At 38.6% G+C, this 72,089-nt stretch overlaps 1 pseudogene; it reads left to right on the top strand.

Moving 5' to 3' along the window:
* Nucleotides 1–43,006: 43,006 nt before the first annotated feature.
* LOC122127435 lies at nucleotides 43,007–69,101 on the top strand (annotated as a pseudogene).
* The last annotated feature ends 2,988 nt before the right edge of the window (nucleotides 69,102–72,089 follow it).

Here is a 72,089-nt window from a genome sequence, read left to right as displayed (position 1 = left end):
TGCATTTTCTAAAGAAAGGAATGTCATGAAAGTATATTTATTGGCAGGCTTTTCACCTGTAAAACAAAAAAAAACTAATATCATAAAAAAGCTGAAGGGGATCAGCAACCATGTAAGTGTGATATAGCATTGGAGACTTTAAGAGATGAACTGGTTCATGTAAAGTAATACTTTGGAAAAGTTATCTGTTCACTAAATTTATTCATTATAATTTTTTTTTATTTTTATTTACCTGTCACTTAATATATAAATGCATACATGTGTGTGCAATATATATATATATATATATATATATATATATATATATATATATATAAATCAGCAGTATCTATCCAGTGAACTGTATGGTTATGCATGTTTAGGTAATTTCATCATGTCAAAATGATGGACTTCCATAAACCTTAACAACCCTGCAAGACCACTGCACATGCAAACTTAAGTGTTCACCATTGTAAGCTAGACCTGTATTTTAACAAAGCTTTATATATATGGTGTTATTTTTTCATTTAGTCTTGACAAAAATGTGTGTGCTCCTAGAAATAAATGATGGCATTTATAACTACAGTAATTTAGTGTAAATCTTTACATTGAACACATGCTCAGTATAAGTTGTTGTTTCTTTCCTTGTCTTATTTTATCTTTAGGAAGTTGATTTGAGTTTTGATGTTGTGTTTCCACCACTGGAGTCACTCCACCAATCCTTTCTAGCTTAAGTTACTTTACTCATAGAGTAGCAATTTTTGCATCCAGCCCCAAAAGTAGGGATCATGTTTGCATTCTAATATCCCTACCTAGTAGGTTGATATGGGTGATACTTTCCTTCCTAGACTGATTCAGAACTGTGATCCTCTCAAATTCTACCACTTTATTTAATTGTGTGAGCTCCAGTTCTCCCTACTTCTAGAAGATAGGACAGACATAAATGATTACAGGTTATTTGAGTGAATCATTGGCTAATATAAGTGATTTGATATTAAAGTGTAGGGTAAGATTGAAAGTATAATCGCAGTAGTCAGATATTTTGCTAAGTAATTTTGTTTCAGATTAGTAACACATCTTGACCAGAATTAAGGATTGATTTCATTGTCTGTCAACTTGTATGTCATTTGGTAAAATAAACTTCATGTATTCCATGAGGGATAAAGAACTTTGAATGGTCTGATGTGCTGGTTCACATCTATAATCATGGTTAGCAATCAGAAATAAATAGATCACAATTTGAACATAGCCTAACCAAAAATTTAAGAAGTCCCAATCTCAACAAACTACTGGATCATGTTGAATCATGCCATTAATCTCAGTACCACAAGAAGCTAAGTCTCTGCCTTGTAACTGTGTCACTTGAGTAACTGGGACTCTTGGAGGCAGTCACCTCTACAGATGCAGAATGTGGGCTGAGATTTAGCAAGAGGAGGGAGGAGTCTGCCCCACCTGCCCAGGGTGGACCTCACAGAATGCAGTGAGCATGCTTGCTTTCCTCCTCCAAACAGCTTGAGATGCCATGTGTTGAGTGTTCATTATTTGATTCCAGTGACCTGTGGTAGAAGTATAAGGAAACATTAATATGCCAATTGAGCTGCTCTCCCAGCCTGTGAGTTCAACTCAGCAAGTGTTCATTATTTGAGAGTTGAGAATACTGAGGTAGGGGAGAGATGGAGGGTGGGTGAAAGAGAGAAGAGAGAGAGAGAGAGAGAGAGAGAGCTGGGCACCGGTGGATCACACCTGTAATCCTAGCTACTCAGTAGGCTGAGATCTGAGGATTGCAGTTCAAAGCCAGCCTGGGCGGGAAAGTCCATGAAACCCTTATCTCCAATAAACCACTCAAAAACCAGAAGTGGCGCTGTGTCTCAAGCGGTAGAGCGCTCGACTTGAGCTCAAGAGCTGAGGGACAGTGCCCAAACCCAGAGTTCAAACCCTACAACCAACGAAAAAAAAAAGAGAGAGAGGGTAGAGAGAAAAGGAAGGAAGGAAGGAAGGAGGAAGGAAGGAAGGAAGGAAGAAAGAAAGAAAGAAAGAAAGAAAGAAAGAAAGAAAGAAAGAAAGAAAGAAAGAAAGAAAGAAAGAAAGAAAGAAAGAAAGAAAGAAAGAAAGAAAGGAAGAAAGAAAGAAAGAAAGGAAGGAAGAAAGAAAAAAGAAAGAGAAAGATAGAAAGAAAATTATTGAGAATGAATTTTTCGGAGTCAGGAATCACATGGCAGAGGTACTACCTGTATTTTGTATTAAGTCTGCCCGAGGCTATGCAAACCCTTTGCAGACACCTTCCCACTTCTTGACTAAGTTTCCACCCTTTAAGTGTTACCTAGGTATTTGGCACCTCTCCCTCCTGCTAAGTCACAACCCGCTCAGCCTCTGGTAACACTTTCCATCTAACCAGAGGTGCGTCCCAGGCCTTAAAGACACATCTATATCCAGTGTGGCCAGAAGTTTCTCCGACCTGGCCACACCTCATCCGGTTCTTCACCTAGATACGTCCTCGCCCGAGGATGGGTCGCCCCATTTTTTGTACATGCCTTTCTACCATGTATAGCATGGGCAGCAGTTCAGTAAGTAAACTAGTATACCTGACTGAATACCATGTGGTGTTCTTTCATTGACTACTTAATGAAACTCGCCTAACTAATATACTTCACACTTAAGCGTTTCTAGTTATGAATCCATGGATACTTTTGTGACACATGTGAGTTCAGTATCTACAAAACATATGTACTGACTCATCATTTAACAATATAATTCTGCCTGGAATCTTTAATAGCACCTTAATTAATCATAAAGTCTATTTTGTTTGCTTTCCTTTGTTTTGTTTGTTTTTTGTTTAAAGTAATAAAAGAGTTGTTGGGACAATCTGAAAGGATCTCTGGCTTCATATTTTCTCATCACCCTGGACTACAACCTGTGTGCTACCAGCTCAGATTATGGGACTTTGAAATTCTGGAAAGAAGATGCACATCATAAGTACCCATGGCTTTGGGATTTCTGATTCTTTTTAAAAATGTAATTGTTACTAAGGTATGTACAGTGAGGTTACCATTTCAAAAGAAATTCAGACATTTAAATGTTTATTTATATTTTTTTGTCATTTGTGGGGCTTGAATTCAGGGCCTGGGCACTGTCCCTGAGACTCTGTGCTCAAGTCAGTTATCACTCTACCAATTGAGCCACAGAGCCACTTCTGGCTTTTGAGTTGTTAATTAGAGGTAAGAGTCTTATGGGGACTTTTATTCCTGGGCTGGCTTTTGAACTGTGATCCTTAGATCTCAGTCTCATTAGTAGCTGGGATTACAGGTATGAGTCACTGGCACCTGGCTTGAAATTGTCTTTTTTGTGTGTGTGTGAAAATACCGTAGAGAGGGGTTAAAATTATATGGGCAAGGTAATGAGCACATTTCTTATCAAGCATTGTTGCCCCCTGTTTTGTTGATCCTTCCCATCCCTTCTTATCTTACCCACACACACCTCTCCACCCCTCCACCCCACAGTCCCCCCCCAGGCAAGTTGTAAAGTTCATTTTCCGACATAACATCTTGTACACCTCATTGTTGCAATGGGTCCAACTGTATCCCTACTTAAACAATTTGTTTTTTCCCTTCCCCTCCACAAATTATACCAACATCAAATACAGGGGTTATACAGTGGGAGAAGGACATACAAAGAAACAAAGAAATAATCTCATAAATATGTTAGAAACAATCGCATGAAAGAAAAAAAAACATTTGAATCCTTATCTTGGGGTTCATTTCACCTAACTTCAACTTATCTGACCTTTTCTGCTAGTCTCAGACATATACTAGTTATTGAAAATAAGGGAAAACATGGGACCTGTTTCTTTGGGCCTCGCTTACTTCACTTAATATAATTTTTTTCCAAGGCTTTCAGTTTCCTAACAAATGGGGCAATATTATTCTTTCTGATGGAGGCAGAGAATTCCATTATGTATATAATGGAATTATATGCATATTTTATAACCATATTTTCTTGATCCATTCATCTACTGAGGGGTATCTGGGTTGGTTCAATATCTTAACTATGGTAAATAATGTTTCAATAAACATAGTTGTGCTTGTAACATTAGTATTGTCTTGTTTGTGATCATTAGGGTAAATGCCCAAATGTGGGATTGCTGGGTGATAGGGGAACTCTATGTGGAGTCTTTTGAGGAACATCCATCCATACTGCTTTTCAAAGTTTTTGAACAAGTTTACACTCCCACCAACAATGCAGTAAGGTTCTGTTTTTACAACATCCTCTACAGCATCTATTGTTATTAGAGTTCTTGATTATAGCCATTCTAACTTGGGTGAGGTGGTTGTTGTTTTGATGATGTTTTGATTTGCATTTCTCTTATGGGTAGGGAGGTTGAGCATTTCTTCATGTGTCTATTTGCAGTCGTTCTTTCCTCTTTGGAGAAGTTTCTCTTTAAGTCTTAGGCCACTTATTTATTGGGTAGTTGTTTCTTTGAGAATTTGTTTTTGGGGGATTAATTTTTTGGGTTCCAGGTATATTTTAGATATGAGACACTTGTCCTTTGTATGGCTAGTGAAGATCTTCTCCCAGTATGTGGGCTTTCTATTGATCTTGCTAGCTCTGTCCTTTGCCTTTCTGAAGCTCTGCAATTTCATGCAATCCAATTTCTCCAACCATTTTTTGATTTATCGTGTTTCTGGGTCTCTTTTACAAAAATATTGGCCTGTCCCAAGGTGACCTAGGGTTTCTCTTATTCATGGACTCCACTCACAAATTATGCAAGCTGATTCAAAACTTTGGCTAAGTGGCAGGGTATAAAATTAACCCTCAAAACTCAATGGCTTTTCTGTATGCCAACAATTAGAAAAACGTGGCTGTAATCAGGAAAGCAACTCCATTCGTAATAGCCCCATAAATAATAAAATACCTAGGAATTAACTTAACCAAAGAAGTGAAGGACCTCTATGATGAAAACTTTGAAAAACATGAAAAAGGAAATCAAAACAGAAATTAGAAAGTGGAAAAACCTCCTATGCTCCAAGATTGGAAGGATCAATATCGTGAAAATGGCAATACTTCCCAAGGCTATCTACAAATTCAATGTGATACCTATCAATATTCCTACCTCATTCTTCAAGGAAATAGAAGAGGCAATCCAAAAAATTATATGGAACAATAAAAGACCTCAATAGCAAAAACAATCCTTTGCAGAATAAACAGTGCTGGAGGAATATCAACACCACATTTCAAACGCTACTAAAAAGCCATAGTAATCAAAATAGCTTGGTACTGCAACAAGAAGTTTCCTCAGGAACAATGGAATAGAAATGAAATCCCAGAAATGAACCTACAGGCATATAGCCATCTAATCTTCGATAAGGGAGCTAAAAACATAGAATGGAAGAAAGACCCCCTCTTTAGTTAATGGTGCTGGCAAAATTGGTTAATCACTTGTAGAAAACTAAAGCTAGATCCTTATATATCACCCGGCACCACAACCAACTCCAAATAGATCAAAGACCTCTGAGTCAAAGCACTCAAATAGTCATTTTTAATATGATGAACTGCTTAGTGCCTCTTGCTCACATATATAGTCCTAGCTATAGTTAGGATTACAGGTATGAGAAACAAACACTAGGCTTGTGTTGTTCATGATGGTTTCTATTGGCTTCTTTTAATATTGTTTGTTTCTTATACTACAAAGCTCTTATTTTTATTTTCACCTAGGTGGGGGAGATAGGTGTTAGTATTGAACCTTCTTTGGTTGAGATGGAGCCATGTGGAAGTTCTTGCCTAGAATGGCATGGAATTGAAATCCTCCTGCTCTCAGCTCCCCATGGACCTGGGATGATAGACATATTCCATCACGCAGTGCCAGAGGTTGGGGAGCATTGCAGGTAAAACTACACTGAAATGATGTCCCACATAGGTAGCTTTACAGGCATATGCCTTCAAAACATTGTTGTTGTATTCCGTTTCTGAATTAGTGTTTGTATATACTTAGAGATACAATGATAGCACACTACATGTTTAAGATATAGAATAGTCAATATAATTACCACGTTTATCTCCTAAAACATTAAAGCTAATGTATTTTGGTAACCTCCTGACTCTGCTAGTTATTTTTTGGAATGTACAATAAACATGAATACATTGATAATGTGCACTAGGAGATTGGAAGTTGATAGAGATAGACAAGTGAGACTATGTGTAGTAAATATATATTTATGTATTGCTGCTCTGAGGAACATTATCATTTATTCACCATGACAATACCACCATATATTCACCATGGCAATAATTTTCCTGCAGTGTAACGTTTTCCATTTCATAATCTGCCATCTTTCATCTTTTTTTACATTTTCCTTATAAATGTGAATGTTTTCCTGTTTCTAATAATGTTTTGAAATTATTAAGATGGAATTTAAAAATTTGTAGAGTCTACTGAAATTATCTCATTTTGTTTGGTTTTGTGATGCTAAATCATTAAGACCAAGATTTCCTGAAAGTTATGTTAGCAGACTATATCACTAAATTGTATTCTAATTACAACTGTTGTTGTTTTATGATATAGAGTGTTGTGAAGGTGGACTAAAAGTTGCAACCCCACTGTCTCCAGTAACAATGCTTTATCACAAGGTTCTGGAGGTTCAAAATTATAACTAGCTAATCAGGGGCTTAAGACCTGAGATTTAGTTCAGATAGCCTGAGTAGGAAATTTTATGAGTCTCTCCTCTCCAGTTCACTACTAAAAACCTTGCAGTGGAACTGTGGCACAATTGGTAGAGCACTACAGTCAAGGGCTGAGATATGAGGATCACGGTTCAAAGCCAGCCCGGGCAGGAAAGTCCATGAGACTCTTATCTCCAATAAACCACTAGAAAACTGGAAGTGGTGCTCCCCTTGAGCTGAAGGGCTGAGGGATAACACCGAAGCCTAGAGTTCAAGCCCCATGACCAACAAACCGAGGGTTATTGAGACCCCCTGGCAGAATATTGGAATGATTACCACCTGAGACTGTTTCACTGGGGTCTTATCAAAGGAACGTGGCTTGAGACAAAGAAGTGCACTCCCCGGCTAATTCCTTAGGACTGGGCTGCCAGAACATTTCATTTACCTCATAAACTAGTGGAAGCTTAGCAATTTGCTTGCTGAGAGACTAGGATTAAAGCAATGAGCCAGTGGCAACCAACGTTCACCCTCACCTAGGAAATCACTATCTTAGAGGCCTTTGAAGGAATATAGACAGAAGAAAGGATGCAAATTGAACTTGAATTTGGGGCCTGAGTGTTGTCCAATTTGTAGCACTCCACCAATTGAGCTCAAGGTCTAGTTCTGGTGTTTGGCTGGTTAATTGAAGTTAAGTGTCTTTAGAATTTTACAAACTAGAGTGGGTTCAAACTGTGATCCTCAGATCTCACTCTCCTGATTAGTAGGATTAGAGGCATGAGCCATGATGTATTTATTTGGATAGATGCATATAAGCATCCTCACAGAATTTCCATGAAATTGTATAGACATAACTCTACTTTTTGTCTGTCATGTTTACATTACCATGTGGGACTTAGCCATTCCCATGTGTGTCCTGTTAGTTCAGAAAAGGAGAAGCATAGAGTTAACTTCCTGTTCTCCTCCCATCGGTACAGATCCTTTTACTGTAACTGGGAGGAAGATGAGCAAGTGAAAAAGTTGGCACAAAGACAAGTTTTGTCCTTGAAAACTTGGTATATTTGAGGTTTCTAAATCAAAGTCAACTTTCTTCTTTGCTCACCAGTTGTGATTTTCACCAGGGGGTTGAGGCTTGGCACTTCAGAGGATAGCAGATTACATAGTTGTGGATGTGCTTGCGGTTTTGGACTTTCATGGATGACAGGGAGGGTTGTGTATATATAGCAAGTCCGATCCAGTGGGGAAACAACATTTTCTTCTTATTACAGGGAGAATTTTAGGGGATTATATTTGCGAAATTTCTAGAAGTGGGTTGTGAGGAGCATCCTCCTTGCAGGAGTTTCTTCCCACTTCCCAACATGCAAGTCCTGCCAGACAGAGGTTATAATACAAGACTCAGAATGGGGAAGATGGGCTCTCATTTTCCTTGTCATCAATCTTCCCACAGCATGGTTTGTTCCATCCTCCCTATGTGGATGGACTTCTAACCTGATGAATTCTATGAGCCCAAGAACCATGACACCCTGAAAGAACTTACACAGTATGTCAAACTCAACATGCCCTCTTCAGACCTGCTCTTCTGTTTACATATTCTTCTGGACTAGGTGGAGGAACCCATGATCCATGAGACCAAGAGAAAGAGGAAGAAGACCTTGTTTAGATTTCTCAGAGCTCATGAGTAGGGATAGAACCTGCATATCTAGGTATGGCCCTGGTTGGTCAAGAGCCCTTAGTACTCCCCAGCTTGGCAAAAATTTCATTTTATGGATATTCCATGCCAGGTAATATCTGTTCTCCTTTTGAAAGAACTTGGAATTAGCCATTCATTTAAAACACCCTACCTTCTTATCAGTCCAAACTCAAATTCTACAGCTTCCCCCATTCGATTCTCATGGAAGTTTAGTCACACCTTAACGTCTAAGGTCTACTCTAAGACTCCTGTACCTATTTCCATTCTCAGGTTTGCATCATCATAGATCAGCTCCTGCAGAACTCCAGATAAAGAACCCATCAGTGATGTCGTCTATGGTGACTGATGGAGATCAGAATCCATCACTGATCTCAGAAAGCATGCGAAGGTAGAGGTTTTTTTTTCTTCAATTTGTAGAAAGGCACAAGTAGATTTTGACTCCTGTGGACATCCCACTGATTCTGAAACCCACATGTGATGCAGGTGTACCTGCACATACCACCAAAGAAGAAGACGATCCAGAATGTTTCCCATTGATTTTCACAATCCAGCTAGATCAGCTCCAAACCAGTCAAAAGAAAAAGGTCATGATGTTCAGGGTAAATGTGTGCTAATGGAAAATGACCCCGGTCTATTTTCAGAAAAAACAAAAAGTGAGGTCCAAAATCTTGATTCAGTTGAGGTCAGGGAATCTTTCCTCACAGAATACCCAGAACAATCTGTCCTCTTGCAGGGGATCCAATTTCTAATTCAGAAATTAGAATCTGTCCCTACCTGGACTCAGGAAGATAATCCTGTCGTCTTTAATGAGGAAGTCCCTTTGAGGACTCTGAGGCAGAATTTCTGCCTGAAGGCAACTTAGAGACCAATCTAGATTTCGAGATTCCTTCTCCCCTTCCTGAGAAAATCCTTATTTTTCTTTTTGTCCTGATTGTTGTAAAAGGTTCATTGTATTTATTTTTTGAACTTTATTAAAATGTCAATGTTTTTGACATATTCTAGAATTCTTGAATCCTAAATATGTTTCCTCTTAAACTTACAATCTGAAGCATCGTGCATACGTGTTCTGTGGGAGGGAAAACACAGAGTGACAGGAGGCTGTACAAGAGATCCTACTGGATATAATGCAAACTGTTAAATGCACAGGGAGTGGAAATGAAGCCAGGCCATGCCAGGATGGGGGTGATAAGGTGTCTATCAAAGATCTAGGACATAGCAGATCAGATGTTGTAGAAAACTAATCTATCAATTGGTATAAATGCCACAATACTTATAGTGGTATTTGGGACACTCTTCCAACAGTGAGTTCCAATCTGTAAACATCTTCATTGTGATTTGGGCGAATATGGAAAAAAATTTGGCCCCAATAATATAAAAAGTCTACTTAGGTCTGAAAATATTTGACAAAATATATAGGAGATATGTATACTGGAAAGTATAAACCATCATCAATAGAAAACAGAAGGCTTACAGATGTGAAAAAACACAAAATCAAGAAGAACAAACTCGACAATTAAATCAGTTATATGTAAACACATTATATTCTTTATATTATATATAGTATTTTATATGATGTATAAGATTGAATATGATTTTTCAAATTACAAAGCATTTAACTTTTTAGTCTTCAGTATTTTTTGCATAAAATATTAGTGTAAATATTATTGGGGAAAGAAGTGATATAATTTGATTATAGTTATATGAATATATTTGTGTGTTTCTAGATATAACACTGGTTATAAATAGATGAATAATTATATACTTTTATTTGTATATATCAGTCTAAGAAGTGAATATAATGAAAATAAGTATTATTAAACTGACTATAATAGGTATAAAAAAGTTGAGTCCATGAAACTCAGGCCTGTAATCCTAGTGATGTGGGAAGCTGGGTTCTGAGTTCTATTATTTCTTACCCCAAGCCGTAGATTTTCAGAGAAGGCCTGGTGACTCCAGTGTAGCAAATAGACACATATGCAGTGGGATCACATGCCCCGAACCCAGAGGAAAGTCAGTAGAAATCAGGACATGCCTCTGATCTTATGACAGTCATCTCAGTTCCTGTACCAAGAAGGCCACCTGTAGAAAATCAAATGGAAAGTTGGTATTCCCTCCAAAAGGTTCTAAAAAGAGCCTTCTGCACTATAGTCTCTGACTATATTGAATTAAAACTTTTTTCCATTCCCAAGTTGCAAACACATAGAAATATGGCAAGGGCTCAAGAGAGATGGTCAAAGACTACAAATACATAAAATTATATACTCTGTTTCAGTAATTCAATGACAAATCATCAAAGGTATGTCTTGATTTTTTCTTTTGTTTTTAAAGGAAATGGACACATACTCTGAATTTATCAGGAACTGGTGATAGTTTGGGTGCTGAATTGTTGAATGGTCTCCTGGGCAAAGGAGACATATATCTTGGGGAAATTGTGAGGGGTGGGTGTCCTCACACAGCTTCACAATACAATGGCCATAACTTCTATGATGGCACAGCCACCTTTGCCATAGCAGCAAATAGGTGTCAGGCACTGATTTTGCCCTGAAGTGGACTCAACAACACCAAAAGGCAGAAAGAATGAGAGGGAATGACTAGGAATGACTACTAGCCATCAACTTCAGCCTGAAGAGCTCTCCTGACCAGAAGCTAGGATCAATTGAATTGGAGAAGGCTGATCTCCATGTAAGGCTCCTGAGCACTAAGGACTAGGCACTATTACAGAGTGTTGGAGAAAAAGAAGTGAATGTGGCTCCCCCCTTACCAATTTCAGGCTGGAAAGAAAAACAGAAATCTTAATGATAACCTCTCTATATCAAAGACCTGAAATTGGTCATTTTGTGGCAACAACTTCACATTGGGGAGGGATGTTGATATGAGAGCCATCATCCAAGCAATTATCTAGATGCAGGTACTCCAAGCAGTAAAACCAGTAAGTACATCCCCCATTGATGGGAATGGATCTGACTTCCTCAGAAAAGGAAAACAGCACTGACATGCTTGCTTGTGAAATAAGAATGGAAAGGTTCAAAGAAGAAAAAGATCAGAACTGAAGAAAGAATAAATTAGATAGATATTAGATGCTTCCGATTATAAGAAGAAAAGTTCTATTTTAGTTTAAATCTGACATGACCCACTGGAACCAAAGTGCTAAAACAGTAGTCAGACACATCTGATTCAGTAAAGAACACTTTTAAAATGTGATTCAAGCTGGGCTCTGGTGGCTCACAACTGGAATCCTAGTTACTCAGGAGGCTGATATCTGAGGATCAGGTTTAAAGCAAGCCCAAAGATGGAATTTGGTAAGACGGATCTCCAATTAACCACCAATAAATATGGATATGATGCTGTGATTCAACTGGTAGAGCACTAGCCTTGAGGAAAAAACTAAGGGACATCACTCGGTCCCTAGGTCCAAATCCCAGGACTTCACAAAACAGAGAAGCCAACAAATAAAATTTGGTGCTGTCATTCATCACTTAGCATTCTAATTCAATATATTTGGTATGAACCTTGGAAATTTTATCATCAGCTGGACCCATTGCAAAAATGAGAAGTACAAGTCGTTATGTGGAGAACAAACTTTAAAACTTTGGTGGTGGGGCGGGGAAAATTGGGTGGGGGGGCGAGGGGAAGGATGGAAGAGATGGGAAGGGGAAACAAAGGAGGAGGCTACAATACTTGATAAGAAATATACTCATTATCTTGCGCATGTAATTGTAACCCCTCTGTACAGCATGTAATTGTAACCCCTCTGTACAATAATAAAAAAAAAAAAAGAAAAGAAAATGCTCTCCCAGGATACTTTGCTTCATTACCAGCTTTCAAAGCCCTGGCATCACCTTTTTCTCCTCCCAGTTAGCATAGCAGTCTACCACTGGAAATTTGAAGATATATTTTGTTAATCATAAGAATTCTGATAATCTTTCCACATATATAAAATGAGTAGTAGCGACATTCCACTATTCTGAATATATTTAATCATCCTTTGAGTTAATAAGCATTAAAGCTGAACAATTCTAGAGTGGTTATCAAATTAATTCAATAGTCATCACCCAATCATGATTATAAAAGGAGAGACTATATGAAAGTGTGCACATGATAACTTCTAACTATAATACTCTCAAGAAGTAGGCTTTTACATAAACATCCCGATTGTTTTGCCAAAGAAAAGGATAAGAGATTTAAATAAGCGACCTAACATCTCAGAAGGAAAATGCTATTGGCTTTAGACCAATTCATTTCCCTCAACTGAGGAAATGAGTTTCAGAAATGCCAGAGGCAAAGGGTATTATTCAAATCACCTTATCATGAGGTACAAGTAGTCTGTCTAGATCAACCTTCCAGGAAAAAAAGCAATGAATGGAAAGCAATTAATGCTTCTAAAACAAGCCAGTTGGTGGTGGTTCATGCTTGTTATCCTACTACTTAGAAGTCTAAGATGAAAGGATCTCAATTCAAAGCTTGGCCAGGAAGAAAACCTTCTTCTCTGCAACCAGCAGACAGGAAGCATTAGCTCTGGGCCTGAAGCCCAGTTGGACGGCTTCTGCCCATAGACATCCAGATACAAAGACCACCCTTATCTGAAATATTATCAAATACATTCATATATTATCTCCTGTTTGGGATATAATATTTAAAAATTGTATCAAAAACATTTCATGAGTTCCTGTTAACAAAGGCAGAGTGAAAGTGGAAATATGTACTTACTTAATGAAAGATAAGTTACTGACCAGAATGATGTTAATGGGGCTAGAGGCCCATTTGGTAACTTATCCACTCAACCATGTTTCCTCACAACTTGTCAGTCAGCCTGAACAGTGAGGTTTTTCAATGCAAGGAATTTGTGTGAACATGTATCTTGTGAAAGTAATAATCACATGCTAGGCACTGGAAGCTCAGGCCTGTAAAACTAGCTACTCAGAACCCTGAGATATGAGAAACTCAGTTCAAAGCCAACTGAGCAAAACGGACTGTTACCACCAATTAAACATTAAATGAAAAAAGCTCAGCTATGCTTCAAATAGTAGAGTGACAGCATCACAAACAAAAGCTAAGGGACAGAATCCAGACCCTGAATTCATGCCCCTGTACTGGCTCTCATACACGAAATACTCATGACAACACTACAGTATATGCATATGTTAGCAAGGGATGTAGATGAATGGATGATGGCATCATTTACCTCACTTTAGGCTCAAGCATTCTGTAGAGCGTAGCTCAGTCTGTGAAAAGCCTTAGGTGAAATCTTTCCTCAAAATCAGTAGATACATCCTCATTTCCCTCAACACATTCACACACACACACATAGAGGGCTATAGATTTCTTTTTTAAGGGTGTATTTTTCTAACTAATTTTGAAATACATAACCATACATATATGCTTCAGAATTATGTGCCCTTCTTTAAGTCTCATAGAGACCTCAGCATATCCAGGTTCTGGCTCATTCTTGTAATCTTAGTTGTTCAGGAGGGTGGGATCTGAGGATCACAGTTTTATGCCAACCCAATCTAATAAATCCACAATATTCTTATCTTCAATTAAGTAGCAAAAAGCCAGAAGTGGAGATGTGGTTTGAGTGGCACAGTGACATCATTGAGTAAAATAATCTAAGCAAGAGCTCCAGACCCTCAGTTCAAGCCTGAGTACTAGCCACTAGCACTCCAAAAGCCAAAAACCTCCAAAACACCAAATCAAAAATATGTCAAAATATTTTGTAACTTTTGAAGCAAAATCCAATGAGGCAACATAGTTTCTGGTTTGTTGAAGATTTGGTGGGGAAACCCCAAATTCAACATGTGTTTAAGTTATGTAACTAACAAGCAACCAAATAAAATTTCCCAGTAAAGCATCTTCCTTAGAATTCACTGAGACCAGTGACAAAGGGATTTTTTCTATGATTTTGGAAAATAGGTGTTTTTTTTTCAGTAAGGGAAATAATATAAACCTTTACTATGTGTTATAGGAGTCATTGGAAGCTTCAAGTGAAGTGAATATACAACAAAAAGCATACAATAATACAAGTTTCTATGCCTCTGTTGAGACACTGCAAACCTGAAATAGTGTGGCCTCTCAGAAAGAGAAGGGGGATGCTCAGCATTACTAGTCATAAAAGAAATGCAAATCAAAACCACAACCACATTTAGATTCCACTCGCCCCAGGTAGAATGACCATTATCAAGAGAACAAACAGTAACAGATGAGGGGGTGGATGTGGGTAAATGGGAACACTACTACACTGATGGTAGGAATGTAAGCTGGTTCAGCTACTCTGGAAGGCAGTATGGAGGTTGCTCAAAAGACTAAACAGAGCTCCCCTAAGATCTGAAGTAAGCCCTGAGAGGAGACTTCAGCTGGTACAGGATTTGCCTTTGTTTTAGGGATATTAGAGAAAAAAAAAATTAAAAATGTTTACTAGACCTTGGCTCCAAGCAGCCCAGTTCCTGGAATGGAAAGAATGTCCCTATGCCCCCCCACCTTAACTATCTAACCCACCTTGATTGTTCTGTTACCGCCTGACCTATAAAACAGATCGGTTGCAATCTGGCTCCTACTGGCAATATCTCTAGCTTACCATAAACTCCAGGTATTTCACGTGCTTATGGTAAACTCCATTAAACTCCTTCTTTGTGTATGCTTACCATAAACTCTGCCTTTTGCGTGTGCTTCGCCTTACTCACTGAATTTGTGAGTCATTTAAACCAAAAGTGATAGGCTGGTTTAAACATCCATTATGTGACAAATTGTAACTTCATTGACTACCTGTGTGTGGTCTAGTATGACTGTGCAATCTTTTGTGTGTGTGACAATCTCATTGGTCACCCTGCCTGACCAGGCTTGACTTCCTGAATTTTGCCTTTAAAAAACAAAGTACGTGGACCGCTAGGGGTCGCAGTATCAGCTCCTGAGCCTGTGCTGTGGCCCTGACAGGTCAGTGTAGGAACATTCTCAATAAAGTTGCTTCTTTGTGAACAACTTTGTTGTGGTGGGTTCTGTCATTCTGGATGACTAGGTGAGATTGCCTGCCTGAGTAGGGGTCTTCCTACTGGAGATCCAACAATCCCAGTCCTCTGCATTTATCCAAACGATCTCAAACTACGGTACAATAAGATACCAGAAGAACTATGTTCATTAGAGCATTGTTTTCCATAGGTAAGATACAGATCCAACCCAATTGCCTCTCAATAGATGAATGGATCAAGAAAATGTGGTATATTTACACAATGGAATTTTATGCTTCTATCAGAAAACATGGCAGCATCCCTTTTGCAAGAAAATGGAAAGACTTGGAAAAAATCACATTAAGTGAAGCAAGGCAGGCCCAAAGAAACATGAACTCTATGATTTCCTTCATTTGCAATGGTTAGCATTAGCCTGTTATTCCTGAAAGTGGATCATAATAGCTCAAGAGTTATGAGCATATATATGACCATACAAAATGATGCTAATTGAAATGAACTCCAAGACATAGAAACAGCAAGTCATCTTTTGTTTAGTTGTCAAGCTTGATGTAGGTAGTGTACTGAAGCTAGTTCTTTCTTCTTACTTTATTTCATTTTTCTTTTCCTATTGGTTTTATCCATGGCAATTCCTGTCTTTGATTCTGGTACCCTGCATCCTGTATATGCATTTATCTGATTGGGGGAAGGGAAGGGAAATAACAAAATATTGAAAGAAGTACAAAAGCTGACCCATTGCAACAATGATATTCACAGGACACTATGGCAGAAATTAACGGGTTCTTTTTGATCTCTGCTATTCATGTCCAACTTTCTATATCTCTCCCTTTCTTTTCTACAACTTTCTCAATTGTGCCCTGAAGAGTGTGATGTGGACTGGGTCCTAGGGACCCCCCTCTAGGTTCCCTCTCAAAGGCTAGCCAAGCTTGATTTTTTGTTCAGGCTTTCTTTGTATTTTTTCAGAAATTTGCCATCTTGAGTTTGCCATCTTGGCCACAAGGTGGGTTAAGGGTTTGGCCCCATCCAACCCTGACCCTTCCACCAAGCTTACTACTCCTCCATTCATCTATTCTAATGTACCTTGCTAACAAGTTGCTCTTTTCACAGACCCTGGTAACTGAGGCCGAGCCATCTAATGTGCTTTGTTAGCAAAGATGTCTAAACATTGTTGTCAAAAATTGTAGGTTTTGAGTTTTGCCTTTTTTATTTTGTGTTTTGTAGTCTAGTACTGACTATGTGATTGTAAAATATTGGGAATATCTGTGCTAAGAATCTCACATCTAACGAGTTTTGTCATTATAGGATATTTGGTCAATTCCTGATAAGGACCAGGTAAGCTCTACTTATTCTATTTGATCTCCTTGTTGCTTTAATTGGAAATAACAAAGTGCCACCAAAGTGTGGCAAAGATTGCAGTGGAAAGCCAGCCCAGGCTGAAAAATCCCTCAGACTCTATCTCCCAACTAAACTGCAAAGAGCCAGGCTGGAAGTATGGCTCGAGCCTCTTATCTCTAACCAACAAACACTGCAAGTGGTACTATAACTCAAAGTGGTAGAGTGCTAGCCTACCTGAGCAGAACTGCTCAGGTACAGTGCCAAGGCCTTGAGTTCAAACCTCCTTGAATACAAACTGGGACAATCCATCCCAGCAATGAGAACCTATCCTCAGCCAGTCTGGGAAACAAGGGATCATGGAGTGGAGTAACAGGAGATGATATCACATTAACCACTTTGTGCCTGCCCTTTCAAAATTAACAGAGCCCAGAGGTCAATACAAGTAAGAAGACTGCCCATCTAATGTCTGTACCTGTAGACCTTTCAACTGGACAGGAATTTATATTCTTGCCTTTGTCACTTGACGTCTTCTCTACCTAGTTTCCAGAAGTCAGAAGTAGCTAGGGACATTTCTACCAATATTTTCAGCCCCAAGTCCTTCCTCTTGCCATTTATTTGCTCTCTAGTATTTTGTCAGTCCGTCAATTCCTCACTAGACTTCTCCAGACTTTGTCCAAGAGAATTGCCTCCTCCAGACTTCATCTAAGGATGCAATGCCCAAGTGACAGCTGTTGTATGCTGCCTTCTCCCAGAGGGGACCACATCTCAGCCTTTTACACCTAATGTCGATGCCCCTTGCAAACAGGAAGTAGCCAAAGAGAATCTTCGACCTTTTTCTTAATAATCAAAAGGCTGGAATGTAGGGTCTGAACAGGGACACCTCCCTCACTCTTGCCTAAATTTCTCCCAGTATCTGTTACATAGTTAACTGGCATACCTGGAAGCAGTAACCTTCCGCTCCTTCTAGGTCACATCCTGGGCCACCTCTGGTCACATGTCTACCACCTGACCTTAGGAGGATCCGAGACCCTGAGATCACATCAAGATCCACTGTGGCCACACCGTTCTCCCACTAGGCCACACCTCTTCCTGTCCCTGCCTTAGATAAGTCCTGGCCTAGAGGTAGGTATCCCCCCTTCCTTTTCAGGCATGCTTCTCCACCATGCATGGTGGGGGACAGCAGTTCAGAAAATCAACTTCTTTTCCTGCATGAAAATAAAGAAATACAAATTTCCCAAATAGAACCAAGAAGAAATAAATCAATTAAACATGTCCATAATCTACAATGAGATAATGGAAGTAATCAGAAATCTTCCAACAGGAAAAGACGAGAACCTGATGGATTCACTACAGAATTCTATAAGACCTTTAAAGAGGAACTAATACCTATACTCCTCAAGCTCTTCAGAGAAATAGAAACAGAGGAAGTAATCTCAAACTCATTCTATGAATTCATCCCCATTCATTCATTCATCCCCAAACCAGGCAGAGACCCAACAACAACAAAAAAGAACTACACAACAATCACTTTAATTAAGACAGATGCAAAGCCCCTCAATAAAATTGCAGCCAACAGAATCTAGAAACATATCAAAAAATCATACATTATGACCAAATAGGCTTCATCCCAGAGATGCAGGGATGGTTTAACATTTGTAAGTTAATAAGTGTAATCCATCACATCAAGAGATCCAAGATCAAGATCCACATGATTATCTCCACTGATGCAGAAAAGGCTTTTGATAAAATTCAGCACTCATGTTAAAAGCTCCAGAAAAAAATAGCAATAGAAAGAATATTTCATAAGCCAATAAAAGCCTTACATGGCAGATCAAAGGTCAATATTATACTTAATATGGAAAAACGACAACCAATTCCCCTAAAAACGGGAACAAGGCAATAATTCCCACTCTCTCCACTCCTCTTCAACATAGTTCTGGAATTCTTAGCCAGAGCAATAAGGCAAGAAAAAGACATTAGAGGAATCCACATAGGAAAGGAAGAAGACAAACTATTTCTTTTTGCAGATGGCATTATTTTATAAATTAACGATCCCTAAAGCTCCATCCCCAAATTCTTAGAGCTTATAAACCAATTTGGCAAAGTAGCAGGATACAAAATTAACTCACCTAAAACAGTTGCCGTTCTGTACAGCAACAATGTACAAGCAGAAATGGCAATCAAGGAAACAACCCCGTTCACAATAACCTCAAAAAAAGTATCTAGGAATTAACCTAAACAAAGATGTAAAGGGTCTATTTCATGGAAACTATAAAAGCCTTAAAAAACGAATCATAATGGATACCAAGAAATGGAAAGAATTCCCATGTTCCTGTATAGGCAGAATTAATATGGTGGAAATGGCCATACTGCCAAAATTAATAAACACATTCAGTGCAATTCTCATTAAAATTCCAATGACCTACTTTACTGAAATAGAGAAAATATTCCAAAAGTTCATATGGAACAACAAAAGACTTAGCATAGTCAAAACAATTTTAGGCAAAAGAAAGAATGCAGGAGGAATCATGATACAGGACTTCAAGCTCTACTATAGAGCCATAATAACAAAGACAGCTTGGTAATGGCACAAAAAGAGACCCCAAAATAAATGAGACAGGTTAGAGGACACAGAAATATAGCCGCATATGTACAGTCAGTTGATATTTGACAAAGGAGCAAAAGACATACTGTGGAAGAAACAAAACCTCTTCAACTATTGATGATGGGAAAACTGGCCTCATGCAGAAAACTAAAAGTGGACCCTAGCCTAACACCATGCACTAACATCAACTCAAAATGGATTAAAGACCTTAACATCAAGCCTTAAACTCTGAAACTACTGTAGGACATAGTATGAGAGACACTTGAACTTATAGGCACAGGTAGGAACTTCCAGAACAGATTCCCAGGGTCACAACAAATTGGAGAATGATTTGATAAATGGGACAGATAAAAAATAACAACCAAACTAGAAAGAAATCCAAATAATTGGGGAAAACATTTACTAGATATATATAAGAGAAGTTCACCATTATATATGGTGAACACAAGAAACTAACCCTTCACAAACCTAACAAACCAATCTTGAAATGGTCAAGGGTGTTAAAGAAAGACTTCTCAGAAGAAGAGATAAAAATGGCAAAGAAACACATGAGGAAATGTTCATCATCCTGGCTGTAAAAGAAATGAAAATAAAAACAATTCTGAGATAGCACCTTACCCCAGTCAGAATGGCCCACATCCTAAATTCAGTCAATGACAAATGCTGGAAGGGATGCAGAGAGAGAAAAAAATTACTGCATTGCTAATGGGAATGTATACTAATAAAACCACTTTGGAAAGCAGTCTGGAGGTACCTCAGAAAGCTAAATATCGAGCCGGGCACTGGTGGCTCACGCCTGTAATCCTAGCTACTCAGGTGGCTGAGATCTGAGGATCGCGGTTCAAAGCCAGCCCGGGCAGGAGAGACCGTGAGACTCCTATCTCCAATAAACCACCAGAAAACCGGAAGTGGCGCTGTAGCTCAAGTGGTAGAGTGCTCGCCTTGAGCTGAAGAGCTGAGGGACAGCGCCCAGGCCCAGAGTTCAAGCCCCACGACTGAAAAAAAAAAAAAAAAAAAAGAAAGAAGCTAAATATCGACCAGTCCTATGAACTGGCCATACTACCCCTAGGCATCTACGCTGAACAACAGGAACCACTATACAAATACACACACACCTCTATGATTATTGCAGCACTGTTCACAATAGCCAAGATTTGGAAATAACCAGATGAGCCACTATTGATAAATGGATCCAAAAATTGTGGTACCTATACAATAGAATACTATGTAGCCATTAGAAGGGACAAAATGATGGCATTTGCAGGGAAATGGATGGAACTAGACCAAATTATTTGAGTGAGGTAAGCCAAGAACAAAGATACGTGGATGATGGGCTAGGAAGGTGGGTCAGTGGTAGAGCTCTCGCCTTGCATGCATGAGGCCCTAGGTTCAATTCCTCAGCACCACGCAAGCAAAAAGAAAAAAAGCCGAAAGTTCACTGTAGCTCAAGTGGTAGAGCGCTAGCCTTGAGCTGAAGATCTGAGGGACAGCGCACAGGCCCAGAATTCAGGCCCCACCACCAGAACCCCCCCCCCCCCCAGCAAAAAACAAGATACATTGATGGTAAAGCCAAAATACAAGAAAGTATGACAAAGTAAACAGGACACGAGGAAAAAAGGACAGCCACTCATTTTGTTGTATCAACATTAATGAATCCATGTTCCTGACCATGTAGACTGTAGAAATGTGCACGCAATGGAGGGAAGCCAAGAGGAGGAACAGAATAGGTGGGAAATGGAACAACATACAACAAAGGGACCCATCAGCTGCACTGGACATAAAAGAAAAATAACTGAGTAACCCAAACACAGTGATGGGAAGGGAGGAATGAGAGGGAAAGAGGGAAAGAGGAAAAGGAAAAGAATGTAAACATCACCTGAGGTGGAAAAAATAATTTGCATTGTCAAAGAACATTGAAGTAACAAACTTTAGACCATGATAATGATAATGATAATTTGCCTTATCAAGGTTAAAATGTGTTTGTGACTTTAACTAAGTATCACAATTCCACAATACTATGAAATATGTGAAATATATGTAATCACCTAACTCAATTTTTACAAAAAGTGTGAGAAGTGAAGGGTTACGATGGATGGGTGACAATGTTGTAGCTTCCTCTTTCCCAGGCTCCCTCCCCCCACCCAATCCTCGCCCCCCAAGTTGTAAAGTTCATTTTTGTCATGAAAACTTGTACTTCTCATTGTTGCAACAGGTCCACCTGTATCATTATTTAAACGACTTGTTTTTCCCCTTCCCCTCCACAAATTATACTGACATCAAATACAGTGAAATCAGGGGTTATACTGTGGGGGAGGGGCATACAAAGCAACAAAGAAATAATCTTTTAATTGTGACAAATGAGTGAAAGAAAAAAAAACATTTAAAATACATACCTTAGGGTTCATTTTCCTAACATCACCTTATTTGAACTTTTCTGCTTGACTCATACATATACTGGATATTGAAAATAAGGGAAATCATGGGACCTATGTTTCTTTGGGCTTGGCTTACTTCACTTAATATAATTTTTTCCAAGACTTTCCATTTCCTAACAAATGTGGCAATGTCATTCTTTCTGATGGAGGCATAGAATTCCATTGTGCATATATACCACATTTTCTTGATCCATTCATCTACTGAGAGGCATCAGGGTTGGTACCACATCTTAGCTATGGTAAATAATGCTGCAATTAACATAGTTGTGCTGGTAGCTTTAGTGTGGTCTTGTTTGTAAATATTTCGGTAAATGCCCAAAAGTGGGACTGCTGGGTCATTGGGGAGCTCTATGTGGAGTCTTTTGAGGAACCTCCCTACTAATTTCCAAAGTGGTTGAACAAGTTTACACTCCCACCATCAATGCAGTAAGGTTCCCTTCTGTCCACATCCTCTCCAGCATCTGTTGTTATTAGAGTTCTTGATTTTTGCCATTCTAACTATGGTGAGTTGGTATCTCAAAGTTGTTTTGATTTGCATTTCTTTTATGACAAGGGAGGTTGAGCATTTCTTCATGTGTCTATTGGCCATCCTTCTTTCTTCTTCAGAGAAGTTTCTCTTTAAGTCATTAGCCCACTTATTTATTGGGCAGTTGTTTCTTTGAGGATTTGTTGTTGGGGATTTAATTTTTTGAGTTCCAAATATATTTTTAGATATGAGACCCTTGTCCGTTGTATGGCTAGTGAAGATCTTCTCCCAAATCTGTGGGCTTTCTATTGATCTTGCTAGCTATGTCCTTTGCCATGCAGAAGCTCTACAAGTTCATGCAATCCCATTTGTCCATCCTTTCTTTGATTTGTTGTGTTTCCGGGTCTCTATTCAGAAAATTTTGGCCTGCACCAAGGAGACCTAGGGTTTCTCCGATTCCATCCTGTAATGTTTTCAGAGTGTCTGCTTTGACTCTGAGGTCTTTGATCCATTTGGAGTTGATTCTGGTGCAGGGTGATATATAAGGTTCTAGCTTTAGTTTTCTACAAGTAGTTAACCAATTTTGCCAGCACCATTTACTGAAGAGGCTGTCTTTCTTCCATTCTATTTTTTTTAGCTCATTTATCAAAGATTAGATGGCTATAGGTCTGTAGGTTCATTTCTGGGTTTTCAATTCTATTCCATTGTTCCTGAGGTCTGTTCTTGTGCCAGTACCAAGCTCTTTTGATTACTATGGCTTCATAGTAGAGTTTGAAATTTGGTATTGATATTCCTCCAGCAGTGTTCTTTCTGTTGAGGAGCGTTTTTGCTAATCAGGGTCTTTTATTGTTCCATATGAATTTTTGGATTGCCTCTTCTATTTCCTTGAGGAATGAGGTTGGAATTTTGATAGGTATCACATTAAATTTGTAGATAACCTTGGAAGTATTGCAATTTTCACGATGTTAATCTTTCCAATCCAGAAGCATGGGAGTTTTTCCCATTTTCCAAGTTCTGTTTCGATTTCCTTTTTCAAGATTTCAATGTTTTCATCATAGAGGTCCTTCACTTTTTGGTTAAGTTAATTCCTAGGTATTTTATTTTTTGTGGGGCTTTTACAAATGGAGTTGCTTTCCTAAATTCAGCCCCACTTTTCTCATTGTTGGCATACAGAAAAGCCATTGATTTTGGGGGGTTAATTTTAAACCCTGCTACTTTGCCAAAATTTTGAATCAGCTTGAGTAATTTGGGAATGGAGTCTATGGGATTCTTTAAATATAAGATTATATCATCTGCAAAGAGGGAGAATTTTATTTATTCTTTCCCTATTTTAATTCCCTTTATGTCTGCATCTTGTCTTATTGCTGAAGCTAGGCATTCTAATACTAGGTTGAAGAGAAGTGGAGAGAGTGGACATCCTTGTCTTCTTCCTGAGTTAAGAGGAAATGGCTTTAGTTTTTCACCATTAAGTATAATGCTGGCTGTAGGTTTGTCATATACAGCCTTTATTGTATTGATGAATGTTCCATGGATTCCTAATTTTTCCAATACCTTCATCATAAAGAGGTGTTGGATCCTGTTGAATGCTTTTTCTGCATCTATTGAGACAACCATGTGGTTCTTATCCTTGCTCCTGTTGATGTGATGAATAATATTAATTGATTTGCGTATATTGAACCAGCTTTGCATCCCTGAAATGAATCCTGTTTGATCGTGGTGTGTGATTTTTTGGATGAATTGTTGAAGTCAGTTGGCCAAAATTTTGTTGAGAAGTTTTGAATCAATGTTCATCAAAGAAATGGGTCTGTAGTTCTCTTTCTTTTATGAATCCCTGCCTGGTTTTGGAATGAGGGTGTTGATGGCTTCATAGAATGTGTTCGGTAGTGAACATTCTCTTTCAATTTCATTGAAGAGTTGGAGGAGTATTGATGAGAGCTCAGCTTTGAAGGCCTTGAAGAATTCCAATGTAAAACAATCTGGTCCTGAACTTTTATTAGCTGGGAGGTCTCTCATTGCTGTTTCTATTTTAATGTTTGATACCGGCCTGATAAGATGGTTTAACTCATCATGGTTAAGTTTTGGCATGTCAATATGTGCTAGGAAAAGGTCCATTTCTGCCAAGTTCTCAAACTTATTAGCATAATGTTTTGAGAAGTATTCCCATAAAATGTTCTGAATCTTGGTTGTTTCCGTGATGATGCTTCCATTCTCCTCTCTGAGTGTATTTATTTGGGTGTGTTCTGTTCTTTTTCTAATAAGATTTGCTAAGGGTCTGTCAGTTTTGTTAATTTTTTCGAAGAACCAACTCTTTGTTTTGTTGATTCTTTCTATATTTTTTTTGGATTCTGATTCATTTAATTCTGATTTAATTTTAATTATTTCTTTCCATCTACTAGATTGGGGTTTATCTTGCTGCTCTTTTTCAAGGACGTTCAGATGTCTCATTAAATTATTGGTTTCAGATCTCTCCAATTTGTTGATGTAGGAACTCAGAGTTATAAACTTGCCTCTGAGTACTACCTTTCCTGTGTCCCAGAGTAGCTGGTAATTTGTGTGCTCATTTTTGTTGAATAGCATGAGCATTTGAATTTCCTTCATAATCTCTTCCTTCACCCACTTGTGATTCAGCAGTGCGTGGTTCAGCCTCCATGTGTTACAGGACTTTCTTTGGTGGCTTTTGGTGTTGAGTTCTAATTTTATTCCCTTGTGGTCTGTGAGAATGCAAGGTATAATTCGATGTTTTTGAATTTGGACGTTTGCTTTCTGGCCTAAAATATGGTCTATTTTAGAAAATTTTCCATGTGCTGCTGAGAAAAACGTGTATTCTGATGCTGCTGCATGAAATATTCGGTAGATGTCTGTTAAATCTAGTTGATCTATGCAGCTGTTTAGATCTGCGGTTTCTGTGTTGAGTTTTGCTGAGTTGATCTATCTAGTGGGGAGAGTGGTGTGTTAAAATCCCCTACAATTAATGTCTTTGGATCTATATGGGATTTGTGGGAATGTAGTGTTTCTTGGATAAATTTGGGTGCTCCATTGTTTGACGAATAGATATTTAGAATTGTAATATCCTCCTGAAGGAGAGATCCCTTAATTAGTATGTAGCGACCATCTTTATATCTTCTCACAAATTTTAATTTGAAGTCTATTTTATCTGATATTAGTATTGCAACTCCCGCTTGTTTATGGGGGCCGTTTGCTTGGTAGATTTTGTTCCAGCCTTTAACATTGAAAATGTGTTTGTTTTTATAGGCAAGATGTGACGCCTGAAGGCAGCAGATGAAAGGATCTTGTTTTTTAATCCAACTTGACACTCTATGTCACTTAATTGGAGAGTTAAGTCCGATAACGTTAAGAGATTGTACTGAGAGGTATTTGGGAGTTCCTGCCATGTTTTCCACCTTCTTGGGGGCTGCGAAAACTGGGTTCTTCCTATGTTTTTTGGATTCTCAGTTTGGGTGCACTTTCTTGGCCTTTATTGTGGTCTTGTTGGTTTTCTATGTGTAGGACGTCTTTAAGAATCTTTTGTAGGGCTGGTTTGGTGGAGATGTATTGTTTCAATTTTTCTTTGCTATGGAAGGTTTTTATTTGGCCTTCAGTTATGAAGGAGAGTTTATCTAGGTACAGCAATCTTGGTTGATAGTTGTTTGTTTTAAGCGCATGGCATACATCATTCCAGGCTCTTCTTGCTTTGATTGTCTCTGCTGAGAAATCTGAGGTGATTCTAATTGGTTTCCCTTTATACGTGATTAATCTTTTCTCCTTGACAGCTTTAAGGATCTTTTCTGTGGTCTGAATTGATCCTGTGTGGATTATAATGTGGTGGTGGGATGTCCTATTCTGGTCTGGTCTATTTGGAGCTCTAAAAGCTTCTTTATCTGATTAGGCCTATCTTTTTGCATGTTTGGTAAGTTCTTTGCTAGGATCCTGTTAAACAAATTTCCTGGAACATTAACTTCTGTTTCTACGTGCCCCTCTACACCCATTATCCTTAGATTAGGCCTTCTGATGGTGTCTTCCAAGTGTTGGATAGATCTCTCATATTTCTTTGATTTGTCTTGGATTGTTGTATGTCTGTTTTCTATACTATCTAGGCTGTCTTCAATCCCTGAGATTCGATCTTCTGCATGGTCTAACCTGCTGTCAAGACTTTCTACTTTGTTTTTTTTATTTCTTTTCCTTCTAATTGGTTGTCTTTAAGGGCTTCAAATTCTTTGTTGGAACTTTGTTCTAGACCTTGTAAGGACTTCTTTACTTCCTTAATTTGGTGTTCAGTGTTTATTCTCAAATCACTTAGTTGATTGGTTATGGTTTCCTTGGACTCCCATTCCTTCTGTTGGGTTCCATTCAGCATTCCTTTTGTGGTCTCCCTGACTTCCTTCAGCTCTATTTTAATGGATTCCATGAATGACTTCAGTGATCTTTGTGTATTCTGATCCTGCTCTCTCAATTCCTGTATTACTCTTGGATTAGCTTCCTCCCGTTTGTGGGATTCCTGTAGTTCTCTTTGAGTGTTCTCAGCCTGTTCATGCCATTCCTGCCTTTCTCTTTGAGTATTCTCAAGCTGCTCATGCAAATCCTGTATCTGTTTTTGAGTAGCTTTGCAGGCTCATGATATTCCTTTATAAAACTTTGGATTGCCTCCTCTCTGTCCCTCTCACACTCATACAGAGTTCTTTGTAGGTTTTCGATCATTTCATTTATCATGTTTGCCAGCCGTGTTTCTAGAGCTGTTTAGGTACTCTCTCTGGATTATTCATTATCTGTTCTGTCCCCTGATTATCATGAGTGGGAGTTGAGATACCCGTACTTGCCATTTTTCTTGTGTTTTTCTGGCTTACTCTGCCCATTTGGGATGAAAATAACACAAGTTTTGTTCTAGAACACTTTCTTAGGGCAATCATCAACCAAAGTCTGTATTTGCACAGTCAATAGTCTACAGATAGAATCTCTACAGATACATCTATTCTAAATTAAACAACTATATATTAATGGTCCGCGAACTGCAAAGAATTTGACAAACCAGAAATTATTAGGGTTAGGGAGAGATGTGGGTAAAAAATAGGAATAGGGAGATGTGGGAAGGGACAAGGAGAGTTATTTTAACTAAGTCCTAATCTCAAAGCAGGAAATAGGTTGGACAGGATGAAAGTAGAGGGAGAGAAAAAGAAGAAGAAAGAGAAAGGGAACAATAAGAGACCACAAAAAATAGAAAGGCAAAAATTAAAGATATTATTCAGATTCGAAAACAAACTATTCAGAGAAGAATATGAATATTATGAGAGAAGGGGAGGGATATAAAGGAGATGTGAAAAACTTAAAAATAAAAATATTTAAAATATTATATAGGTATAAAGAGGTAGTATTTCTATTAAGGAATTTAAGTCTAAGAAGTTTTGAATTGAGTAATAAATTTGTGGAGTATGTGTGTACACAATGGGGGATAAGGTCTAATAATCGACTGTGGGTTTATCTGAGGATGTGCAGAACAGCAATTAAGTCACATAAATAAAGAAAGAGAAGAGCAGGTGAAAAGGATAAGAAAGAAAGAAAAAGGATCAGAAGTTCAGTAGAGCTAATCAGAAAACAAAACAAAACAAAAAACAAAAAAAGAAGAAAAACGCACACACACACTTATACCCCTAAAATAAAATTCTGAGAGTAAAAAAATTTACTAGAAAATAATTTTTTTCAAAAAAGGTAAATATTAAAGATTAAAAAAATTTAGAAAAACAATTTTTTTAATTTAATTTTATTTTATTTGTGAACATACTGTACAGAGGGGTTACAATTTTCCTATAAAAGATACAACAAAAAAAAGCTCTTTGATTTTTTTGGGAGGGGTGGGAAAAATCCAGTGTCTCCCTTGTGTCCATAACCAGCCTCTTGTTGAAGTCTCTGGTCTGCTTGTGTTCCTGTTTCTTGGTTGGTTATTTAAGTCAGTTTCTTTGAATAGGCAGAAAAATGCTCTGCAATTCTCCTCCCAGGTTAGTAAAATGGGAGGAGATGGATTTTTCCTCGAGTTTGGAGATGCTGTGATGAGGCTAGGTTCTGGGTAGGGTTGAGGCCTTTCAGCAAACAGTAGCTTTTCCCAGGGGATGGTTTGTGAGAAACTGACAGAGCCCAGCCTGGAGCCACTCTCAGGGTTTCTGTTTACTGAATTTCAATTGATTGTCAAGGCTGCTAAAGGGAGGGGCAGCTCTGGCTCTGATTATCCGCTGAAGAAAGCCACTCTTGGGGCTGGGGCCGGAGCTGGGTGACTTTTCCCTGGGTAGAGCTGAGTCTGGCAGGTCAGGTTAAGCTGTTGGGACCTGCTAGATGACTCTAGATTTATTCAAAGGCCTGAGTTGGAGCTAGCAGCTCCGCCGAGCTTTTTTGGTATCCAAGATGGAGATCTCCAGTAATGGGAGAGGAGGGGTGGCCTTCCCTCCTCTGCTCCCGGAGAAGGAGTGAAGTCATTAAGCTTCTACTCACACTGAGTCTTGGTTCCTGGGTCGTCTCTGGTCTGTGAACTGCAGGATGAAGATGTCTGCTCCTTGTTGGTTCTTGCTGGTGTTGAGTAGAATCTGCTCGCCCGCTGTGTCTGACTCCTTCGTCCCAGACTCTCTGTGATTCAGGTATGGCGGCTGCAGTCCCCACCGCCACCACTGCCACCGCTGCGGTGGCTGCTGGCAAGTGCTCAGGGCTGTCTCCTTGCCTGGATTTTCTCTCTCTGGCCTAACTCTCTGTCCTGTGAAGGCACACTTGGTGTGATTCTCTGGCTTAGGTCTGTTCACTGGAAATCTAAAACTGCTTTCTATGGGAGAGCTTGTTTAGCCTCCAGTTTCTCCTCCGCCATCTTCCTACAAAAAAAGATTAGAAAGAAAATTTCTTTGGGGTGATAAATGCAGTTTATTCTATAGGAAGTCTCACTTCAGCAATAAATTCAAAAGCTAGACCTCAAGTAAGTGAAATTAACTAAGAAGTTGACTTTAAAAAAGAAAAAAAATAACTCCACCCACTCTTTCTTGCTTGGACACCTGGTGTGGGTAAAAATGCATCATGCTCCTGAATTGGAACCAAAGTGACAAGGACCTTACTTGGTGGGTCTAACTTCACTGTCGCCTATTAAATTAGCTCGAGAACAGCATTGAATCCATCAGTCTCAAGTGAAACAGACAGTGGACCAAGATACAAAGAAGGCTGCAAGATGGATTGTTCAGAGACACTCAGCAGATCCCTTTAAGGATAAGACTTTCTAAGTGTTAATTCGTGCTAACACGTGTGTTTCTATAATTTCTCTGTTTTCTACTAAATTTACATTTTAAGCCTGTTCATTAGGTGGAGAGAAGGGAATTTTTAGCATTTGGTAAGAAGAAATCAAGGATTTGATTGCACATGAAAACCTGTGGGGGATGTATAAAACAACTGGGCCATAATACTCAGCATGGCCCAGAAATCAATGTTGCCCCATGTCCTGGCCCTTGGAGTGCACGGGGCATGCCACCAAAGGGTCAGGGCATGCTGCTGGAGGGGGTAGGATGTCATCCTCACATGATGAGCTGTGAAGAAGTGATTGGGGGACAAGCAGTTTGTGAAGTGATGGTTGAAAACTGTTAGGCAGGAGACCCACTAGAATGATGAAGGGGTTCAACCTATATATAGGCTGCATGGTCAGAGCATTGGAATTGAAGAAAATCAAGGGAAGATCTGGAAGAAAGGAAGTGATGAGGTAGCAAGAGGTGAAAAATCTGAGAGAAGAATTTGAGGGAGAGCAGGAAGGGAAAGATGCCAATAGGCCACCAGGCCAGAGAAGTGTAGGCCTATGGATAATGGAGAGGCCTAAAGAGAAGAAGTAAGTGATGGAAGGAAAAAATGTAAATTAGGAAAGGTCTCTAAAGAGGATTGTGTAAGGAAAAAGGAGAAAGCCTTAACTATTGAAGTTTGGAGCTTTGGAGACAATTTGGGTGTGTGGGGGGGTGGTGGTTTGCAGACCAAACTATGTGTGCGGCTGCCCATTGGAGATCTGGGATTTGGTGGTTGGTGCTGGCTTGTCACTGAGTGTACAGCCCAGGACAAGGTAAATGCAGGCCCATTTCTAGTGTAAATAATGTTTTCTTCAATGTGTCTCATTGGATTGTCTTGTTTTATACGTCATAAGTATACAAGGTCACGTTAATGGTCTCAAAGGCCACGAATTTTTTAAAATGTTGAGGTCATAATAGGTTTGCAAAACCCAATGAGAAGGTGATATTGCAATGGCAATATGATATCACAATATTAAGTCATAATAATATTTTGATGTCATAATTAGTTGGTGATGCCATAATGGTGATGAGGTCACAATAGATTTATGATATCCCAGTGGGTTGATGATGTCACAATGGCATACTTGACTTCAATTTTCATTAACTCCCAAATGAGAATATGAATTCAGAATGGGATTGTGAGATCTACAAAGTCATACATTGGCCCAAACGTGATGAACTCCCAACAGGTATGTGATGTCACAATGTGACAAAATGCTCATGATATCTGACAGAGTGATGACACAATTTTCAAGATATCAGAGTGTATTTCTAATATCACATGTCATACTAGAAATATGAAGTCAAAAACATTATGAGATCACAAAGGGCCTATGTATCACAAGGGCATCATGACAAAGTTATGAGGAAAGAACCGGTTAATGATGTCACACTGGTGATTCTGCCTCCAAGGGTTTGTAATATAACAATGGTGTAGCTGATCTCAATTGTTAGACCATAATGATTATATGAGTAAAGAACTGAATTTTGTTCCATATCTTAGCTATGGTAAATAATGCTGCAATAAACATAGTTGTGCTGGTAGCTTTAGTGTGGTCTTGTTTGTAAACATTTGAGTAAATGCCCAAAAGTGGGATTGCTGGGTCATAGGGGAGCTCTATGTGAAGTCTTTTGAGGAACCTCCATACTGCTTTCCAAAGTGGTTGAAAAAGTTTACATTCCCACCGACAATGAAGTTAGGTTCCCTTCTGTCCAAATCCCCTCCAGCATCTGTTGTTGTTAGGAGTTCTTGATTTTTGCCATTGTAACTGGAGTGAGGTGGTTTCTCAAAGTTGTTTTGGTTTGCATTACATTTATGGCTAGGGATGTTGAGCATTTCTTCATTTGTCTATTGGCCATCCTTCTTTCTTATTCAGAGAAGTTTCTCTTTAAGTCTTTCGCCCACTTATTTATTGGGCAGTTGTTTCTTTGAGGATTTGTTGTTGGGGGATTTAATTTTTTGAGTTCCAAGTATATTTTAGATATGAGACCCTTGTCCTTTATATGGCTAGTAAAGATCTTCTCCCAACATAGCTAAGATATGGAACCAACCCAGATGCCCTTCAGTAGATGAATGGATCAAGAAAATGTGGTATATATACACAATGGAATTCTATGCCTCCATCAGAAAGAATGACATTGTCCCATTTGTTAGGAAATGGAAAAATTTGGAAAAAGTTATATTAATTGAATTAAGCCAGGCCCAAAGAAACACAGGTCCCAAGGTTTCCCTTATTTGCAATATCTTGTATATGTATGAGTCAAGCGGAAAAGGTCAGATAATGTGATGTTAGGAAAACGATCCCTTAAATATGTATTTTAATGTTTTTTTTCTTTCATGCCTGTGTTTCTAACGCATTTCTAAGATTATTTCTTTGTTGCTTTGTATGTCCCTCCCCCACAGTATAACCCCCACTTTCACTATATTTGATGTCATTATAACTTGTGGAAGAGATGGGGAAAAAGAAGTCATTTAAGGATTTAGGTGGACCTGTTGCCAGAATGAGAAGTACAAATTGTCATGACAAAAATGAGCTTTACAATGTCGGTGGGGGGGAGGGGGGGAAGGATTGGGTGGGGGGGGAGGGGGAGGCTGGGAATGGAGGTGAAGGGTAAACAAAAAAAAAGAATTGAATTTTGATGTCACAAAGGCCATATGCTTTTTCAAAGGTGCTAAGAGGTCATAAACGATTGAAATGTCTGAATGGCAATGTGATGACGCAAGAGGTTAGTGATATCACGGTGGTAATGAGGTCACCTATGGAATAGTGATGTCACTACTAGTTTGTAATATTATAATCACATGTCTGATTTCTATTGCTACTAGTTCACAATGAGTTTAAATGTTCAAGGAAGGAGCTAGAAGTCCTAAAACCCATGAATTTTCTAACATGTGATTTCCAAAAAGGATTGTGAAAACAGAATGGCACAGTGATATCACAATGTCAATGTGATGTCACAATATCATGTCATAATATTGTTAAGGGTTTTTTTGGAGGAAGATGGCGGAGGAAAAGCTGAAGGGCAAACAAGCTCTCTCATAGAGAGCAGTTTTAGTGTGACAGTGAACAGTCCTAGGGTAGAGAATCACACCAAGTGTTCCATAACAGTACAGAGAGTTTGGCCAGAGAGGGAAAATCTAGGCAAGGAGACAGATCTGAACACTTACCAGTAGCCGTGGCTGCAGCAGATGCAGAGGCAGTGGTAGCTGTAGCCTCCATACCTACAACAGAGAGACTCCAGGACAAAGGTGCCTGACACAGAAGACTAGGTGATTCTACTCACCACCAGGAAGAATTGAGAAGGAGCATATATCTTCATCCTGCAGATCACAGACCAGTGATGACCCAGGAATCAAGACTCTGGCTTGAGTTGAACCCTGACATCCTCACGCCTTATCAGGGAGCAGAGGTGGGAAGGTCAGCCCTTGCCCCCCCCTCCCCACTGGAGATCTCCATTTTTGTGACTGACAAAGGCCCGGCTGAGTAGCTAGCTCAAACTCAGGCCTTGAAAGAAAGCAAAAGAGTCATTTTGCAGGTCATAGGAACTAGAAGTTACCTGCCAGCTCAGTTCCACCCAGGGGAAAGTCACCCAGCCCAGGCCTCTAGAGATAGCTCTGCCCTAAGAAGAGTGACTTTCTTCACCGGGTAAACAGAGCCAAAGTCTGTCCCTCCCTGGAGCAGCCTAGACAAACAATTGAAATTCAGTAAACATAAACCCTGAGAATGGCTCCAAGCTGGGATCTGTGAGTGTCTCAGGAGCTAGCCCCTCAGGGAAAAGCTACTGTATACTGAAAGGCCTCAACCCTACCCAGAACCTAGCCTCATCACAGCATCTCCAAACTAAAGGAAACAGCCAACTCCCTCTTTTGTGATACTCAAAGAAGATCTCCCTCCCACTAAACTAGCCTGGAAAGAGGATCAGAAAATCCTGCCTAACACAGAGCATTTTCTGCCTGCCCAAACAAAATGACTTAAGAAACCAATCAGGCCATAAGAAAACCAAACACCACAAGCATACCAGAAACTCCAGAATGGTTACAAACACAGGGGAGATACAGGGTCTTCCCATTCCCCCAATCCAAAACAAAAATCAAAAAACAAAAAAGCAAAGAACTTTTTTGAACCTTTTAAAATTTTTTTTTTTTTGGGTCCGGTCATGGGGCCTGAACTCTGGGCCTGGGCGCTGTCCCTCAGCTCTTCAGCTCAAGGCTAGCACTCTACCACTTGAGCCACAGCGCCACTTCCGGCTTTTTTCTTTTTGCTTATGTGGTGCTTAGGAATAGAACTCAGGGCCTCAGGCATGCAAGGCAAGCGCTCTACCACTGAGCAACCTTCCCAGCCCTTAAAATTTTTATTTTTAAGTGTTTTCTGTTACTCTTTTTATTATCATAATTTTTATTTTTGGTGTGTGTGTGTGTGTGTGTGTGTGTGTGTGTGTGTGTGTGTGTATGTGTGTGTGTGTGTGTTTAAACTCTTTTGATCTTTTGGTCCTTTTTTGTTGTTTACATTTTTTCTCTTTCTTTTTTTCATCACTTAATTGTTGCTCTGCTCATGCCCAGATATATACCTGTTGTCAATTATTAGACCTTATTCCCTATTGTGTACATACGTCATCCAGAAATTACTCAACAACCTCTTAGGCTTAATTTCTTTAATAGCAGTATTACTTCTTTATAACTACATAATTTTCAAGTAACTAATTTTAAATATATTTTTGTTGTGAAAATACTGAACAAAGGGTTTACAATTACATGGGCAAAATAATGAGTACATTTCTTATCAAGCATTGTAGCTTCCTCCTTTGTTACCCTTTCTCATCCCTTGCCATCCCTCCCTTCCCCCCACCAACTCCCCCCCCAAAGTTGTAAAGTTCGTTTTTCGACATAACAACTTGTACATCTAATTATTGCAATGTGTCCACCTGTATCCTTATTGAAACGATTTGTTTTTTTTTCCTTGCTTCCACAAATTTATGTTTCCTTTCTATCCCTCCTCTCCTCTCCTCCTATCATTTTCTTCTCAATATAATTTCTTTAAACTTATGTAATTTTAAGTGTTTCACTTCTTAAACTTAAATTTTTGTGTTTCCATTTTTTTTTGTTTTTTTAATTTCTCTCCTATCATTCTGTCCAATTCATTTCCCTCTCAAAGATTAGGACTTGGTTAAATTTCCTCTCATTTTACCTCTCCTCATGCCTCTAGTCTTATTTTTCCCCACATTTCCCCCTAAAGCTAATAATTTCTGGTTTGCCAAATCCTTCTTTGCTGTTCTTAACCCATTAATCAATGGTTGTTTGATGTTGAATAGATTGTGTCTATTGAACTAGATTGTATCTTCAGCCATTTTGATTGTGCAACTATAGGACTCTGGTTGATGGTTGCCTTAAAATAGTGCTCTAGCACAAAATTGGTATTACTTTCATACAAAATGGGCAGAACAAGCCAGAAAAACACAAGAAAAATGGCAAGTCCAGGTATCTGAACTCCCACTCATGATAATCAGGTGACAGAATAGTTAATGAATAATCCAGCGAAAAGTTCCCCGAAAGCTCTACAAATACTACTGGTAAACATGGTGATTGAAATTATTGAAATTTTGCATAGGGAGCAAGAGGAGGCAAACCAAAAATTAATACAGGAATCTTGTTTAGCATTAAGAAGCTACTTAAATATAAATACAGGAGTTATGTAAGCAGGTTGAGAACAGTCAAAGAGAAATACAAGAATCACGTGAGCAGGCTGAGAACAGTCATAGAGCCTTACAGGAGTTGTGTAAAACATGAGGAAGCTAATCAAAGAGTATTGCTGGAATTGTAAGAGTGGGATGAGAATAGACAAAGAACCATAAAGGTATTCATGGAATCCATAAACAGACAGCAGATAGAATTCAGGAAGACCATAAAGGAAATGCTGAATGGAGCCCGACAGAAGGAACGGCAGTCCAAGGAAAACATAAGCAATCAACTAAGTGATTTGAGAATAAACACGGAACACCAAATTAAGGAAGTAAAGTTCAGAAAGATCTAAAACAAAGCTCCAACAAAGAACTTGAAGCCATCAAAGCCGACCAAGTAGAAGGAAAAGAAATTAAAAACAACATAGAGAGACTGACAGTAGGTTAGACCATGCAGAAGATCCAATCTCGGGGATTGAACACAGCCTAGATATTATAGAGAAAGAACATACAACTATCCAAGACAAATTCAAGAAATATGATAGAGCTATTCAATATTTGGAAGACACTATCAGAAGGGCTAATCTCAGGATAATGGGTGTGGAGGAGCACCTAGAGACAGAAGTTAATGGTCTAGGAAATTTATTTAACAGAATCTTAACAGAGAACTTCCCAAACATGCAAAAAGATATGCCTATTCAGATTCAAGAAGCTTTTAGAACCCCAAATAGACCAGACCAGAACAGGACATCCCACCATCACATTATAATCTGCACAGCATCAATCAATTCAGAACAAGTAAAGGATCCTTAAAGCTCTCAAAGAGAAAAGATCAATTACCTATAGAGGAAAACCCATTAGAATCACCTCAGATTTCTCAGCAGAAATGATTCAAGCAAGAAGAGCCTGGAAGGATGTATGCCATGCCTTAAAGACAAACAACTGTCAACCAAGAATTCTGTACACAGCTAAACTCTCCTTCATAACCAAAGATCAAATGAAAAGCATCCATAGCAAAGAAAAATTGAAACAATATATTTCCACCAAACCAGGCCTACAAAAGATACTTAAAGATGTTCTAAACATAGAAAACCAAGAAGACCACAGTAAAGGCTAGGAAATGGCATCCAAGGGAATAAAATTAGAACTTAACACCAAAAGCCGCCAAAGAAAGTATTGTAGCACATGGCGGCTGAACAACACATTGTTGAATCACCAATGGGTCATGGGAGAGATTAGAACAGAAATTCAAATGTTCATGACATTCAACAAAAATGAACACACAAATTGTCACCTCCTCTGGGACACAGCAAATGCAGTACTCAGAGGCAAGTTTATAGATTTGAGTTCCTACATCAATAAATTACAAAGATCTGAAACCAACAATTTAATAAGACATCTGAACCTCCTTGAAAAAGAGCAGCAAGATAAACCTCAATCCAGTAGATGGTAAGAAATAATTATAATTAAAATTAAATCAAAATTAAATGAATTAGAATCCCAAAACACCATAAAAAGAATCAACAAAACAAAGAGTTGGTTCTTTAAAAAAAATTAACAAAATGGACAGACCCTTAGCAAATCTTATCAGAAAAAGAAGAGAACACACCCAAATAAACAAACTCAGAGATGAGAATGTAAATATCACCACAGAAACAACCAAAATTCAGAACATTATAAGGGAATACTTCTTAAAGCTTTATGCTAATAAGTTTGAGAACCTGGCAAAAATGGAAGTTTTTCTAGCAAATATCTTCATGCCGAAACTAAACCAAGTTGAGTTAAATCAACTTAACATGCCCCTATCAAGCATTGAAATAGAAGCAGCAATAAGAGACCTCCCATCTAAGAAAAGTCGGGACCAGATGGATTTACAACAGAATTCTACAAGGCCTTCAAAGCAGAGCTCACACCAATACCCCTACAACTCTTCAATGAAATTGAAAGAGGAAGTTGACTACTGCACTCATTCTATGAAGCCATCATGACCCTCATCCCAAAACCAGGCAAGGACTCATCAAAGAAAGAGAACTAGAGACCCATTTCTTTGATCTACATTGATGCAAATCTCCTCTACATAATTTTAGCCAATCGACTTTAACAATTCTTCCAAAAAAACATACACCAAGATCAAACAAGTTTCATTTCAGGGATGCAAATCTGGTTCAATATATGCAAATCAATTAATATAATTCATCACATCAACAAGAGGAAGAATAAGAACCACATGGTTACCTCAATAGATGCAGAGAAAGCATTTGACAAGATCCAACACCACTTTATGATGAAGGCTCTGGAAAAACTATGAATCCAGTGAACCTTCTCAATACAATAAAGGCTGCATATGACAAATCTACAGCCAGCATTATACTTAATGGTTAAAAACTAAAGCCATTTCCTCTTAACTCGCAAACAAGGAAAGGATGTCCACTCTTTCCACTTCTGTTCAATTTAGTATTAGGATGCCTATGTACAGCAATAAGACGAGATGGAAACATAAAAGTGATCAAAATAGGGAAAGATGGTATAAAACTCTCCCTCTTGGCAGATGACATGGTCTTGTATTTAAGGAATCTCATTGACTCCAATCCCAAATTACTCATGCTGATTCAAAACTTTGGCAAAGTAGCAGGGTATAAAATTAACTCTGAAAAATCAATGGCTTTTCTATATGCCAACATTGAGAAAAGTGTGGCTGAAAGCAGGAAAGCAACTACATTCATAATAGCCCAACAAAAAAGAAAATAACTAGGAATTAACTTAATCAAAGAACTGAGGGATGTTTATGAGGGAAAAAAAAGTGAAATAGGAAATCAAAACAGAACTTAGAAAGTTGAAAAATCTCCAATGTTCTTGGATTGGAAGGATCCACATCGTGAATATGGCAATACTTCCCAAGGCTATCTACAAGTTCAATGCCATACCTATCAATATTCCAAGCTTGTTCTTCAAGAAAATAGAAGAGGCAATCCAAAAAGTCATATGGAACAATAAAAGACCCCAAATAGCAAAAATGATAATAGAAAGAACAGTGTTGGAGGAATATCAGTATCAATTTTCAAACTCTACTACCAAGCCATAATAATAAAAACATCTCGGTACTGGCACAAGAACAGACCTCACAACAAAAGGAATAGAATTGAAAACCCAGAAATGAACCCACAGACCTATAGCCATCTAATTTTCCATAAAGGAGCTAAAAAATACCTCTTCAGTAAATGGTGCTGGCAAAATTGGTTAATCAATTTTAGAAAACTAAAGCTAGATCCTTATATATCACCCTGCACAAGACTCAACTCCAAATGGATCAAAGACCTTGGAGTCAAGGCAGAAACCCAGAAAACATTACAGATCAAAATAGGAGAAACAATAGATCTCATTGACATAGGCTGGAATTTTCTTAATAGAAATCCAGAAACACAACAAATCAAAGAAAGGTTAGACAAATAGGATTGCATAAAATTGCAGAGCTTCTGCATGGCAAAGGCATAGCTAGCAATATCAATAGAAAGCCCACAGATTGGGAGAAGATCATCACTATCCATACAACAGACAAGGGTCTCATATCTGAAATATACCTGGAACTCAAAAAATTTAATCCCCCAACAACAAATCCTCAAAGAAACAACTGCCCAATAAATAAGTGGGCTAAAGACTTATAGAGAAACTTCTCTGAAGAGGAAATTAGAATGGCCAATAGACACATGAAGAAATGCTTTATTTCTCTAGACATAAAAGAAATGTAAATCAAAACAACATTGAGATTACACCCCGCCCCAGTTAGAATGGCTATAATCAAAATATCTAATCACAACAGATGCTGGAGTGGATGTGGATAGAAGGGAACTTTACTGCATTCTTGTTGAGAGTGAAAACTTGTTCAACCACTTTGGAAAGTAGTATGGAGGTTCCTCAAAAGACTCCACATAGAGCTCCTCTATGACCCAGAAATTACAGTATGGGGCATCTACCCAAATGATCACAGACAAGGCAATACTAAAGCTATCAGCACAGTACGTTTATCACAGCATTATTTACCATAGTTAAGATATGGGACACACCCAGATGCCTCTCAGTAGATGAATGTATCAAGAAAATGTTATATTCATATATATATATTCATATATATATATATATATATATGAATTTTATGCTTCTATCAGAAGTAATTGCATTGCCCCATTTGTTAGGAAATGGAAAGACTTGGAAAAAATTATATTAAGTGAAGTAAGCCAGGCCCAAAGAAACATAGTTCCCACGGTTTACCTTATTTGCAATATCTAGTACATATGTAGGACAAACAGTAAAGGCCAAAAGCTATGTACATATGACCATATATGATGATATTAAGTGAAATGAACCCCAAGATAGGGACACAAATATCTTTTTTCTTTCTTACTATAGTTTCTAATGTATTTATAATGTGCCATGTAATTTTTTTGTTGCTTTGTATGTTCTCCCCTCATGGTATAACCCCTATTTTAACTGTATTTGTTGTCGTTGGCCTGTATCTTCTCTAATTCAGGGAGGAGAAGGGAAAAAACAAAATGCTTAGAAAAGGATACAAGTTGACCGATAGTAACAATGAGATGTACAAGACATTATGTTGAAAATGAACTTTACAACTTCGGCAGGGGTGTGTGGTAGTTGTTGAGGTGGGACGGAACTAATGGTAGGGGGAAAACAGAGGAGGAGGCAAGTATGTAGTGACGATAAACTCTAGGGAGGAAGCCAGAGACAAAATGTTGTTAGTAGCTGTATTCTTTTCTGAAAGGATGCCCTTTCTCTGTCATGAGAATGACTTGTCACAGAGTTGAACTTTAAGCTACAGCCTCATCCAGAGCTGAAAACAATACCCACCATTCTATGTCTTCTTCTTCCTGTAGAAAAAGACCCAATCCTCAGGGTTCTTGGGCACATCACAACACTTATGGCCTCTAGTGCTTGCCCATGTCCAACACACATACACATACACACACACACACACACACACACACACACACACACACACACACACACATCAACATGCTGAAGAAAATTATCCTCCCTTGAAACCAAAGCACTCTTACTTTCTGAGTTGGTCCTATGATATGAAGTTCAAACTGGAGTTGAGAATTTCATTCTGTCTAGATGAGTCTTTGAGGACTTCACACCTACTGAACTCTTCAGGATTTCTAGTGTTAAAGAGAATTCTCTATTTCCTGAAACCCAGCAGAGCATGGGTTTCCTGATCATCTTAGGAAACTATGCTCAGTTTCTAGAAATAACGCTTTTATGTTGTAGGTGCTCCATACATATGGACAACCAACCCCAGATATGTCTGTGTGACTAGAGTCTTCTCAGTCTGATCTCTGCTATCCTTGCTCTGTATATATCTAGGTTAGGAAATTTCTTCCAGATAGAATCTGGTGTCCTCTTCATAAAAATGTCTTCTTTGTTTTTTGCCTCATATAACTGAAACTAAATGCAGAGAATGTTATACTTATAAGGAAAGAGAGGCACAGAAAAGTTTCCACATCTGTGGACAGCACACTTCACAGGACCAGCCTAAGCTAGCACCACCACTGTTTATGGACACGTGGTTCTGACATCAGCCAAAAAGGATGCTTCTCTGAGCACATACTTCACAAGCCTATTCCTTATGTTCATCATGCAGATAAAGAGTCCCATGGTATTACAATTGGCACTCACCTTTTGAACAGATAGTTCAGTATTTGCTGGGTGTTAGCTAACTTATGGTAGGTGTACAGAAAGGGTGGGCTGTGAAGTCAAGTTCTAGAACACCTTGTAAAAGACTTAACCCTGTCCAGGTCACAGTGACAATGTGTTGTACTTTGATATCCTAATGGCATTAGGGAAGACAAACCATACATACAATGATTCTAGGAGCATAGAGATACTCTATCTTTCACTCAAATAGCAGGTAAAATCTTTGTTGTACTATTCATTTTGAGCAGAAATGCCCTATTTTTGCCATTAGTTTATGTGGACCATCTGCAATTATAATTCAATTCAATATCCCCTTAATTCTTACAAACACTTAATGGATACATACTTCATCTTACAAGATTATTCTTTTATTGTTATGATAAAAGTGATGAACAGATGGCTTACTGTTAAGTAAGTCAATTAATGAATACATTTCTTTTTGAACAGCATCAACCCTACCCTTTCTTCCTCCATTTTTTCCATCCCAATCTTGCTCACGAGTTGTAGATCATTTTCAAAATAGTGTCTAGTGATTATCTCTGCTGCATTTTGTCCTACAATTTCTATGCTCCCCCTTTACACTCCCCAAAAGAGTTAAACTTACATATAAGACAAAATGTACAGAAAATAAAAACAAGACAAAGAAAACATAAACAAAATATCGAAACCTTCATTTCCAAGTCTTTGAGTTCATTTCTATAAATATCATTTTATATGCTCATATGCAATCACTTATTGGGATTCATGACCCTCTTTAGAATATCCTCCTTGGGTCTCACAGTGTGAATGATTGGAGTCCAGTATAATTTATCATGTGTTTTTGTGTATTTTTTTGTCTTTTTCCATCCAGTGTATTTTTTGTCTTTTAACATCCAGCGTGTTTACGTTTAACTTATATGAATATTCTAGTTAGAAAAAAGGAGGGAAACCATGCAACCTATGTCTCTGTTGGTATGGCTTACTTTACTTAATATAATTTTTTCCACATCTTTCCATTTCCTTCTGAGTGGCACAGTATTATTCTGTCTTATGGAAGCATATAATTCCATTGTGTCCTTTTTTGATGCATTTGTCTTTTGTAGGACTTTACTCAGTGTCCTGGAAGCAATTGCTGTCTGCAGAGAGAGAGAGAGAGAGAGAGAGAGAGAGAGAGCCAGGCAGCCATGCCCCTGGGTGTATAGACCCCACATGTGTACACACAAGGCCAGCCCATGTGCTGATTAAGTGCTGCCTTTCACAGAGGTTCTTTAGGCACACACTTGCCGCCATCTTCCCTGGACACCGTGTCCAAGTACCAAGGATGCCCAATATTGTGAATGATCTTTGTTTTTCAGCACCCTGATGTTTAAGAGCTAAAACTTGAGATAAAGCACTACAATATGGACAAAAATGGAACATTTTTTTAGGTAGTAACTTCCTGATTAATACTCCAAATAGCTCAGTAAATAAGAACAAGAAATACCAACTGGGATTATATCAAACTAAAAACTTTTAGCACAACAAAGTAAACAATCAATAGATCAGGAACATTGTTGCTTCCTTATGCAATGGTAAATGGATGCATTTGTAGAGACCTCTGTATATTGAATCTGGATTGTAACCTGCTTGAATCAACCAGCAATGTTCTGTAGCTGTTTTAGATAATAGGTGTGTGAATTTACCATCAGGGTATGATGCAATAATATCTTTCATTGACATCTCACTGGCATATTTTTTTTTTTGGCCATTTCACCATGCACCTGAAATGGCATATTCTGATGCAATCCGATTGCGTCATCCCAAATAACTTTGATGCAAATATTTCCTTGACACAGATATTAGAGCAAATACATCAAAGACAACTTCATCCCTGGGGCATCACTATCTGAGGTCCTGGAGGAAATCACATTACTTAGGATGAAGAAGGAGAATCTGCAAACATGTTTTCAATTCATGTTTTACTCTGCATTCAGGGCCGCAGATGCAGAGCCCCAGGGAAGTTTTACCCATTCTTCCTGAGGATTCACAGAGGCTTTAATGAAAGATGCGCTAGAGTGTACCTCTCTGTCAATAAAAGACACATAGACACCAATAAAAAGATTTATGAATATATATACCTGACAGCCAGAATTTCACCTAGGCAGGTGCATCAAAAATGAGCCTTTTGATGTTCACAATTGTTCTTCTCCAGCTTCCCCTCCTTATCAGGTCCTGTGCTGGCACTGGCTGCTTTTCTACTATGAAGCAACGAGCACACATGGATGGAGATGTAATGATTGCTGGGTTTTTCCCTCTCTACACTTTGGGAACAGATCGCAGTCAAAGTGATGATTCTGGAGATGGACAGAACAAGCCGTAAGTAACTCATCATTGTATTTCCATTTACTAATTTGTTCTCAGGATGGGCAATGGTAACTCCAAGTGTACACATGTATGCTCTCTGTCTTCTCTACCCTGACATCCCATCCTTTTGCTAGAGAAACACCTCAGTTTCATTATTTTATCTCGCATCTACTTTTGAGCGGTTTTCTGCCTACAAGTAAGAGAGAAATCTAGTTTCCATCCAAGTATATTCTTCTTTCTATGATGGTAAGCTCTTCGTGATATTTACTTCAGTTTTATCTACCTTTTGATTTGTAGAACGTCCTCTTTGCTTGATTGATTATTGCTACTGTGTTTTCACACTCTAGTTCCTTTTCTTTTTGAATTTAATTTTAATATAAAGATGATTATAGAGAGGTTATAGTTATGAAAGTCAGGTAAAGAATACATTTCTTTTCGAACAATGTTACTCCTCCACATGTTTCCTCCCACTTCTTAATCTCCTGACTCCTCTTCCGCTCCAAGATGTAAAATTCATTTCCAAAGCAGTGTCTAGTAAGTATTACTGTTAAATTGGCACATCTTTTGTCTCACTGTTTCTACTTGATTATTTCATTCCTTTTACTAACTTGCGGAAGTTTTTACCATTTCCTAAATTTTCTATAGCCATAGGTTTTTTTTTTAATTTTCTTTTATCTTCATTATTTTATTTTCAATTTTTAAAAATTACATTGTAAAGAAGATATACAAAGGGGTTACATAATTAAGCTAGTGAGTATATTTCTTTTTGAACAGTGTCACTCCCTCCTTCATTCTCCTTCAGTTTCTCCTATCCCGACTACTCTCCCTGACAAGGGGTATAGTTTCTGCCATATTGTCTAATGTGTATCATTGCTTAATTGTTTCACCTTTTGTCCCACCCTTTCTGTTTTCCATTCTCTTCCACAAATTAGATAAGCTTATATGCAAAACAGAGGGTAGAGGAATAACAAACAGGACAAGAGGGGATTAAACCAAAGAAAAGGCGAAAGGAAAAAATGGAAAAAGAGGAAAAAGAAGAACAGAAAACAGTACAATAAAAAAACACTTTGTTTCTAGTTCCTTCAGATGCAGTGCAGGTGCTTCAGCTAATTATCTGTTCTCTTGATTTATAGGAAAGGTTATGTTTTCCTTTTATTCCCCTTTTTCTATACCCATATGGTTTTCATTTTCATTTGTTCCAAGGAACAGTTTATTTCTTGAAATTTGCCTTGAAAACAATTCACTTTATTATGCATTAATCATTTAATTTAATTGAATAATCTTAATTATTATTTTACCACTTAATTTTGGTTAATGGATAATTCATGTAATTTTCATGTTATATGCTTATTTTCCTTGTTAATTTCTATCCTTACTATATGTGTTTGTATATATGCTCAATATACTTTCAACATTTTAAAAATCTGGATGGCTTTGTGTCCCAACCCATGATTGTTTGCTTGGAGAGAAGTTTTACTCAGAAGTTGAATGAGGTGTTCTGCTGGTGTATGTGAGGATCTTCTGATCAAGTGTGAAATTTAGATCTGCTGCCTCCCTGTTGATTTTGTCTGAATGATCCATCCATAAAATCTTCAGCTATTATTATATTGAGGACTATCAAAGTCTGCTTAACATAGTTTAGTGATTGTATAGTATGTAAATACACATTTTGAATTGCTACTTCATCTTGTAAATTTGATATCTTCATCATTACATTACAAAATATCACTTCATTGCTTTGATTAAAGTCTATTGGATATGTTATAGACACTCCTACTTTCTTTTGTATTTCAATTGTATTTACTGACCTTTCTTATACTCACTGAGGGCCATTGATGGTGAAGTGAGTTTCTTGGCATCAACGTTTCCTTTGGCCTTGAGTTTTTATTCATTCAGCCATTTTAGCTCTTACTGGTAGAATTTCATGCATTTACATTTGCAGTCATTGTTGACAGGTCACAGCTCCTTATTGCTATTATGTAATTTGTTCTCTATGTTAATTGAACTTCTTCAACTCTTTCTCTCCTTCAGTGGTTATGAAGGAAGTTCAATAGTAATGTCTTTTGATTACTGGATTATGAGCTTTCATTTGCTGTTATATATTTTCTGGTAATTACTGGGCTGAAAATAGATGGCAGGAAGCTATTTTGGAATAACAACTATTTGGGATGAGGAGGATGAAATAAAAAGAGAAAATAAACATACAAGCAATAGAGGGTTATGATCAAAGTCCATAAATGAATGTTCAGAAATGTCATAATGAAATCTTTTAATTTAATTTTAAATTAAATCTTTCATTTAATATATTAAGATGAAATGTTAAAGACAAACAGGAACTGCAACTGCATTATATTCCTCTTATCATTTGTAATATTGGATATCCAATTTTATATTCTACAGTAATTACAAGATATAATTACATTAACAATTTTTCCCCTCTGCATAAAAATTGTGTGTGTGATTTTGCTAGCACATTTACAATTTTAGAGTATTTTCAACTAGTTTTATAGCCACTTTGACTAGTAGGTTTTATACATTCTTGAATATTTTTATTACTCATCAATGGTTCAATCTTTTGGACAGAATGCTTTTCTGTTAACTATGTAAAAATAACTGTTTATTTTTGTATACATTGGTTCCATAAACATTAAACATTTCCCATTTAAAAACTTCTTCAAACAGCTGTCTAACCCATTCTGATTTTCTCACAAAGTGGTCATGTTACATGGGCATTAAATTTGGATGACAAATAGAATACTTTGTTTATTTTTTTTTTGTGGAACAGGTGTGTGGGAGTATATTCTTTTAATTGTACTTGTCTGGGAATATCTTTACCCTTTTATCCTTCACTTCTAATGGATATCTTTGCTGGCAACAGTAATCTTAGTACACAATTTATCCATTTTTGTCCCTAATATTTTAAAGATTGTCTGCCGTGCTCTCCAGGATTCTATGGATTTTAATGAGGAGTCAGCCATTAGGAAAACAGAGGAATACTTATGTGTTATGAGTTCCATTTATAGCTTCTGTACACGAGTATGTGTTGTGGTTAAACATTTGATTAAGCTTTCATCTCTAGATATCTCATATTTCTATCATTGTCTACATTAGGAAATTTAAATCCTCAATACACTAATATTTGCTTTTTCAAAATAGTGTTGTCAGCTTTTGACCAATCATTTTCCACATGTCTTCATTCTTACTTTCAGGTTCCTCCTACATATGCATATGTTCAATTAGACTTTATTCAAGCTTACTATTTGTTTCTGTTTAGAAGACATCATTAACATGATAGGCTTCTAAAATTGAAATTTCAAGTATGTGTATACCATGTGTTAAACAAGTTAAACCTCACATTTTTATTTCTTTCTTGACTCCATTATTTCCTTTTTAAACAATATGTATTGATTCAATATTATTTCTTTAGAATGTGTGTGTACACATACTCACACCATTGCACAGACATAACAGAGAGAGAGAGAGCAAAGTGTTGATTCTCTTTATTCCTCTGTAGTCTTTCTAGAATCTCAACCTAACAATATTGAGAAGGCAATAGAGATTACTGCATTTTACAATGGTGGCTTTGAATCTTTGGATTTCAATGTAAAGCTTACAATTCTTTCATTACTCTTCATGTTGGACATTTCTTTCTCCATTATGATGTGCGTGCAGTTAGATTCATCCCCTTGGTTTTATTACATAAATAAGAATAAAATTCCTTCACTTGGTATTTGAGCTGTCTTCTGGCTGATATTGCAGGAAGAGCTGTTCAATATGTCAGGTCTGTTAGTTAGAGAAACTTAATATAGAATCTTCCTTAAATAACTATTGAAGATGTATTACTTAGTCCAGCCTGCCTTATAACCACATAAGATAAACTGGGTGACCGAAAACACAAGATTTTTCACACAGTGGAGCTAGTTACTCGAAGATAAAAAGCAAGATAATATTTGGTGTCTCATGAAAGACTATTCTATGTTTAACGGGCAACATTAGTGTTTGCTGTGGTGCATGTGATAATGGGGAATAAGCAAGCTCTCTCTTAAGTTTCTTAATCTTATGCATGACAAATTCCCTTCATGTCCTTAAACCCATAGACAAGCATAAAAGACTATATTTGCATTCCATCATAGTTGGGATAATGCTTTAACATATTCATTGGCAGAGAAGCAAGTATTTAGTCCATCAAATTGATGTTTTAAATTTCTATGCTCATTATGCAGGTTTATCTTCAACAACTACCAGTTTGTTTTGGCCTTGGCTTTTGCTATTGAAGAGATCAATGAAAATCCTCATATTTTACATAACTTGACACTAGGATTTAATATCTGTAATGCTCACATGGAAACTTGGAAAACATTTAAAAATCCCTTCACGAGCCTCTTTGGGAAGGACAACCTTCCAAACTACTCCTGTGTGAGAGTGAGCAAGTCTATAGCAGTACTGACAGGACCATCAGGATTATTATCTGCCCAGATTGGTATATTGCTGAACCTGTAAAGGTTTCCCCAGGTGAGAGTGGGAGGAGTGAAGGGATATAAAAAAGTATCTAATTTGGTGCCATTTCAGCTGTTAGAAGATAATTATAGGAAGATACTGGATTTATGAACCTATCAAATTTTGTGATATCAAGAGTAAGTATTCAAAGTAATAGAGATCCACATTACCATTTTTAGGAAAGGTACTGGAAAAGTGAGAGCCACAAAGAGATTGTTTGGACTTTTAAGCCTTGTCAATAATTTTCTTAAAAAATCAGGAAATGGAAAAATGACTTTAAAGTATAGCAATATGTTGAGCTGTGTCCTGATGGCTAACTGCAAACCTAGCTACTAAGGAGACATCTCTAATTAACCAACAAAAAGCAGGAAGTAATGTGTGGTTTGAGTGATAGAGCGGTAGCTTTGAGGGAGAGAGCCAAGGAAGTGCACGAGGCCATGAGTTCATGCCCCTACAATAGTACACACACACACACACTCTCTCTCTCTCTCTCACACACACATACGTGTGTGCGCATGCACGTAAGATATTATGTTGAATGATGTAACTCAGACTCACAAAGGGAAAGGGACATGTATTCTCTCATATGTGAAAGTTAAATCTAAAATATGAACATGTAATATAAAACAAATATAGGACACACACATATCCATTTATAAATAGATTTGATTAATCTGTAAACTATGGTACACATAGAGGTGGAATCCCATAGTATAACATTTCTGATCAACTAACAGATATAAATAACTAACACTAGAACATTGAAGCATAACTTGTCTGGGGAAAGTTGTTAGAGGGATGTGCAAAGGGGCAGAGAAATATGGAGTAGATGGGTGGGAAAATACAACATATCACATATATGTATGTATATGTCTATATATAGATATTTAGATATATATACATATTCAGATGTGTGTGTGAAAATGGACCTAGGAAAGTCAAGGAATGGGTAGAGTTGCTATAGATTGAATGAGTTGATGGAAATAGTGACAAAGATCAAGGAGCTTTGTAGGAACAAATTGAAATGTACAACTATTAAAAACATTTTTTTAAACTAAGAAAAATCTACCTTCCACCTACTTCAAATGGTTATTTAATACATATCATAAGTGAGATCATAATGGATAGAAATCTTCTCATTCATGGAGCATCCAATTTTCATTCCCTTTAGTTTACATTTGGGCCTTTTGATCATGCTCTGAGTGACCATAAGAACTTTCCTGCTCTGTATCAGATGGCCTCAAAGGACACATCGATAGCCATTGCCCTGATCTCCTTACTCCTTCATTTCAGCTGGAACTGGGTTGGACTATTGACCTCACAAGATGAGAATGGCTTGTGGATTCTTCCTGAATTGAAAGAAGAGATGGACAAGAATAGAATTTGTGTAGACTTTGAGCTAGCAATCCCAACCTCTGGCTTGGCATATGTTTTTAAAGTCATGGCACTTTATAAACAGATTAATAAATCTTCAGCAAACGTCCTCATCATACATGGTGATAATGAAGCCTTACTAGATATGGTAAGATGTATTGAGCAATTTTTAGTAAAAGGAAAAGTTTGTATCATGAACTCACAGCTAGAGTTCACCATGAGGAGGAAATATTTTGTATTATGTTCATTACATGTACCTCTCATTTTTTCACACCATAATCCAGATATTTTGGGATTCACAGATTTTGTCAAGGCAGTTAACCCTTACAAATATCCAGAAGACTTTTTCCTAGCGAGGCTATGGTTTCTGTCTTTTAATTGTTCAGATTCAGAGTCAGACTGTGTAACGTGGGAGAACTGTCCTCACGAAGCCTCCTTGGATTTGTTGCCTGGACACATTTTTGACACGACTATGTCTGGAGACAGTTACCATATATACAATGCTGTGTATGCTGTGGCCCAGGCTCTCCATGAGCTGCTTCTTCATCAAACAGAAACACAAACAGTGGGAAAGAGGGAAGGGGCAGTGACTTCCCCTGCACAGGTAAGGCCTTCTGTGTTAGATGACATACCCCATACGCAATGTCACTTCCTAGATAGTTTTCATGCCATATAAAATTTAAGCATTTTTGGTATGTTTTCCAAAAACCAACAAATAATATTTGTTTAAATGTCTGTGAAGTACTCTGGATGTATTTTTGTGCTCTTCAGGAAAAGCAAGCCATAACAAGGATCAAGTGAGTTCCATGTTTCATAAATTCTTTTAATTACAAATAGCCTCAACATATTCATAGCAGATAGTTTTTCGTATTTTTTATTGTCAAGATGATATACAGAGCAGTTACAGTTACACAAGTAAGATAGTAAGTACATTTCTTGTCAAACTTGTTACCCCTTCATTCATTTTTCTCTTACTTTCCCTCCCCCTCCCCCTAAAATTGTACAGATCATTTCCAAAATATTGTCTTGTGTATATTGCTGTTGCTTTGGCCCCTACCTTATAGCAGATGTTTTGAAAACTATAAATGCACCTTGAGTTTCCCTATGAGTTTCTTATAGCAAAAGAATGACCTGCTGAAAAGAATTATCCACATTTTGCATAAGGAACCTAGTTTTATTCTACTTTAAATATTAAAATTTTACCAAGTTCATATTAACCACATGCATAAAATTAGTGGTTGTGGGAAACAATGGCTAGACGACTGAGAGTCATCTTATTTGTGACTCTCTAGACTTGGTTTCTTTTGAAAAGATTGCATCTACCCCTTTGCTGAGTGACCAAGATTTGGCAAAATTATTTTCATTCCTCCATAGATTTTCTTCTGGAATGCTTCATTAGGTGGTTCTACTATTCTTTCATTCTACATCAAAATTTAAAGGCAATCAGGAACTTTTTTTCTTCAGGTTTTCTTTCGTAACTCGGGATGTACTTCACCATAAGATGATGTATGTCTTTTAGCTGCACTTTTTTCTGAAGAACATCCAGTTTCACAATACTGCTGGAGATCAAGTGACTTTGGATGAGAAAAGGAAATTGGAAGCAGACTATGACATTGTAAACATATGGAATTTCCCAGAAGGTCTTGAACTTGAGGTGAAAGTAGGAAAGTTTTCTCCATAAGCTCATCAACTGTCTTTATCTGAAGATATGGTACACTGGGCCATAGGAACTACAGAGGTGGGTTGGGTTTAAGTGCAATGATTTTAAGGACATATAAGTAAGAAAATTTCAGCCTTAAAATGTATATCTGGTTGGATAACATATAAGAAAATTTCAGCCTTAAAATGTATATCTGGTTGGATGCCAGCAACCTATTCCTGTAATACTAGCTAATTAGGAGACTGAAATAAAAATATTGTGGTTTGAAGGCAGTCCAAGCAGGATCTTCTCTGAGAGGCTTATTTTCATTTAACCACCAAAAAAGCAGGGCTGGACACTATTGACTCATGCCTGTAAACCTATCTACTCAGGAGAAAGATATCCTCAGGTCTAAGATTACATATCTGTTGAAAGTCCAACTGGGCAGAAAAGACTTTGAGACTCTTTTCTCAATTGACCATCAAAAACCTCAGATGGAACCTCAGGTCAAGTGGTAGAGTGCTTACCTTTAGGAGAAAAAAGCCCAAGGAAAATGAACATGTACTTATATCAAACCCTGGGACTAGGACAAAAAAAAATAGACATTCACAGTCTCTACATGGTGATTTAGAATAGTGTCATAAAATGCATATTTCTTTATTTTATTTTTTATTTTATTTTATTTTTTTGTGAACATACTGTACAGAGGGGTTACAATTACATGGGTAGGATAATGCGTACATTTCTTATCAAGCATTGCAGCCTCCTCCTTTGTTTACCCTTCACATCCCTTCCCAGCCTCCCCCCCCACCCAATCTGTCCCCCCACCCCCCTCCCGCACCAATGTTGTAAAGCTCGTTTTCGACATGACTACTTGTACTTCTCATTGTTGCAACAAGTCCACCTGTATCTTTAAACGATTTGTTTTTCCCCATGTCATCCACAAGTTACACTGACATCAAATATAGTGAAACAGGGGTTATACTGTGGGATAGGGACATACAAAGCAACAAAGAGATAATCTTATAAATGCATTAGAAATGAATGAAAGAAAAAACATTAAAATACATATCTAAGGGTTCATTTTCCTAACATCACATTATCTGACCTTTTCCACTTGACTCATACATATACAAGATATTGTAATAAGGGAAACCATGGGACCTATGTTTCTTTGGGCTTGGCTTACTTCATTTAATATAATTTTTTTCAAGTTTTTCTATTTCCTAACAAATGGGGCAATGTCCTTCTTTCTGATGGAGGCATAGAATTCCATTGTGTATATATACCACATTTTCTTGATCCATTCATCTACTGAGGGGCATCTGGTTTGGTTCCAGATCTTAGCTATGGTAAATAATGCTGCAATAAACATAATTGTGCTGGTAGCTTTAGTGTGGTCTTGTTTGTAAACATTTGGGTAAATGCCCAAAAGTGGGATTGCTAGGTTATAGGGGAGCTCTATGTGAAGTCTTTTGAGAAACCTCCATACTGCTTTCCAAAGTGGTTGAACAAGTTTACATTCCCACCAACAATGAAGTAAGGTTCCCTTCTCTCCACATCTCTTCCAGCATCTGTTGTTGTTAGTGTTCTTGATTTTTGCCATTCTAACTTGAGTGAGGTTGTATCTCCATGTTGTTTTGATTTGCATTTCTTTTATAGCTAGGGACGTTGAGCATTTCTTCATGTGTCTATTGGCCATCCTTCTTTCTTCTTCAGAGAAGTTTCTCTTTAAGTCATTAGCACACTTATTTATTGGGCAGTTGTTTCTTTGAGGATTTGTTGTTGGGGTTTTAATTTTTTGATTTCCAAGTATATTTTAGAAATGAGACCCTTGTCTTGTTGTATGGCTAGTGAAGATCTTCTCCTAATCTGTGGGCTTTCTATTAATCTTGCTAGCTATGTCCTTTGCCATGCATAAGCACTGCAACTTCATGCAATCCCATTTGTCCAAACTTCCTTTGATTTGTTGTGTTTCCGGGTCTCTATTCAGAAAATTTCGGCTTGGGCCAAGGAGACCTAGGGCTTCTCCTATTCCATCCTGTGATGTTTTCAGAGTGTCTGTTTGACTCTGAGGTCTTTGATCCATTTGGAGTTGATTCTGGTGCAGGGTGATATATAAGGATCTAGCTTTAGTTTTCTACAAGTAGTTAACCAATTTTGCCAGCACCATTTACTGAAGAGGCTGTCTTTCTTTCATTCTATTGTTTTAGCTCCCGTATCGAAGATTAGATGGCTATAGGTCTGTAGGTTCATTTCTGGGTTTTCAATTCTATTCCATTGGTCCTGAGATCTGTTCTCGTGCCAGTACCAAGCTGTTTTGATTACTATGGCTTCATAGTAGAGTTTGAAATTTGGTATTGATATTCCTCCAGCAGTGTTCTTTCCGTTGAAGAGCGTTTTTGCTATTCGGGGTCTTTTATTGTTCCATATGAATTTTTGGATTGCCTCTTCTATTTCCCTCAAGAATGAGGTTGGAATTTTGATAGGTATCGCGTTGAATTTGTAGATACCATTGTGAAGTATTGCCATTCCCACGATGTTAATCTTTCCAATCCAGGAGTATGGGAGGTTTTGCCATTTTCTAAGTTCTGTTTTGATTGCCTTTTACAAGATTTCAAAGTTTTCATCATAGAGGTCCTTCACTTCTTTGGTTAAGTTAATTCCTAGGTACTTTATTTTTTGTAGGGCTATTACAAATGGAGTTGCTTTCCTAATTTCAGCCCCATTTTTCTCATTGTTGGCATACAGAAAAGCCATTGATTTTGGGGGGTTAATTTTATACCCTGCTACTTTGCCAAAGTTTTGAATCAGCTTGAGTAATTTGGGAGTGAAATCTATGGGATTCTTTAAATAAAAGATCAGGTCATCTGCAAAGAGAGAGAGTATTATTTCTTCCTTCCCTATTTGGATCAACATTATGTCTGCATCTTGTCTTATTGCTGAAGCTAGGCAATTTAATACTAGATTGAAGAGAAGTGGAGAGAGTGGACATCCTTGTCTTGTTCCTGAGTTAAGAGGAAATGGCTTTAGTTTTTCAAAATTAAGTATAATGCTGGCTGTAGCTTTGTCATATACAGCCTTTATTGTATTGAGGAATGTTTCTTGGATTCCTAATTTTTCCAAAACCTTCATCATAAAGGGGTGTTGGATCTTGTCGAATGCTTTTTCTGCATCTGTTGAGATAACCATATGGTTATTTTCTTGCTCCTGTTGATGTGATGAATAATATTAATTGATTTGCGTATATTGAACCAGCTTTGCATCCCTGAAATGAATCCTGTTTGATCGTGGTGTATAATTTTTTGGAAGAATTGTTGAAGTTGGTTGGCCAAAATTTGTTGAGAACTTTTGAATCAATGTTCATCAAGGAAATGGTCTATAGTTCTCTTTCTTTGATGAGTCCTTGCCTGGTTTGGGGATGTGGGTTATGATGGCTTCATAGAATGTGTTTGGTAGTGAACTCTCCCTTTCAATTTCATTGAGGAGTTGGAGGAGTATTGGTGTGAGCTCTGCTTTGAAGGCTGTGTAAAATTCCGCTGTAACACCATCTGGTCCTGGACTTTTCTTAGCTGGCAGGTCTCTTATTGCTGTTTCTATTTCAATGCTTGATATGGGCCTGTTAAGATGGTTAAACTCATCTTGGTTTAGTTTTGGCATGTCAATATTTGCTAGGAAAAGGTCCATTTCTGTCAAGTTCTCAAACTTATTAGCATAAAGTTTTGAGAACTATTCCCTTTTAATGTTCTGAATCTTGGTTGTTTCTGTGGTGATGTTTCCATTCTCATCTATGAGTTTATTTATTTGGGTGTGTTCTCTTCTTTTTCTGATAAGATTTGCTAAGGGTTTGTCAATTTTGTTAAGTTTGTCGAAGAACCAACTCTTTGTTTTGTTGATTGTTTCTATAGTTTTTTTGGATTCTGATTCATTTAATTCTGATTTAATTTTAATTATTTCTTTCCGTCTACTGGATTGGGGTTTATCTTGCTACTCTTTATTAAAGAGGTTTAGATGTGTCATTAAATTGTTGGATGTAGCTCTCTCCAATTTGTTGATGTAGGAGCTCAGAGCTATAAACTTGCCTCTGAGTGCTGCTTTGCTGTGTCCCAGAGGAGCTGGTAATTTGTGTGTTCATTTTTGTTGAATAGCATGAAAATTAGAATTTCCTTTCTAATCTCTTCCATGACCCACTCGTGATTCAACAGTGTGTTTTTCAGCCTCCATGTGATCCCGGACTTTCTTTGGTGGCGTTTGGTGTTGAGTTCTAATTTTATTCTCTTGTGGTCAGATGGAATGCAAGGTATAACTTCAATGTTTCTGAATTTAGCCAAGATTGCTTTGTGGCGTAACATGTGGTCTATTTTAGAAAATGTTCCATGTGCTGCTGAGAAAAATGTGTATTCTGATGCTGCTAGGTGAAATGTTCGGTAGATGTCTGTTAAATCTAGTTGATCTATGCAGCTGTTTAGATCTGCGGTTTCTCTGTTGAGTTTTTGCCGAGTTGATCTATCTAGTGGGGAGATTGGTGTGTTAAAATCCCCAACAATTAGTGTCTTTGGATCTATATGGGATTTGAGAGAAAATAGTGTTTCTTGGATAAACGTGGGTGTTCCATTGTTTGGCGAATAGATATTTAGAATTGTAATATCCTCCTGAAGGAGATATCCCTTAATTTGTATGTATTGACCGTCTTTACTTCTTCTCACAAATTTTAATTTGAAGTCTATTTTAACTGATATTAGTATTGCAACTCCCACCTGTTTTATGGGGACCGTTTCCTTGGTAGATTTTGTTCCAGCCTTTAACATTGAAAATGTGTTTGTTTTTACGCCAAGATGTGACTCCTGAAGGCAGCAGATTGAAGGGTCTTGTTTTTTAATCCAACTAGACAGTCTAGGTTGCTTAATTGGAGAGTTAATTCCATTAACGTTAAGCTATAAGACTGAGAGATATTTGGGATTCTTGCCATGTTACCCACCTTTTTGGGGGCTGGGAAAACTGGTTTCTTCCTATGGTTCTTGGATTCTCAGTTTGGGTGCAGTTTCTTGGCCTTTATTGTGGTCTTGTTGGTTTTCTATGTGTAAGACATCTTTAAGAATCTTTTGTAGGGCTGGTTTGGTGGAGATGTATTGTTTCATTTTTTCTTTGCTATGGAAAATTTTTATTTTCCTTCAGTTATGAAGGAGAGTTTAGCTGGTTACAGTATTCTTGGTTGATAGTTATTTGTTTTTTGGGCATGGCATACATCATTCCAGGCTCTTCTTGCTTTGATTGTCTGTGCTTAGAAATCTGAGCTGATTCTAATTGGTTTCCCTTTATAGATGATTAATCTTTTCTCCTTGACAGATTTAAGGATCTTTTCCTTGGTCTGAGTTGGTACTGTTTGGATTATAATGGGGCAGTGGGATGTTCTATTCTGGTCTGGTCTATTTGGGGTTCTAAAACCTTCTTGTATCTGAATAGGCCTATCTTTTTGCATATTTGGGAAGTTCTCTGCTAGGATCCTGTTAAATATATTTCCTAGGCCATTAACTTCTGTTTCTAGGTGCTCCTCTTCACCCATTATCTTTAGATTAGGCCTTCTGATGGTGTCTTCCAAGTGTTGGACAGATCTATCATATTTCTTGGACTTGTCTTGGATGGTTGTATGTTCTTTCTCTATGATATCTAGGCTGTCTTCAATACCTGCTGTCTAGACTTTCTACTTTATTTTTTATCTCTTTTCCTTCTAATTGGTCAGCTTTGATGGCATCAAATTCTTTGTTGAAACTTTGTTTTAGATCTTGTATGAACTTCTTTACTTCCTTAATTTGGTGTTCTGTGTTTATTCTCAAATCACTTAGTTGATTGGTTATGGTTTCCTTGGATTTGCATTCCTTCTGTTGGGTTCCATTCAGCATTCCTTTTGTGGTTTCCCTGACTTCCTTCAGCTCTTTGTTAATGGATTCCATGAATGCCTTTAGTGATCTTTGTGTATTCTTTTCCTGCTCTCTCAATTCCTGTATTACTCTTGGATTACCTTCCTCCCATTCGTGGGATTCCTGCAGTTCTCTTTGAGTGTTCTCAGCCTGCTCACGCCATTCCGGCCTTTCTCTTTGAGTATTCTCAAGCTACTCACACAAATCCTGTATCAGTTTTTGAGTAGCTTCCTCACGCTTATGATATTCCTGTATAAACTTTTGGATTGCCTCCTCTCTCTCCTTTTCACACTCATACTGAGTCCTTTGTATGTTTTCAATCTTTTCATTTATTATGTTTGCCAGCAGTGTTTGTAGATCTATTTGGGAACTCTCATCTGGATTATTCATTATCTGTTCTGTCCCCTGATTATCAAGATTGGGAATTGAGATACCCGGATTTGCCATTTTTCTAGTGTTTTTCCGGCTTACTCTGCTGATTTGAGATGAAAATAGCACCAGTTTTGTGCTAGAACACTATCTTAAGGCAAGCATCAACCAAAGTCTGGATTTCCACAGTCAATGTCTACAGATACAATCTAGTTCAACAAATACATCTATTCAACATCAAACAACTATATGTTAATGGACTACTAACCACAAAGAATTTGGAAAACCAGAAATTATTAGGGTTAGGGAGAGATGTGGGTAAAAAATAGAAATAGATTGATTTGGGGAGGCACAGGGTGAGTTTACTAACTCCTAATATCAAAGCAGGAAATAGGTTGGGTAGGATGAAAGTAGAGAGAGAGAAAAAAAGAAGAAAGGGAAAAGGAAAAGAAAAGAGACCAGAAAAAATAGAAAAGTAAAAATTAATAATATTATGCAGAAGCGAAAACAATCTATTTAGAGAAGAATGTGAATATATGGAGAGAAAGGGAGGGATATAAAGGAGCTGTATGAAGAGGAGAGGTATAAAGAGGTAGTACTGCTATTAAGGAATTTAAGTCTCAGAGGTTTTGAATTGAGTAATAAATTTGTGGATTAAGTGTATACACAATGGAGGAAAGGGTCTAATACTCAACTACGTGTTTATCTGAGGATGTGCAAGAAAAGAATTAAGTCACATAAAGAAGAATGAAAGAGAGGAAAACATGAAAAGGATATGAAAGGAAGTAAAAAAGATCAGAAGTTCAGTATAGCTAAACAAAAAACAAAAAGATAATATACAAAGAAAAAAAGAGAAAGAAAACAAAAAAAGAAAGAAAAACGCACACTCACGTATCCCTAAAATAAAAATTATAAGAGGAAAAAAAAGTTACTGGAAAACATTTTTTTTTTCAAAAAAGGCACAAATTAAATATTAAAAAAAGTTTTAGAAAAGAAAAAAAAAGAAGAAGAAGAAGAAGAAAAAAGTTCTTTGATTTTTTTGGAGTGGTGGGAAAAATCCTGTATCTCCCTTGTGTCCATAACTAGCCTCTTCTTGGAGTCTCTGGTCTGCTTGTGGTCCTGTGGCTTGGTTGGTTTCTTAAGTCAGTTTGTTCGAACAGGTAGTAAAATGCTCTGCTTTACCCAGGATTTTGCGATCCTCCTCCCAGGCTAGTTCAATGGGAGGCAGATCTGCTTTGAGTATCACAAAAGAGGTGGATGCAGTGATGAGGCTAGGTTCTGGGAAGAATTGAGGCCTTTCAACAAAGAGTAGATTTTCCGGGGGCTAGTTTGTGAAAAATTCACAGAGCCCAGCCTGGAGCCATTCTCAGGGTTTCTGTTTACTGAATTTCAATTGATTGTTGAGGCTGCTAGAGGGAGGGGCAGCCTCTGGCTCTGATTACCCAGTGAAGAAAGCCACTCCTAGGGCTGGCACCAGAGCAGGGTGACTTTTCCCTGGGTGGAGCTGATTCTGGCAGGTCACACCGTTAAGTTCTTGTGACCTGCTAAATAACTCTAGTTTTATTCCAAGGCCTGAGTTGGAGCTAGTAGCTCCGTCGAGCTTTGTCGGTATCCAAGATGGAGATCTCCGCTACTGGGGGGGGAGGTGGCCTTCCCTCCTCTGCTCCCTGAGAAGGAGTGAGGACGTCAGGCTTCTAATCACGCTGAGTCTTGGTTCCTGGGTCGTCTCTGGTCTGCAAATTGCAGGATGAAGATGTCTGCTCCTTGTCAGTTCTTGCTGGTATTGAGTAGAATCCCCGTGCCCGCTGCGTCTGGCTCCTTCGCCCTGGACTCTCTGTGGCTCAGGTATGGCGCCTGCGATCTCCGCCGCCACCGCTTCCACTGCCGTGGCGGCTGATGGCAAGAGCTCAGATGTGTCTCCTTGCCTGGATTTCCCCTCTCTGGTCTGACTCTCTGTCCTGTGATGGCACACTTGGTGTGATTCTCTGGCTTAGGACTGTTCACTGGAACTCTAAAACTGCTTTCTATATGTGAAAGCTTGTTTAGACTCCAGCTTCTCCTCTGCCATCTTCCCGGAACTCTCATAAAATGCATATTTCTTTACAAGTTTTTAACATTATGAAAAAGTACTCAAGGAATCACTTAGTGTGATGAAAGGGTTATTTTTCTCCCTTCTGTGGAGGTTTCATTCAATGGTTATTTGGTTAAGCATCTTTGGTGAGAGGAGTCCTTCTATTACGCTATGTGAGAAGATTCTCACTTCATGGGCACTGGAAAACTAAGACAATTCTATGTGCATGGAGTTCACATAACCTATAAAGGGGAGGTCTGTGCCCTATCTTACAGCACACTTTTAAAGCTTCAAAGAGTATTCTTCCTTCTTGCACTTCACAATTTCACAGATGAGTAGGAGACAAAATATAATAACATGACTTCAAGGAAGTTCCATAGGGTTGGACACTGGAACATACTTTTTCACCATTAAGCTCTCCATTTAAAGGTCTCACATTTTCAATAGTTCCACAGGCTATAGATCAAGGCTGTAGCACATAGTACTTTTGTAATTAAGTGATTGGCAATCTATAACAGCATTTAAATCATTGATTATATTTATGTGTATAGAAATAAAACACTTAATAATTCAATATTTTTTCAAAATTTTTATTGTGTTTAAGTGGTTACATAATTTCCCAAATTTCATAGTATTGTGAGATAGTGATGCTCAGTTAAAGTCACAAACACATTCTAACTTTCTTGGAGCAAATTGTCTATCACAGTCTATAACATTTATGAGTTCTATGAGCTTTGCGATACAGTTATTTCTTCCACATTGGGTGGTATGTACATTTCATTTGTTTTGCATAGCATCAGCTCTTCCCTCTTTCCCACTTGTTCTCTCCCTCCAATCACTGCCATTAAGTTGTTTAGTTCACTTTGTCAATGTCCAGTGCAGCTGATGGATCCCTGTTACATGTTTTTTTTTTCCTGATTCCATCTAGTCCGTGTCGTCGTCCTGGTTCCCCTCCAGTGTAGACAAATATACCATACATGTGATCAGCAGCATGGGGTTATTTAGTAATGATTCGCCCAGATGAGTGGAAGTCCTTTGTTTCTTAAGTCCTGTTAATTTTGTCATATCACCTAACATTTTGGATTTATCAGCCATAATCAGGGAGACCATGTACCATTTGTTTCTTTGCTCTTCACTTACCTCGCTCAACATGATTTCTTCTAGCTCCATCTATTTCCCTGCAAATGCCATTATTTTGTCATTTCTAATGGCTGCATAATATTCCATTGTGTATAGGTACCACAATTTTTGGATCCATTCATCTGTGGTGGGACATCTGATTTGTTTCCATATCCTGGCTATTATGAACAGTGCTGCAATAAACGTGGAGGTGCATGTGTCCTTGTATAGTGGTTCCTGTTGTTCAGGATAGATGCCTAGAAGTGGTTTGACTCAGTCATAAGGGAGGTCAATATTTAGCTTTCTGAGGACCCTCCAGACTGCTTTCCAAAGTGGTTGTATAAGTGTACATTCCCACCAGCAGTATAATAGGGTTCCTCTTTCTCCACATCCCCTCCAGCATTTGTCATTGGCTGCCTTGAGGGTCTGGGACATTCTGACTGGGGTAAGGTGACATCTCAGTGTTGTCTTTATTTGCATTTCCTTCACATCCAGCGATGGTGAACATTTCCTCATGTGTTTCTTTGCCATTTTTATCTCTTCATCTGAGAAGTCTCTCTTTAGTTCCCTTTCCCATTTAGTAATTGGTTTGGAAGGGATTAGTTTCTTGAGTTCCCTGTATGTACTGGATATTAACCCCTTCTCTGATATATTGCTGGTAAATATTTTTTCCCCAATTAGATGGTTGCTTTTCTAGCTTGGTTGTTATAGCTTTAGCTGTGTGGAAGCTTTTTATTTTAAGGTAGTCTCATTTGTCGAGACTTTTTCCAATTTGTTGTGACCCTGGGACTCTGTTCAGGAATTTCCTTCCTGTGCCTATAAGTTCAGGTGTCTCTCCTACTCTGTCCTGCAATAGTAGTTTCAGAGATGCTGGTTTAATGTTAAGGTCTTTAATCCATCTTGAGCTGATATTGGTGAAGGATGATAGCCTGGGGTCCACTTTTAGTCTTCTCCATGTGGCCACCCAGTTTTCCCAGCATCAGTGGTTGAAGAGACTGTGTTTCTTCCATTGTATGTCTTTGGCCTCTTTGTCAAGTATCAGCTGACTGGAGGCCTGTGGTTTTATTTTTGGATCTTCTATTCTATTCCATTGTTCTTCGGGTCTGTTTTCATGCCAGTACCATGCTGTCTTTGTTATTTGTTTGGCATGGATATCTCTTCCATGTTATCTTTATTCCCTAGAATTGTTTTGGCTATTCTAGGTCTTTTGTTGTTCCACATGGATTTTTGGACTATTTTCTATATTTTAGAGATGTATGTCATTGGGATTTTAATAGGAATTGCATTGAATTTGTATATTAATTTTGGCAGTATTGCCATTTTCACTATATTAAGTCTGCCTATCCAAGAGCATGGGAGGTCTTTCCATTTCCTAGTGTCTTCTGTAATTTCTTTCTTTAACTTTTAATAGTTTTCATTAAATAGTTCTTTTATATCTGTGGCTAGGTTAGTTCCTAAATATTTCATTTTGGGGGATGTTATTGTGAATGGGGTTGCTTCCTTTATTTCCCACTCTACTTGTACATTGTCAGTGTACAGGAAGACAACTGATATTTGTGGGTTGATTATGTATCCTGCTACTTTGCCAAAGTGATTTATGATTTCTAAGAGTTTGGGGATGGAGTTTTTGTGATCGTGAATGTATAGTATCATGTCATCTGCAAAAAGGGATAGTTTAACTTCTTCTTTTCCTATGTGGATCCCTTTAGTGTCTTTTTCTTGACTTATTGCCTTGCCTAAGGGTTCCAGGACTATATTGAAGAGGAGTAGAGACAAGGCATACTTGCCTTTTTGCCTGATTTTAGGAGAATTGGTTGTAACTTTTCCCCATTAAGTATAATATTGGCTATTAGTCTGTAGTAAATGGCTTTTATTGTTTTAAGAAAAGTTCCTTCTATTCCTATTTTCTCCAGAGCTTTTAGCATGAATGAATGTTGAATTTTATCAAAGGCCATTTCTGCATCTGTGTAGATAATCATGTGATTCTTGACGTTGGCTCTGTTGATGTGTTGGATTACATTTATTGACTTACATATGTTAACCATCCCTGCATCTCTGGGATGAAGCCTACCTGGTTGTAGTGTATGATTTTTTAATGTTTTTCTGGATTCTATTAGCTAGAATTTTGTTAAGGATCTTTCCATCTGTTCATCAAGGAAATTGGCCTGTAATTCTCTTTTTTAGTTGGGTCTTTGTCTGATTTGGGGATAAGTGTGATATTAGTATCATAGAATGAGTTTGGGATAGCTCTCTCCTTCTCTATTTCTCTGAAGAGCTTGAGGAGTATGGGTATTATTTCTTCTTTAAGGATCTTAAGGGTCTTCTTTAAGGGTCTTTAAGAATTCTCTTGTGAATCCATCTGGTCCTGGGCTTTTCTCTGTTGGAAGACTTCTGATTGCTTCCTGTATCTTGTTGTAGGATATTGGCTTATTTAATTGATTTACTTCTTTGCTCAGTTTGGGCAACTTGTGCTACTCTAAAAATGCAGCCATTTCTGCCACGTTTTCTTTCTTTAGAGAGTATAACTTTTGAAAGTTGTCAGTTAAAATTGTTTGGATATCTTGGGTATGTGTTGTGATTTTTCCCATGGCATCCCTAATCCTGTTAATATGGGTTTCCTCTCTTCTTTTTTTAAATTAATCTTGCCAGTGGTCCATCAATGTTGTTTATTTTTTCAAAGAAACAGCTTTTTGTTTGGTTAATTTTGGCTATGATTCACCGATTCTCTATTTCATTAATCTCCACTCTTAGTTTGGTTATCTGGCTCCATCTAGTAACTTTAGGTTCCATTTTTTTCTTTTTTTTTCTAGCTGTTTTAATTGCAACATGAGATTATTTACTTGGTCTGTCTCCATTTTCTTGATGTGGGCACTGAGGGCAATAAATTTGCCCCTCAGGACTGTTTTTGCTGTGTCCACAAGTTTCTTTGTGATGGGTTTTTCATTGTCATTGAGTTGTAGGAATATTTAAATTTCATCTTTGATCTCTTCCATTACCCAGGCATTGCTTAGAAGTGTACTGTTCAATTTTCATGTATTTGAGTAATTTCTGCGGTATGCTTTTTTATTGAGAACTAGTTTGATTCCACTGTGGTCAGATAGGATACAGGGGATTATATTGATCACCTTGTATTTGCTTAAGTTCCTTGCATGAACTTTGATATGGTCTATATTGGAGAAAGTTCCATGAGTTGCTGAGAAGAATGTGTACTCTGTTGATTCAGGGTGAAATACTCGGTAGATGTCAGTTAGTTCCACATGAAGTATTGCCTCACTTAACTCGGTAGCTTCTTTGCCAATCCTCTGGTTGGTAGACCTAACCTTTGGTGAGAGTGGGGCATTAAAGTCTCCTAGTATTATCAGATTGGGATCTATTTTATTCTGTAAGTTTGAGAGTATTTGCCTAACATATTTGGGTGCACTAATGTTTGGGGAATGTAAGTTGATGGTAGTAATATTCTCCTCTTGGATTGTTCCCTGTATTAGTATGTTGTGTCCGTCCTTGTCTTTGTGCATTGAATTCAATGAAAAGTTCATTTTGTCAGATATCAGGATTGCTACACCTGCTTTATTGCTACACCTGCTTTCTTACTGGGGGCATTTGATTGGTAGATCCTTTTCAACCCTTCACTCTGAGTTTGTTTGTATGTTTGGCTGAGAAGTGGGTCTCCTGAAGGCAACAGATGGATGGGTCATGTTTTCTGATCCAGTCTGCAGTTCTTTTTCTTTTGATTGGCGAATTAAGCCTGTTAATATTAAAAGACAGTATAAAGGGATGCATTGTGGTCCCTGTCATTCCTTGTTTTCCTAAGTTTTTCTTCTTTCCTTTCCTCCTGTGTTTGCTCAGTTAGACGTCTATTACTGCCTGTCTGGGTACAGGTCCCTGTTCCCGGTTGCTTTCTTCAGGTTGTGTGCCCCCTCTTAGTATTCTTTGTAATGCTGGCTTAATGTTTATGTATTCATTTAGTTTTTCTTTGCTATTAAAAATTTTCAGTTCTCCATCGAATGTGAATGCTATCTTTGCCGGGTACATCAGTCTGGGTTGGCAGTTGTTTGCTCTCAGGGCTCGTATGGTACTTTCCCAGGCCTTTCTTGCATTCAGTGTTTGTGTGGAGATCTGCAGTGATTCTAAATTTTTCCCGTTGTAGTATAGTTCCTTTTTCATTTTTGCTGCATGCAAGATTGTTTCCTTATTATTCAGATCTATCATTTTTACTATAATGTGTCTAGAAGTGTTTCTCCTGGGTTATTGCTTGTTAAGTTTTCTATATGCTTCTGTATTGTAGGTAAGATGTTCTTTTTTGAGATGGGGAAATTTTCACTGATTATCTTGTTGAATAGGTGTTGCATTCCCTTGCTTTGATATTCCTCACCTTCGTCCACTCCAATTATACGAAAGTTAAATTTCTTGGCACTATCTGCTTACTCTTGAATTTCCCTTCGGCATATTTTATGTGATTTTACCATATCTGTAAATTTTTGGTCCAGTTGGTATATTCTGTCTTCGGTATCTGACACTCTACATTTCATTTCATTCTCTCTGTTATCTGTGGCTTCCATTGTGGATTGCATGGAGGAAATGGACTCATTTATGGATTCAATATTGATTCTCAAAGTCCTAATCTCACCTTTTAATGAGGAGTGTACTGCCTCTATTTTGGCACTAATCTCACCTCGTAGTGAGGTGTGGTCTGCCTCTATTTTTGCTTACATCTCCTGTTTGATATCCTGCATCTCTTTCAATATTTCGACCCTGTGCTCTTTCAATTTCTGGTCTATTTCTCGCTTTATTTCTTGAGTCATTGCCCACAGCATCTCTTGGATATAGCTTTTGTCTTCCATTCCTGTTTGCTCCCACTGGAGCTCTCCCCTGGATGGCTGCTTGCTTTTGGAGATAGCTTGCTATCCTGGGTATTGATAAACCTTGTAATTTTTCTCTGTGATTTTGCAGGTGATTCAGGGATTATTGGAAACTAATCTGAAATTTTGTTTTGTTCAATAGGTGTTTGTCATTGCTTGGTTGCTGTTTCTGTGCTGGTAGAGAGAGTCTGTACCTGATTTCGGTTCTGTTGGGGGCCAACCTCCAGTTGTTGGTCTGAACCACATAGGGGTTCTCGGCTCTCTGCTGTAGATCACTGGCAGTTCCCGCCTTTAGAAGGTTGAACGGCCTAGACTGCTCCTGTTTGCTCCTACAGATGCTCTTGGAGAGATCGGATGTGCTGGATGCACTCTTCCAGATATTGGAGTCTGCTATGGGCTTCTGATTTTTTTTTTTTTTTTTGGCCGGTTGTGGGTTTGAACTCTGGGCCTGGGTGCTGTCCCTCAGCTCTTCAGGTCAAGGCTGGCACCCTACCATTTGAGCCACAGCACCATTTCTGGCCCTTTCTGCTTATGTGGTGCTGAGTAATCAGATCCACGGCCTCATGCACCCAAGACAAGCACTCTACTGCTGAGCCACCTTACCAGCCTAAGATCATGACTATTATCAGATGCTCGTGGCCTGTGTTGTCCAATTCCCAGCCTAAAATATATGGGTCAGGTTATGGTGCAGATTGGGCTTCTCTTGTCCTGACCCCTCGGGTCTTTTTCTGTCACAGGCGTGCTTCCCAAGGGGTGCAGTTCCCTGTTTTTCTCCCCCCTCTGCTGAGGCATATGCTCAGCTTCTGATTTCTGTTGGGAGGAATTGGTTGTGTTGCTCAGGCACTGGATTCCCAGGCCTGGTCCCAGCCCCTACCCTGAGGCAAGCCGGTTGGACCTGTGCTGTTGTGTATCCTGCCTAGGTTATTCAGCCTGGAATACACAGTTCAAATTTCTTCCACTGTTGGGTGTCTTGACACAATGGTGGTGTTCCTGGCTTGGGCATTTAAGGTCCCTTCCGGGGGCACTCTTGCTCTAGCCTGGCCAGCTGAGTGTGCTCCATGGGCTGATGGAGCTCTCGAAAAGTTCCCATTTTTAGTGGGTCCTGGGGTCCAGATGTTGGGATAGGGAGGCTGGGTCAGGTTCTGGGGATTCCCACCAGCTGTGGTCTCCCTTGAGGTATACACTGTCCCTTGTACGGTACTCACCCTGGAGCTAGTAACTGTTTCTGTGTGATGTAGGTCATTGGTTGTTGTTGCAATCAGAGTTCAGTTGAGGTGGTTGTGGGCTGGGATGGGCAGGGTCGCTCTGCATGTTTCTCTTCTGTCTCTGTCTCAGTTGATGCTTTCTGGTCTGCACCATAGGGTGGGCCTCCAGCATCTGCCCAAGAAGTAGGGGAGGGGCCTCCGTGCACTGAGCACTGGGGTTTATCTCTGCTTGTGCTCTCTGGATCAGCACTGGTTCCTTGCAGGTCTTCTGCTCTGGTGTTCTGTGGGCGTCCAGTGTAGCTCTGGGGTTCCCCGAGTCGTACAGACTGGCTTTGATGGGATGGAACCTCTCTGCTCAGATATACAGTGAGGGGTGGGGGTGGGATTTTTGTGCAAGCTCCTGGCTCAGAGGTTTCTCTGTTCATAGCGATCAGCAAGTCCAACATCGGTACCTCAGGTGGCTTCTGTGTGGGTGACCTGCAGACAAACCCTTGTGTCTCTAGGTCTCTGGCAGCCCCCACCGGGCTGGGGTGGCAGCGGCTTCACACACAGCAGTGTGGCCAGTAAAGATTTGGGGAGGGGTCTTCGCTTTTCTCTTGTCTGAAATTCTTCTTTTTCTCTCTTTTTCTGTTTTTTTCCTCCTTGGGTTTTTCTCTGGGTGTTTGTCTTTTTGTTGTTGCCAGTCTCTTGGGGAGATTAAGCGATGGAACTTGAACTCTCTTTTTGGTTGGGGAGAGTTGTGGTGTTGCCCTACTGCCCAGTCGCAAACTTAGTCCCCCCTTTGGATTCAGTTCTAATAATTCAATATTTTAAAACTATGGATTGTTGGAGCATTATGTAAAGTCTAAACAATTACTGACACATATCTGCTTGTCCTCAGCCTACTCAATCTGCCTGCAGTGAGAGTTGTAGTCCTGGATTCAGGAAATCCCCTCAGGAAGAAAAGGCAGCCTGTTGCTTTGATTGCACACCGTGCTCAGAGAATGAGATTGCTAATGGGTCAGGTAAGTTCATGCCATAGTGAAAAATTCATTTTCTTTGCTGGTATCCCCAATCCATGCAAGCCAATGCAAAAGTATATTATGATTACAGAATCAAATTCTTCCTTCCTTCACTTAATCATCTAATTGTGACACTGGTTGATTCTTCTTGAAAAAAAAACATCATGGACTCTGATTTATGCATAAGATTATTTTTTTCTGGTCTATTGTATATATGTTTATTCAAATACTCAGTAATGTAAGCTTAACTTCTATCATAGTAAGTGCAAATCTTTTTAAGCACTAGGGCCCCATCTTCTTCAAAATTACTTTCAGACTACAAAGAAAACACAGATCTTGTATATCTTTATTTCCTAGATCTTAGAACTGTTCTTGCAATGGAGAAAATACTCTGGGTTTGGTTTGGTGTAAGAAGCAGGCAAAAGTGTTGTGCATAGCATGACTTTATAGTTTCAAAGAGTGATTTCTCCATCCTCTATAGGTGAGTAGAAGAGACAAATATAACAACTTCAAAGAAGGGTCACAGTTGTCCAATTTATATTGTACAGCGAATATAGAGGAAGTTACAAAATTTTACTACCCACAATTTTGAATAAGAGGTTTGACTTGTGCACACATGTCTGAGAATTATGGCAGCATGAAGAGGCACAGAAAATTATTCATAGGATATTAGAAATGGCAAGAAACAATATTTGTGATTGTCATTACAAGCAAAAGAATTTCAATCAGACTAAAATATGAGAATATGGGAATGAGTGTGGGAACATGACGAAGACATAAAAATAATAGTGAACATGTCTGGTAATACTTGGTAATATTTACTTTATGCTACTAAGTATTCACGTGTCAGTATTGTCTCTAGAGAGGGACTTTCTAATTTCCTTTTAAGTATTGGAAATGGATAAATGTTTATTTGAATTCTTCACTAGATATGGAGCAGTGTATGAAGTGTCCAGATCATCAGTATGCCAATACAGAGAGAAACCAGTGCCTCTCAAGAGCTGCAAGATTCTTGACTTATGAAGAACCCTTAGGGATGGCCTTGGCCTGCATGGCTCTTTCTTTATCTACACTCACAACAGGTGTTCTTGGGGTCTTTGTGAAACACAAGAACACTCCCATTGTCAAGGCTAATAATCAAGCTCTCAGCTACATCCTACTCATCTCCCTCATCTTCTGCTTCCTCTGTTCCTTGCTCTTCATTGGCCGTCCCAACACCAGCACCTGCATTCTACAACAGACCACATTTGGAGTTGTGTTCACTGTAGCTGTTTCTGCTGTCTTGGCCAAAACTGTAACTGTGGTTCTGGCCTTCAAGGTCACTTCTCCAGGGAGAAGGATGAGGTGGCTTATGCTATCAGGAGCTCCTAACTTCATCATCCCCATCTGCACCCTGATCCAGGTGACTCTCTGTGGAATCTGGCTGGGAACCTCTCCTCCCTTCATTGACACAGATGCACACTCTGAACATGGCCACCTCATCATCCTGTGTAACAAAGGCTCCCTCACTGCTTTCTACTGTGTCCTGGGATACCTGGGCTTCCTGGCTCTGGTCAGCTTCACTTTGGCTTTCCTGGCCAGGAACCTGCCTAATACGTTCAATGAGGCCAAGTTCCTGACCTTTAGCATGCTGTTGTTTTGCATTGTCTGGCTCACTTTTCTGCCTGTCTACCACAGTGCCAAGGGGGAGGTCATGGTGGCTGTAGAGATCTTCTCCATCTTGGTGTCTAGTGCAGGGCTACTGGGGTGTATCTTTGCCCCCAAGTGCTACATTATCTTGTTAAGACCAGATAGAAATTTTCTGCTTGGCTTCCGGGACAGAAGTCATGCCGGGAGAAATACACCCTCTTACGGTGAAACTTACATGTTAGGTCAAATATATTCCTTTTTCCATCAGATATTAGTTTATATTGTTGTAATAACTTCGATGAATAAATGACTCTTACTCATTTTTCTAGCCAGAGCCAAGTAAATTTGAAATTTATTCTCTATGTGTTTTATTATCTCATCATGTCAACTACTATATTTTCTCTGCTGACATGTTTTCTAATATTGCTTTCTTAACCATTTGCCTAAAATTTCCTATTTGGTGCCAGTACTGGGGCTTGAACTTAAATTCTGGGTACTTTCTCTGATTTTGTTGTTTGTGTTTCTTTACTCAAAACTGTGGCATTTCCACTTAAGTCACAGCTCCACTGTTGGCTCTTTGGTTGTTAACGAGATAACATTTTCATGAACTTTCTTGCCCAGTTTGGCTTCATACTGTGATAATCACATCTTAGCTCTTAGAGTAGCTAGAATTATGGTATTTTCTAAATTTTAAAGAACATTAGCTTCTTGCCTACACATCACTATGCTGTTTAATCCTCAATGAAATCCATTAATATTGTTCTCATGATGAAGTTCCAGGCTTTTATATACTTGGTAGAGCATACTTTGTTTGATAATTGTGTATTTACACTCCTACGTGTGTTTTTTGCCAATATTCTTCAATATGTTTTGTTTCGGTTTTCTTTCCTTCTCTCTCTTACTTTTATTTTTCTTCATGTGCCTTGAAGGTCACATTTTCCACATGTATTTAATACCGACCTGCCCCACCATGACTGCCTTACCACGTCCAATGGAGCCAGGCACAGCCGGGACCTCCACCACAGGGGTATCATAGCATCTCCCCATGGTGGTGTGCGACACGCTAAACGCCGTCACCACTTCCCAGGGGAAAAAGCACACGTGGAGTGACCCAGGCCGTGTGGATAGGGACAGGCACGAGGGAGCACACAGCCACTGGTGCTTGGAGGAAAAGAGGGGAAGCAGCGACGCCCTGGGAGTGAGTCAAGGACAGAGCTCAGCAGACTGTGCAAGAGTGAGAGGCCCTCTTCAGGGACCTAAGTGTGCAACTGAAGCATTCAGGTCAAGCATCTGCCCAACGGCTGGTTATTTTGCATACGTGTGTGTGTGTGTGTGTGTGTGTGTGTGTGTGTGTGTGTGTGTGTGTGCCTGTGAGTGTGTGTGTGAATAACCAGCTTGGTTTTCGCCAGCATAAGCCATACCTGTAAAAGCTAGAGACAGAATCACTGAGTAAAACCTTCTTAAGAACAATTACACATCTGAGAAAGATGAGATTTAGCAAAAATTAAGCAGTCAAATTTGGAGTTGGAGAGAGTGACAACTACAGGAATGATCTTACAAGTGAAGCAATTAAGATAGCCAACAGTGTGCTGTCATATTACTGTGGACAAGAAGAAGAACTGATGATTTATGTTACCCTTAAGTTACGGGGTGAGTTGCCATAACATCATGCCACCACGGGTAAGGTGCAGGTGCGGAGATGTGGCCGGCTTCCGGCTGTACCTTCCTGAACTTCACCACTACAAAATCTCAGCCAAAAAGTACCAGACAGAACCTTGCGACACTCAAAGAACACGCTCGTGGGTTTAGTGCTGGAGAAGATCTAAGGAACGAGTCGAGGCTGTGTCCCAAACATCTACCAGGCCACCTGCAATGCCTTGACCCGGCCAATCCATGAGTGCGTGCTAGCCATCGCCATCTAGTCAGGCAGAAGCTGTGACCCAGGGCGCATAGGTGGGCTCTCGGTTCCTGTGGTCAGCTTCCTCTTCTCCGACTCCTTATTCTGCTCCTGCTTCTTCCTCTTGCCCCACCTTGACCTCTGTATTGGCAAGGACTTGTCCTACCATATTCTTCAATTTCTACTCTTCTTGGCCATTCTACTCTTCTTCTACTCTTCTTGGTAGCTCCTTCCCTGCCGTTAACTGTGTTAGTGGACATTGGTGTGGACTTGGAGCTGCCCATCCCACCATGGCCAAATGACACGGAGGAGACGGGGGCGAGGGAGAGGCCTCCATGACCCACTGACCCAGGTGAAGGAAACCGGGAAGGCAGAGTAACACAAGCCTTCACCCTGCTTCCCACTTCCTCCAAGACCCATTTGGTCCCCAAAAGTTCAGCAAATGGGTCTTCAAAAAGGTCTAATGAAAATGGGTCCCTTCCACCAAAACATCCCTGAAGCCAGCATCTGGGTTCCAGAATGCACAACTCGGTCAGAATGACTTCCTCTTCCTCCTCCTCCATGCAGCCACTTTTGGCATTCTGGATCCTAGATGACCATCTTTGAGCTTCTACCATCACTTCCTGTTTGAGTTTTCTATCTGCTGCTTATTGGTTCTCAGGGTTTTTGCCAAATGCGCTTCACTGCTGTTTTGGGGCATGTTTCTTCTCCTCGCATTGGAGGTGTCTTCTGAAGGCCTCACTTCACGGCCATCCACCGCGTGTCAGCAGACTGGGGGCTGCAGGTGGCCACCGTCTGCCCAGGTGGCTGTGGTGGTGGCCGGTCCCCAGCCTTTCCTTTGTCTCCCTCTCTCTAAGGTCGTAGAATTTCAACAATGTAGTGCATATTCTACAAAAACACACTTCAACTGTATATCAAAATAATTGGATTTAGGAATAATAGCTGAGGGAAGTGTAGATTCCTAATAGTTTGCTTATCCATGGCGGGATATACTGTTCAACTTATTCTTGTTTAATCACTTAAAATATTAAACATACAGGATGTATACACATTTTGTCATTTTATATCATCAATTGATGTTGTTATATCTCTTGATAACAAAAATGTTATATTTCCAACACTTTATTTTTAGAAGAAATGCATTATACATTATTTTTAACAGACTGAATTATTTGGTTCTATACATCTTTAAGGAACACAAGACTATTTAAGACATGGTTGCATAATGGCAGTCTTTCAAGCTCTTTTCTATTGCTCATTTAACCTTTAGAAGTTTGTATTTCTAATAGGCAAGTGATTATATACTGACAATGGACTTCTATTTAATTTTAAGTTGGAAATATGATAATGTATTGGCTAAAATTGTATGTTCCTTTATACAGGGATACTATTTAGCAAATA

This window comes from Dipodomys spectabilis, unplaced genomic scaffold, assembly GCF_019054845.1.
Source record: "Dipodomys spectabilis isolate Male_0828 unplaced genomic scaffold, ASM1905484v1 ptg000301l, whole genome shotgun sequence".
NCBI lineage: Eukaryota > Metazoa > Chordata > Mammalia > Rodentia > Heteromyidae > Dipodomys > Dipodomys spectabilis.
Note: the sequence above shows the minus strand (reverse complement) of the source record. Positions and strands in the feature narration are given on the sequence as shown.